The sequence below is a fragment of the Squalius cephalus genome (genome assembly GCF_949319135.1).
Source record: "Squalius cephalus genome assembly, chromosome: 20".
Classification (NCBI taxonomy): Eukaryota; Metazoa; Chordata; class Actinopteri; order Cypriniformes; family Leuciscidae; genus Squalius; species Squalius cephalus.
Window position 1 is genome coordinate 24,921,851 of NC_137141.1, and position 51,770 is coordinate 24,973,620.

At 36.3% G+C, this 51,770-nt stretch overlaps 5 protein-coding genes across 7 annotated transcripts in view; 1 reads left to right on the plus strand and 4 right to left on the minus strand.

Annotated features, from left to right (window-relative positions):
* Positions 1–5,497, minus strand: part of vsx2 (visual system homeobox 2) — a 7,567-nt gene extending 2,070 nt beyond the window's left edge. For both annotated transcript variants that reach the window (XM_079853422.1, XM_079853421.1), the window contains exons 1-4: positions 4,840–5,497; positions 4,264–4,348; positions 3,498–3,621; positions 37–217 (exon numbers count right to left, since the gene is read on the minus strand). In XM_079853422.1, the coding sequence (XP_079709548.1) occupies positions 37–217; positions 3,498–3,621; positions 4,264–4,348; positions 4,840–5,269 (820 nt within the window). In that variant the 5' untranslated portion in view covers positions 5,270–5,497. The remainder of the gene's footprint in view (positions 1–36; positions 218–3,497; positions 3,622–4,263; positions 4,349–4,839) is intronic.
* A 9,170-nt stretch (positions 5,498–14,667) lies between these two features.
* Positions 14,668–29,118, minus strand: lin52 (lin-52 DREAM MuvB core complex component). Its single transcript, XM_079853676.1, has 6 exons — positions 29,026–29,118; positions 28,329–28,403; positions 28,108–28,145; positions 27,958–28,024; positions 27,633–27,716; positions 14,668–15,056 (listed from the first exon to the last, which is right to left on the minus strand). The coding sequence occupies exons 1-6, from the start codon at positions 29,042–29,044 to the stop codon at positions 15,001–15,003; spliced, it is 339 nt and encodes a 112-aa protein (XP_079709802.1). The 5' UTR covers positions 29,045–29,118; the 3' UTR covers positions 14,668–15,000.
* A 403-nt stretch (positions 29,119–29,521) lies between these two features.
* Positions 29,522–39,815, minus strand: pomt2 (protein-O-mannosyltransferase 2). Its single transcript, XM_079852678.1, has 21 exons — positions 39,308–39,815; positions 39,146–39,230; positions 38,940–39,044; positions 37,008–37,116; positions 36,814–36,922; positions 36,566–36,725; positions 35,975–36,081; positions 35,790–35,872; positions 35,591–35,700; positions 34,551–34,617; positions 34,408–34,468; positions 34,254–34,332; positions 33,487–33,638; positions 32,609–32,700; positions 32,429–32,505; positions 32,276–32,347; positions 31,087–31,146; positions 30,896–31,001; positions 30,684–30,824; positions 30,362–30,473; positions 29,522–30,151 (listed from the first exon to the last, which is right to left on the minus strand). The coding sequence occupies exons 1-21, from the start codon at positions 39,568–39,570 to the stop codon at positions 30,046–30,048; spliced, it is 2,256 nt and encodes a 751-aa protein (XP_079708804.1). The 5' UTR covers positions 39,571–39,815; the 3' UTR covers positions 29,522–30,045.
* A 694-nt stretch (positions 39,816–40,509) lies between these two features.
* Positions 40,510–41,408, minus strand: dtd2 (D-aminoacyl-tRNA deacylase 2). Of its 2 annotated transcripts, none has more exons than XM_079852871.1 (3): positions 41,275–41,408; positions 41,116–41,185; positions 40,510–40,992 (listed from the first exon to the last, which is right to left on the minus strand). In XM_079852871.1, the coding sequence occupies exons 1-3, from the start codon at positions 41,386–41,388 to the stop codon at positions 40,670–40,672; spliced, it is 507 nt and encodes a 168-aa protein (XP_079708997.1). In that variant the 5' UTR covers positions 41,389–41,408; the 3' UTR covers positions 40,510–40,669. The 2 variants fall into 2 exon arrangements, with proteins under 2 accessions (XP_079708997.1, XP_079708998.1); XM_079852872.1 differs by having other exon boundaries at positions 40,511–40,992; positions 41,116–41,204; positions 41,275–41,346.
* Positions 41,409–41,515: 107 nt separating this feature from the next.
* On the plus strand, positions 41,516–49,025 carry nubpl (nucleotide binding protein-like). Its single transcript, XM_079852870.1, has 11 exons — positions 41,516–41,879; positions 42,196–42,343; positions 42,457–42,491; positions 42,604–42,694; positions 42,797–42,836; positions 43,688–43,778; positions 44,013–44,106; positions 44,397–44,482; positions 44,628–44,748; positions 44,934–45,016; positions 47,272–49,025. The coding sequence occupies exons 1-11, from the start codon at positions 41,748–41,750 to the stop codon at positions 47,332–47,334; spliced, it is 984 nt and encodes a 327-aa protein (XP_079708996.1). The 5' UTR covers positions 41,516–41,747; the 3' UTR covers positions 47,335–49,025.
* The last annotated feature ends 2,745 nt before the right edge of the window (positions 49,026–51,770 follow it).

The following is a 51,770-nucleotide window of genomic DNA, read 5'->3' on the forward strand; positions in this document are numbered from 1 at the left end:
AATAAGTAAAAAGTCTTAATCTGCTGTGGCATATACCTAGAAGCCAGGGGGCACAGGAGTCCATGATGCCATCTTTAGCAGACTTCAGTATGGACTCAGGCAGCGGGATGGAATGACGCACCATTGCACCGTAGAGCCCGTACTCCGCCATCACACTGCTACGGCCCCAGCACTTCTCCCGCTTTCTCCACTTGGCCCTCCGGTTTTGGAACCACACCTGTTCACAATTAAATGTGATTTGCATAGTTTAATAAGAAAGATGTCCAAACAGTCTAGTCTATAGACTATAGGCGGAATGACAGACATTAATTTGGAAAAGATGAAAAGTAAAAGGTGAGTGAGGATGTCAATGTGTGTTTTTCTGCGTGTTTCAGAGAAGCAAGATAATCATCCAGGTTTGGAACAACATGAAGGTGAGTATAGCTAAATTATGCAATAATTTTCATTTTTGGGTGAAGTAGCCTAGCCTAACCCTTTTAATTAGTCTGGAAAGGATAGGCTATTTAAACAAACAGCATCAACTGAAAATTTTCAACACAGACCTAGAACAACAAATAGCCTATATTTCATTTAAATCTCATCTTTCCAAAGTGTGCCAATGGAAAACATCATTTTTATATTTAACCAAATGGTATGGCTATCTTTATCAACTACAACTGACTATCACCTATCATTTGCTATATTGTAGTCATTATGTCGGCCTGTTAGATGATTGAGCAAACAGTTTAGGCACTTTTGCAGATAGGCTAAACGACACGACGCATAAAGTGCCTGCAGTTCAGTTCTGTCATGACGCGACGCGAACGCATGTTGATCACAGCAGTTAACCAGCAATTGCCCTTCACTAATTCAAGCTACTAGCAGAGCTGACGGAGGGAGGAGGAGGAGGAGGAGGGGCTGTCGGGTCTAGAGAGGCCAGACATTGGATAAGGAATTATCAAAACCATTTTCCAATCTTTTCTGGTAATGCCGATGATGATAGCCCTCATTTCATGCACGGTACTTTTTGAGGAGAAATTGGTTATCGGGCACTCAAAAGAAAGCGGGAGGAGACAGCGATGAGAGACGACCCCAAGGGCACGCACAAGCTGATTGAAAAATAAGTTAATTTCGAGCCCAATCGATGGTGGACAGGCGGGCAAATATCACGGGAAATTAAACGAGCAGGACCCAAGAGAGCAGCGCCATTGACCCGTGCTAATAAATTCAATGTAGTTATTTCATTTGAACTCCCCACATCTCGCCACATCCCTTCCCTTGGAACACGGCGGGCTTTTCTCATTTAACTAATTACACTCGATGAGAAAATTAGATGTTAATTTTACTTTGGATTGAAATAGAATTATTTATTTATTTCCTTATTATTTATTCACTGAGAGGCACTGTAATGAGAAGGAAATTAAAAGGCGTGCCACCAGATGGATGGTTCAGGTCACACAGTAATCTTCCGCCTTGATTGCTTGATTAGGTCGTTAGCGCGCCTCTCTCTCTCTCTCTCTCTCTCTCTCTCTCTCTCTCTCTCTCTCTCTCTCTCTCTCTCTCTCTCTCTCTCTCTCTCTCTCTCTCTCTTACACACACACACACACCCTCCTCTTCGCTCTCTCTATCTCTCTCTGAGAGCAAATTGTTTCACATCCAACTGAGGCTGATGAGATATTATCTGTCCGAGTGGGATGCTGGACTTGATCGATATAGGCCTAGTCAGTGTGCGAATTGTACAATGACTTTCGGAGGTCGATTATTTTAAAGGGATTTCGATGTTTTTTTACAGTATAAAACGTCTTCCAAATTAGTAGGTGGAGAAAAGTGTCCCAAGAATTCACCCTAATTTTCGAGACGCTATTTCAAGGTGCACCTCGCGAGGCGAAAATTGTATATTTCCACTACGTCTGGCTATTTTAAAAGACTGTTATTTGGGATATGTACATTTAAAATAAAGTGAAGGATAGTATTTGCCATTATTTAATTACTTAGCCTACCTCAAACTAATCACAAAGTAAAGCGCAAGCTTTTTTGTTTTGCTATTAGCCTCAGACGAAAATAGCCTCGGCTACTTGCTCTGACAAACTTGTAGATTAAGCCTAATCTAATTTGAATAATTACAGAAACGTTTGAAAACCATTTTGAAACATATGCTTAAGACATAATTTTTTTTTTAAATCCCCAATTAAAAATAAAGGTTCTTTATTTGCATCATTGATTCCACAAATAACCTTCAACATCCATGGAAACCTCATTCCACAAAAGGTTCGTTATAGTCGAAAAAAAAAGTTCTTCCGATTTTCTAAAATGTTCTTTAGCTACACTAAATTTTTTTTTTTTTTTTTTTTACTTTTACTTTTAAGAGTGTATGGGCTAGTGCTGAACCTCCATAATTCGCACTGAGATCACCTTCTTATGTTGCTGACCCCAAGAAAAATGTTTGCCAACTATAACTCTGAGACAAATCATTAGCCGATTAACTACACGCAACAACATCACTGCAAACGGAAAAGATACAGGCACAATTTCCTTAGACCACCACACTGGCAGAACCTTCAAGAGAACCTAAAGGCTAGACGGTCTTTAAAAAGTCAGTCCTCTGAGGAACCAACAAGTTCCTGGACGAACTCAAACACTGCTTAAAAATGGGTCATTCCAGGAAAGGTTTTGAGGCACTTCAAAGTTTCTTGAGTATATCTGAAGCAGCATATCTGAAGCATCTTCAAAAAGGGCATCTCCGAAGACACCTGAGAAACCTTCTAACCTTATTTTTATAGCGTGTAAAAAATATACAGACAATATAGGCTCAGAGACCTAATAGGCCTATTTACTACATCTAGCCCAAGATTAATTTATTTTATTGCATCAGTCCTTTTTTTTTTTTTTTTGTTCTCAGTTTCTTTCTTTTTTTTAAGTGTAAAGTAGTGTTTCATTGGAAATAATTAAAAACAATATGTTGATACCTAATTAGTCATTTTGATGTGAAAATAGGAAATGGATCAAAGCATTTTGCAAAAGAAAGAAAGAAAGAAAGAAAGAAAAAAGCTGGCGTAATTGTGCGGAATTTTGAGGGACAACAAATCTTAATTAAAAAAAAAAATCTTTATTTTGAACAACATACATAACAAATAGCCTATATATAGGTCAAATAGCTTATACACTGTAAAAAGTGAACAGTTGGATCAACTTAAAAAAATTACTTCAATTGGTAACACATAAAGAAATTAAGTTTTCTCAACTTAAATTATCACGTTTTTCATGATAAAATGTGATAATTTAAGTTGAGAAAACTTAATTTCTTTAGGTGTTACCAATTGAAGTAATTTTTTTAAGTTGATCCAACTGTTCACTTTTTACAGTGTATCAGAAAAATTCAATTCAATTCAATTCAATTCAATGCAAAAATGATTAGAAACTGCAGGCTTTTATCTACTAAATAAAAGAGCGTTCCATGATTGTTGTTTCCTTGTATTCTCAATTAATTCAAACGGCGAGTAACAGTGTTCGTTCCTTACCTGTATTCTGTCCTCGGGCAGCTCGGTCTTCATGGCCAGCATTTCTCTGGCGTACACATCCGGATAATGAGCCTCGTTAAAAGCCTTCTCCAGTTCTTCCAGCTGGTAAGATGTAAATATTGTTCTACAAAAGAACAACGTTCACTTGTCATAGAAAATCAATATTAGAAACATCACGCATAAATTGTGCTATTTCAATAGACTCAAATCGAGTGGACCAGTTTTTTTTTTTCTTTTAGGTTTTAAACTAGTTTAAAGAACAAGGAAATTAGCCTATGTGATGTGTATTAATAAATGTATTTTGTTTGAACATTTAAAACAGGCAAGGCTACTGAAAATCATAATTATAGATATGAATGTATTGTTTCTAACTGTAATTGAAGCAGATCTTTCCTATGAAAAGAAGCTAAATGCTTCTTACAAAATTACAATATAAAAATGCATATCACGACAATGTATTATTATTATTATAAAGAAAAATAGATAGGCTATTTTTACTGCCTTTTAAAACCTACGAACCGTTAATTAACTCGTTAGGAAAAACATAATTAGCCTAGCTCCTAAAATAAGGGATAGAAATCTGGACATCATAACCGCATTTCGCCAGAGCCATAATTGCCAAACCATCGAGAGAAACGTTTTACAGAATTTTACACATTCCTGTTTCGGATATTTAATTTCGGAGACGACAGAAATGATGCTTAAGATTACTGTCTAATTAATCAAGAAGATTCATTTACATGCATTTTTTAGCGTTCAAGCCTACCTGTGTCGTCTCTTTTTTCTCTTCTTGCTCTGGCTCAGTGAAGACTTTGATATTTTCCTTTCACTTGAAGAGACATCCTCTGAATCTGTAACATCGGAGGAAATATTAGGCTATTCAAAATGGCTGTGACATTTTCAAAATGTAAAAAATATTTTGTAGCCACTTACTGCCCTTTAATTTTAAAAACCGCTATTTGACATTTTTAACAACGATAATGATAATCACTTGGGATTTGGAGGAAAATACAATGTATTAGCTTATTAAAATAAAACAGTTGACAACAGGCTTTTTATTTAACATTTCTATCTTGAAAAAAAATTGGGTTACACTTTATTTGAAGGTGTCATTGTTACAGGGTTAGTTGCACGTATATGCATAATTCACTGTTATTATATGGTAAGTACATGTAACATAATGTAACAAGGACACTTTAGCCTAAAATAAAGTGTTACCAAAATTTGTAATAGGCCTAATAGCAACAACCAATAATAGTAGCCTATTGATGTTACTACTATTAAGGCCCTTTCCCCTTGACAGGGCACTATACAACAAAAGGTGAATTTCTTAGGCCTATACCTGAGCTGGCAGACTGGTTATTTTCCAGCGGGCCCACTGTCCTGTTGAGCGGCTGTAGATGGACGTTCTGCGCGTCTGACAGCACCTCAAGAAACGCGGGCTGGGTGTAGAACGACGGAATACCTCCATGGCCAATTAAGCCCATCCCGACCCCAACACCAACACCAACCCCAGCTGGACCGAGCATCGACCTGCTGGCTAGAAGGTGCGCCCCGGCAGGGAACGAGTCCAGTGTGCTCCGCGGAGCCGCCGAGGACGGCTCTTTATTTAGTCCCAGGATCTCCTGGATGCCGAAGCCCGTGCATTTGGGTGGATGTGTGATGCTGCTCTTTGACAGATGTGGATTGTTATTTCCCCTGTTCTCAGCGGCACACACTGATTTTGATTTGTTCAAACTTTCCGACAAAACAGCCCCATCCTTTCCTGTCATGGTGCCTCTGAGACTATTCCCTTCTTCACATACGAGTCGGTCCCTTGTGCAAAGGCATCCACGGCGCAATACGCATGATCCCTCTAGAAATTCTCCTTTTATCCAACAGGTCCATCCCAACAAGGGTCAAAACTCAACAGCCAATCAGCGGCGAGTAAGTGATTTAGAATTCCAGAGGATACAGGATGCTGCTCTCCCTGTTTGTCATGCATGATATCATTTCGTTCACATCACATGTTGCTTGCAATTATGTATTAAGCAGACATTTAACCAAAATTTGCAAATAAGATGAGATCACTTCGAAATTATATGTTTACTCGTAATTTAAGTAGGCCTAATAATAATAATAATAATAATAATAATAATAATAATAATAGCCTAATAGGGTAATCTTCGATACTCAAATTTTCTGTTTTCTTCAACATTTTAGACGTGTTATGTCTATTGTGAACGGCTTAAGGAATTTGTTTTAGGTGTATCTAGATGATTAAATAAAGGAAATACAGTAGTCGGAAATAAAAAGGACACCTGGACAACGGAAACGCGCAGCCTATGGCACACATAAGACTAATGTCGTCAGCAATGACGTCGTCAGAAGCATTACAATAATTTTTGTGAGGCAGCATCGCCTGACCAAATCAAATAGCCTAGAATAATTAATGAAATTATGTACTACAAAAACAAGCAAATTTGACAAAGTAGTAATTTTATTGAATACTACATCGTTTAAAACGTTTAATATGATTTAATAGGCTATAAGATCGAATGTGTCCAGTTGAGAAAGATTGATTAGTTTGTTTAAAGAACTCCTGTTGCGTAGGCTATAAGGGTTCAACAAAGATTTCAGGCTATACAGAACGCGCGGGGAATTGTTTATAATTCCTGTAAAGATTCTTTTTTTTTTTTTTTTTTTTTTTTTTTTGCACGAGCTAAAATCTCTTTTAGGTTTAAAATAAAAGGATTCGATCACAAGTTCAAGGATCTAATTAAGTGGAGAAGATAAATGGGTAATGCAAATTAGCAACACATAGGCTATTTGAACACATGAAGTTCTTGGAATATATTCTCATCACATGACAACAAAATGGCTCCCTGCATGTTTGGGATTCACACACAATTTTTTTTTTTTTTAAACATCAGTCGGCTATTTTGAGACGAATTTGCCTTTTTTTTTTTTTTTTTTTTTAAAGAAATACAAAAAAAAAAATTTTTTTTTTTACGGTAGTCTTAACTACTAATTCAGCTTTTTAATGAGGCGTTTTTTATTTGTATTTATTTGAAACCCCACAAAAATGATAGCAAACTGACTTGTATTCAGGGATCGAAAACATTCGGTGCAATTTAGCATTTCGTCATCTTTATCTACCAAAGAGCACCACTTACCAAAATATTTCAAGAGGTCATAATCACATCACTAACTGTAAAATTCTAATAATAAGAAATTCTGAGAAATCAGCTGAAAATAATGTAGGCCTACGGCATGACCTGGCTGAATAGAAATAGATATTTAATTAATCTTGGTCATTTGTAAGCAGAAGGAAGGCAGGAAAGTGGGTGTCCAATGTTATTTCCACAATAATATGGTTATAAAGAAATATGCAAAGAGTTTTCTTTATATGTGTTTAATTTGAAAGGGTATTTAGTGGGGGAAAATCCAGGTAAATTTGGACATCTTCCATTATCCTTCATTATAGCCAACATTTTCAGAGCTGTTGCATATAAAACATTGTTACCCATCTGAACAGACTGCAAAATATAGCTTATTCTAATTACATCCATGTTTCTTTAATACACCGAGGTCTAATCAGCTATTACTAAATTACAGTGGGATTTTGATTCGTTTTGCAGATAATTTGTGGCACAATTTGGACATCTGGACAGATAATTACTTGGAGATAATTTATGGAAATGAGCAGCGAGCCGTTGATGGAGACAGAGATAACACCAATCTTATCAAAGTGCCATGTACTGATGCATAAATAAACGTCATGATTCATACGACACCAGCAGAACGTCAGACGCGTGGCGTCAGACACACACGAGGGAAAGATTCCGAGCGCGCGCTCCCGAGAGACAGCGCCTGATCTGGTGCTTTTCTGGCTAATTAATAGCTACACCGAACACTTGGAGATGTTTTATCATGCCGAAGTGGCCCGTGCAATAACAATGTCCTGAATTTTACTAATAAAGGTGAACTGTAATCCTGTTTATCAGCTTAAAAATACAGAAAAGCCATGCGATTCTGTGGCCTTATGGGACATTATTCAATTACCCATCCATGCTAATTCTTTGTTGGCCTGGCTCCATGGCAATTACATGAGATGATCATCAAAACTGGCAGTCACACAAAAGTAAAGTTTAATCACATATAGCAACACCGCAAACGAGCGATCTGCACATTTGGACACATTGAGAAAACAAACGCGCAAGTGAGTGCAAGAGAATGAAACTTCACGCAAGAGTTTCCGCGTCTCATCAAAGCATTAAACTCCTCGCCGCTGAGCAAAATATTACAGCTGCAATTACATGAGCACCAGTTGAAACTAATTAGAAGCCATTAAGTGGAAATTTCATTAAGGGTAATGAAGAAATCAATGTTATCAAGATATGCTAATGACACATCACCCGCTCTAGATAAACCCATCTATTCACTAGACTCGAGCTCTGTCAAAGCAACCTGTCAATTACAAACTGCTTCCTGCCCTCTCGTAGCCGCCGCTTCTGCTGTAATCTGTGCAGGGCTTTGTTGTTTATTGTGAGCTGAAAAAAAAAAACCCACTCTCCCTCCATGGCTTTTAATAATCCATCTACATATGAAAATGACTGCATCCTGATTTACATGCATAAGAGGACAAACTAATAAGGCTGTAGATTAAGGAAAGATTTAGTTCAGTCATTCGTGTAGATTGGGTGGCCTATCAAAGACTGGAAGATCTGATGGTGGCAGATTAAAAGGCAAACAGCTGTTGCAAAATTTGTCCCCCCCACCCCCACCCCCTCTCTCTGAATATTCAGTCTCTTGTGGGCTCATGCCTATTGCCTACTTATTTTAAGTGAAATCCGTCATCTCCATCACACAAACACAAAGCTAGTGGTTGAGATGCTGAAAAAACGATTGCGCTAGTCAGACAGATGAATGGTAAATTACACCGCTGTCTTGACCTCTGTGCAAAATTGGACACAACCCTTGTGTGCTTTTTCGAAGCATGCTAAAATGAGAGTTTGTCCAAACTTGTAACAATTACAGCATAATCATGTGATGCATATAAATGAAGACCTCTCTTATATTGAAATGCTTGACGGCTATTTGTCTTTACGAAGAACTTGGAATCTGCTGGAAGGTCACCGCAAGGTAATGAGCTTTGGGATGGGGCTGTATTAGGGACATTGTATTGCATTAGTCCGGCCCCTATCACAGATTGCTGGTGCTTGATCTTCCCATGCCAGGCAATCTAAATGAAGAATCACTTCTGCTCTTCTGGTCATAATTCTGTATTTGCAATGTATTGGAAGTGATGAAGTGTTTTTAATGTTGCATTTTGTTTTTGTACACCGAGCACACACAGTCTGCGGCATAGAGGAGTGTCTCTCAACCGCCCCCCCAAAGACCCACTCAAGAACCCCTTCATCCAAATTTTGTACTTGATATTATTCTGCATTAAACTGATTCAAGTGTCCATTATTACAACAGTTCAATCAGCTGAAAACAATCAATACGGTGCCTGAATAGACTTATGTTGCTTCTCCTCCCTTTAATATCTGAGCTTGTTAGTCTTAAGTTTTCATGGGGCAATCATAGTGAAAATATATTAATACAGGCAATACAGTTATAATTTCTGTTTTATACATCGTTCAAAAGTTTGTTTTTTTATAAGAAACTTAATACTTTTATTCAGCAAAGACGCATTAAATTGATCAAAAGTGAAAGTCATTACAAAAGATTTCTATTTCAAACAAATGCTGTGCTTTTGAACTTTCTATTCGCTAAAGAATCCTGGAAAACGTATCACGGTTTACACAAAAATATTAAGCAGGACAACTGTTTTCAACATTGATAATAATAAGAAATTATTCTTGGGCAGGAAATCAGAATATTAGAATGATTTCTAAAGGATCATTTGACAGCTATAACTTATATTTTAAAATAAATCAAAATATACCACAGTTCAGCCATGGTGGTCTTCTTTCAAAAACATAAAAAAAACAATCTTAATTACAAACCCCAAACTTTTGAATATTTGGCTTTAAATACAGCACAACTTTACACTTACAATGGAAATGAATGGGCCCAATCTGTAAACATTAAAATACTCACTCACTTTCAGTGTGTGTGTGTGTGTGTGTGGGTGGGGGGGGGGGGGGGGGGGTCACTTAACTGGGTAAAGTTACACCCAATTTTACAACTTTGTTGCCATAAGACAATGCCATAAACCCTAAAGACAACTTTACAGCTCCTGAAGAATGAATGTAGGTGATTTCATAAATTAATAAGCTTCACATTTCCATTTTTATATCTTCCAAAAATTGGCCTCAATTACTTCCATTGTAAGTGCCTTGCCATAACCTTTATTGGTTATGTTACGCCACAAATGCTGTTGACTGAGTTTACCTGTATTGAACCCAGAATATTCCTTTAACAAAAGCAAAATATAATTTAAAAAAAAAAAAAGAAGAAAAAAGAAGTTGAAAATCCTGTCTTGAATCAAACCGAAATGCCTGTGAGGCGTTTTAAAGTTACTGGCTACTGGGAAACTCCCTTTCCTGAGACTAGGGATTTTCAGAGCGGATACTGAGGACAGCAGTCTGATAATGGTAAACACCTTGTGCTGAGTAGGTGAAAAAAAAATGGAAACTAGAGTTCTTTCCCCTCACGAAACCGCCAATGGTGCGATGACCCCCTGATGCAGAGTGAGTTTGCTAGCTCCAGTTTTCTCATACAGCTCCCACAATAGCGTGTTTGGAAGCTGCCTGCCGGCATTGCTTAATTAGGCGAGGAGTTGATTAATTTGCACTAATTGACAGCTAATTAAAGGCCTGAGGGCACATCGGATTGACGTTTGTTAGGGCAGCAAGGCCCGTCGAGGTCAGGGCAACGGGTTGTTTATGGCTGCTCTGGTGTTTCTCCTTTCTTCCCCCCGTCCTGGAGACAGCCCCTCTGTGGGGAATGACCCTCATCTTAAGGAGGATGTCTGGACAGGACCTATTTGACAGGCAGAGACTACTGGCGGGTGCCATTATGTGAACCGCAGCTTCCGTGATGTCAGTTTACTAACCGGTCTATTCACAACAGTCATTGTACATCACTACTGTCACAATGTATGAGAGCAACAAAGTGTAACGGACGCAATTGTACAGAACCAACGAGTGCAAAGTTCTGTCAAACTTCATAAAGTCTATGACTATATACTTAAAGTCAACATGAAATGAAAATGGACAAGTGTTGTTTTTTTATGAAATATTGCAGCATTTATCATTTTTTATAAATTATTTATTGTGCCCATCATTCTTTAAAAAAAATGTATGTGCTCTCATAATCTTTAATCAAAATAACTTCCCCTCCCCTTGCAATGACATCTCTTATCTTCTATCATGATGCGTTTTTCGGTGTGAAGGTGGGACAACCAATAGCAAACCACAATGATCCAACCAATTTCTTTTGGACAAAATCAAGTCTAGCCCTACTTTTTTTCTTGTTTGAGAAGCAGTTTCTCAATGTTCTCAGTTTCAGGATGCCCATTTTCCAAAAGTTTCTATGATTCTTTAGGGTCTTCATGTAAAGTTTGTAACATACTTTGGTTAAAATTCCTCAATGGTTGTGTAAATCAACACCCTTTTCACCATTTCGGTGCATGTCAAATGGCTGAGGGCGGAAATATGCTAATACGGGACAGTCCGTCAGTGGCCGTGGGCGGAGCATGAGCATCATATTGCTCAGAAAATCAAAATGGCTTGATTATTGAGAGTGTTTAGACTTTTTGAGGATAAAAAAAAAAAAAAAAAAGAAAAAAAAAAAAAAGGAGTGAATGGATTTTTTTCATTGTATGGTGATTGTGTCCATACACTGCAAAGACACATTTATATGCAAACACCATATAAAAGTGAATTTTGCATCTGAGGACCCCTTTTAAGGCCCCGATACAATCATGGCAAAGATAATGGCTTTTTCCTTCTTCACTAAGGGGTAAAAAAAGTTTGAAATACCTGAAAAGCACAATACTGTTAGCCAACATCCCAATGTCACTCGCACTGCTTGGAGTGGCATTTAGATGAACATGTAAATATGTGCAGCACACTTTCCTCTCGATAACAAAATAAAAACAGCAAAAATGACAGCGGTGAGAAAAAAGCAGTTAAGAAAGCATCTGATCATTAGCCTTATCATTATATCCATAGATATAAACAAACTGCTTCGGTGTGTCGCATTGACGTCGTCATCGTCTTGCTGCTCCCTCCCCGTTCTGTGATTGGTTCCCTTTTTAAGGAAAAGAAAAAAAAAAAAAACTGGTCCATGGTGTCCAGGCTGCCTAGATAAAATCGCGCTGCGTGCAAGGCAGCATAGGGAAACCCAGGCTATCTGATCATATGTGGATATGTTTGCATGAGCTTGGGAATTCCGCACTTCAGTTCACGTTTATTTAAAGGAGAACTCCGGTCAATTTTAACATTGAGCTCTTTTTTTTGTACATTTGGAGTGCTGTCAATACAGAGAACAATGACAAAAATCGGTGTTGCCTACACCGTGTTATCCTCTTTTTAATATTTGCACCCTGTTGACTTCAATGGGGCAAGTTTTAAACCTGCTTTTAGCCTCTTAACATCCTTGATGTGTCATTACAAGTGCACAGGTCATGTGAGTGATTCCTTCGGAGTGAACGCGGGTCAATCTGACTGCAGTAGATGTGAAAGATATGAATAAAAATGATGTTAATTCAGCCAGCGCACATACCTGTATTTACATCCTGTTTTCGGTCGAAGTCCATAGTAATCGATTGTCGAGTTCACGCGCATGATCATAGGTACTAAACCAATGCGCGCGAACTCGACAATCGATTACTATGGACTTTGACCGAAAACAGGAAATAAATACAGGTATGAGCGCTGGCTAAATAAATATCATTTTTATTCATATCTTTCACATCTACTGCAGTCAGATTCACCCGTGTTCACTCTGAAGGAATCACTCACATGACCTGTGCACTTGTAATGACACATCAAGGATGTTAAGAGGCTAAAAGCAGGTTTAAAACTTGCCCCATTGAAGTCAACAGGGTGCAAATATTAAAAAGAGGATAACACGGTGTAGGCAACACCGATTTTTGTCATTGTTCTCTGTATTGACAGCACTCCAAATGTACAAAAAAATTAGCTCAATGTTAAAATTGACCGGAGTTCTCCTTTATTTAACACATTATACAATAGATTGCTTTAAAGCAAGTAGCTAAGTTTCCATTCAATTATTTTTATGAGCATTTTGGGATATCGCATAAAAAACCACTGGATGGAAAAGGCAAGATGCGCATAAATTTGAGCTGGATAAATGTTTTATCTGATAAGAAGGCATGTGCACAAACTACGATGGAAACACATACCGGAAAAAAAAACACTTTTGTGGCTTTGCCTCAACAGTGGATGTGATTGGATAACTGGACTAACCAGCGGACCTATTTACAGCATCTCAAGTGTTGGTTTGGTCAGTCAGAAATGCCTGAGCCCAAGTATGTCATCAGAATGATTTGGTTTAATTCTTAATAAACCTTCCAACCCGTTCTCATGGCAATTCGTACGTATTTTATGAGGTGGCTAATTCGTACGAATTCATACGACCTCACTCATACGAATTTGTACGATTTTTGCTAAATCGTATATATTTTACGAGTTGCCCAATTTGTATAAATTCGTACGAATGACCTACCCCTGACCCCGCCCCTAAACCTACCCATCATTGGGGTTTAGACTAAATAAATCGTACAACTTCGTATGAGTGAGGTCATACGAAGATAACATGACAGCGCTGCAACTGAGACGCAAGTCATTTACGATGGAGGAAAAACGACAATTTTGTTCACTTGAACACATGGAATGGAAACGCTGCTTTAATCGCAAATGTTTTGTGCGATTTTCCAATTTTGCTTTCAATTAGAATTACAAATTCAATTTCTACTAAAGCAGCTCTCCAGTGTGTTCAATGTTTTTACATCGACGGACTAAACTGAAGAAATTAACCAGAGAAGATTTCAACGTCAAAGCAGCACAACTACTGTACCAATTACATAATCAGCACAGTAGTTCGAATGATAGCTTGAAGGTGTTTACCAGCCAGAGCGAACTTTTCCGGAAAGTTTGCAAGCAGTTTTGAACTCTCGAAACAAACTTCAAACGAACTTGAGCGGCCTTATTTTGTTTGAAATGACGTCACAGCAGTTTGTTCTTTGGTTTCGCTTGAAGTATATCGGGGCCTTTAATAAAAGATCAACATCAGCACAGAGAAAAATATACATATGTGAGACTATTTGCCAGAGGTTAAGGTTGTTTTCCAGAGACTTTGCAAGCTCACTTCTCTTTAAACTTGTTTATAAGCTTGTTTAGACAGTTAAAAAATGAGGGGCAAATCTGGGGCCTCCAGAGCTGGATCAGACACCAGTAGTTTTGAATGGTTTAAACCAGCAGCTCCCTTGTTCTATGTGAATCAGAAAGACAATTAGGGGCTTATTAGACACTGGGGGAGAGGCGCACCCCAAGAATTGGTGGGAGCAGGAGCGAACACTCGCCAACCGCAGCCTCTACGACATCTCCAGCCGAGAACAGTCCTGGCCACTGTCTCACCTAATTACGCTCGCCAGAGCGTTCTTTGTTTGCCGTTCAGCATGCCTGTCTGATTCCCTTTTCTCCCAGACTGTTCGCGCCAATGTCCCTGGAAGTGTGCTAATTAGAGAAGAAATGGCCCTAGTAATTATGTCAACTCTTGTTAACAGGGATGACAATGAGCAATATTATTTTTACGCAATGTTTTGTACTGGGGGCCTTCAAAACTTCCAATTCCCATTAAATAGAAAAAATGGCCTTGCACTGGTGTGGAAGCACACTCACGTCAAAGCCTTTTACATGTCCGGAGCAAAAGAGGGACGTTAATGGAGCAGTCGCTGGAGTGGCACAGGCATGAAGTTATTGCCCTAATTAAAAGTTTGAACACTACTTCATGAACTCCCTCATTGTTTCATGGAAGCTACTTTCAGGAAACTTCATTGGCTGGCCAATGGGAAGAAAAACCTCACTAGCAGACGCAAAAAGCAAAAGTGTTTAAAATGTACAAAAAAACCCCCAAAAACAATAAAATAAAATACTAAGATCAGCATTTTTCCCGACAGGGCATGTAGGCGAACACAACCAACTGTACTTCCTTTAAACAAAAGTGAATTTTTAATAAAACAATTGAAGTTGTTTTACACTGTATTAAACACAGCAGAGTGAAAAATAAATACATTTATGAACATTTACTGAATAGCACACCACTATCCTAGCCTTTCTACTCAGCACCTGTCATTTAAAGAACGTTTTGAGAACATATATACAAAATATACTGATGCATTGCTGTTGTGATGTTTTGACCCCAAATCAGTCAAATCTTATTGAAAGCATTTAAAAGCTAATGTATCATGCTACTGTTTTCTGCCTCACAAGATCACAATCAGGTGGTAGCTGTCCCGACAGGTCAGCGGTCGCCATCTGGGTCTTCACTTTTTGGGTCTCTCCAAGATGTTCAGGAATTTCCCTCTTGTCATTTCTCGGGCTGGAAAAGGGCAATAAAGTCAACAGGTTATTGCACTGTAATAAGACAAAGTCTCCAAATCTTACCAGATGCACATTAAGTAAGTTTACATGGAATATTTTTGAAGTAAATATATTCTAATGGACCCATTATTTCATTTTCATTCTCCAAGCTCCATCAACATAATCTACAGCACACTCTCCTTATCTTTTAGAAATGGAGGTGTAACAGCCATGACCCCTCCTGTGGTCAGGCTGACACAGGTACTGATGAGCTGTTGGGTGTGCTTTTCAGGCAGGAAAATGATTGGAGTGAAGGACAGGGTAAGCGACGGTGTTGGGCGGCAGCTAATGAAATAATGTGGTGGAATTGTAATTTAGATGAGCGGCCCTGTGTGGCGTGTTAATGACAGGAGCAAGTATCAGTGGATTCACCTTTAGCTTTCCATCTTGGATTTAGATTTAGAACTTCATACCATCTCTTCAAACACACACATATATATATATATATATATATATATATATATATATATATATATATATATATATATATATATATATATATATATATATAAAACATGGAGATGAAATAAGGTGATAAAACCTAACAATCGTTTTACACAAAACAAGTTTGGGCTCAGTAAGATTTGTTAATGTTTTTGAAAGAAGTCTCTTATGCTCACCAAAGCTGCATTTATTTGACCAAAGTTTTTTTCTTCTTTCATTTTCTTAATACATTTCAGAAATCATTCTAAAATGCTGATTTGGCGCTCAAGAAACATTTCTTATTATTATCAATGTTGAAAATATTTGTGCTGGTAAACATTTTTGTGGAAACCGTGACACATTTTGTTTTCAGGATTCTTTGATGAATTAAGTTCAAAGGACAGCATTGCATTATTTCATTAATTTAAAACAGAAATCTTTTGTGACACCATAAATGTATTTACTGTCACTTTTGATTCTTGATTCTTGCTGAATAAAAGTATTAATTTCTTCAAAAGAAAAGAAAAACTTACTGGCCCTAAAATTTACTTACATATACTAATGTACTTAAAGGTAACATTACAAAATTTATTTTAATATTCTTTTTCATTTACTTTATATTCATCTCACACACACACACACTGAATGTAACATGGTGTGTGTCATAACCAGTTTACAAGAGTTGAATGAAGCTTAACTAACTAGACAAACAGAACAAGCACACTACAATAAAACATCTCACATTAAAAGTACATTGTACATCAAAAGGTAAAATTCACAGGAATAAAGAGCAGTTTGATTATTTCTATTTTCCTTGGCATAGGTTCAAACAATAGAGATTTGACTCCCATTAGATTCCTGAGAAAGCTATGAGTAAAGCCTTTAAGTCATCTTAATCTTCAGAATATTAACACAACAGATATCAACATTATAAGTGAAAAACGTAATGATGAGCATTATAAGATCTTAGTCATTAACCACCCAAATGCAGTGTCAATGTGACAGATTAGTGCCTCAAGTACTTTCCATAAGTATATGTGTGTCTTAATCCCAGGTTTAATGTCAATGATAGGGCAACGTTTTGTTAAATGGGCCACTGGTTTCTGAAGGGGTCCACAAACAGGGGGAAAGAGCTTCGTCATAGCTGAACTAACAACCCTACTCTAACTCTTACTACCCCTCTCCCAATCTCCCTCACATGTTCTGTCCAAAACAATACAGGAGTCTGTCTGGCCAAGCATTCTCCCATGAGACCCCTTCACCAGAGTGCACCCCTCTGATCCACTCATTAATTAGATTTCCATTTATCCTCAATTCCCGTCAGAGCAGAAGAGAAATGATTTGCATTGAGTGAGTTAGATTAAAAAGGGGAGTGTAGAGGGTTCTGCCAGCAAGCCTTGCTCAAGCACACACACAGAGACAAGTATGTGCATTTACACACACACACACAGACAAAGCTGGTGCTGTCACTGGACGGGGCAGATCAATACTGATTAGCAGGAGTTAGAGATTTGTTTAGTTGATTAGAAAGGTCAATTACTAATTCTGTACTTAGTTAATCAGCAGCTTGTTGCCGGTGACATCCATACTAAATGGCATATTATGGATTCCAGAGGCCATATTATCTTCTTGATGGTATATGTACACTTTGAATGAAGCAAATATGCTTCATGATGAGTTAATAGACAAAATAATGGTAACACAAATAAGCCGATATATGAGCAAAATCAAAGTGATACAAACGGTTATGTAATGTTTGGTTATTTTAAAATAATGTTTTGTTTGTATATAATAAAAATATATTATGATAAATATATACACATCTGCAAATATTAAATTATACATTTTAATATTATATTAAAACTATTTATATATATATATATATATATATATATATATACACACACCTGTAATTTATTCATCATGATATTATGCTAATATCATATTCCTATTATAATACATACATGTACGCACGCACAAACACACACACACATGTTATATATTTACAATAGATTATTGCATTTATATATATATATATATATATATATATATATATAAAATATATGCATTGGTCTGTATACGACACATTAAATGAAATATGATCAACTGTATGTTACCATTAAACTTTTCTTTCAAATTTCTTTCAAAATTAATACAGTTTAACAGTCATGGATGCTCTTTCATGTTGGGAATCTTTTAGAGGCCAATAAAGCACATCTGGAGACAAGACGGCTTGTTTTTAACCCCGAGGAGAAAATGAATTCCTGGACCTTAAACTGAATTTTCTCCAAAACCTGACTGCTCCAATTCACTTTCATTAGAAGTCAAACACACTAATCGTGCCCCTGTTGCGCATCTGAAACTGCCACTTGGCTATTACGGGGAGTAATCTTTATTTAATAGATTTAACATCCATTCTCGCTGCCTAAGCCTCATGGGACGGGGGAGGACAGACACACGCTCGCACACAGACCCACCCTCTCGTCCCGCGTTGGAACACATACACCTGATGCTCATGTTTGTGTTCAAAATTCAATTACCTACTTATTGATACTTCACAGAGATATTTAAGATGCAGACATGGTGAGTGATTTCCCAAGGGAGCCACTGCTTCCTCTTAATGTCCCAGCCGAGAGCTCTCCTCTTCTCACCCCTCCCTCCAGCCGCTTGACACCACGAATCATTACACACACACACACACGCACTCACGCACACTGCCAGCCCTGCCACAGCCTATCCCTGTTCAAGAGGTGTCCTTATTAATAGGCAATCAGTCAAAATTCATTCATTAAAAACCCTAAAAGGTTTCACACAGGCGCTATGATTAGCTGGGAAAGAAAATCCAATGAATTCCTAATGTATTTATGGAAATAAGGTGTCATTTCCGATCTGTTGACAGAGGTGGTGGCTAGGACAGAGAAGGGAGAGCGATTTAGATGAATTCCCTCCACTTTCCCTCTTTACTGGTCTAAATTCTAAGCCGCGTTCGGGTGTATCTGTGCAGTCGAAGAGTCTGAATGATGTCATAGCATGTCAGGGTCAAAGTGAATTAATTAATGCACTGCAAAAAATGATTTTCTTACTCTTACTCTTACTTGTATTGCAGTGCGCGAATATTTAAACGTTCTTAAATTCAGAGAAATTTACTTGAGAAGCAAAATTACTTAAAGCATTAGTTCACCCAAAAAATTTAAATGGTCATTTACTCACCCTCATTTTGTTTTAAATCCCTAAGACTGTCGTTCATGTTCTAAACACAAATGAAGATATTTTTAAGGAAATCTGAGAGATTTCTATCCCTCCATTGACAGTCCATGCAACTATTACTTTGTCGTTAAAAAAATGTCAGAGAGATCGTAAAACTAATCCATATGAATTAAATGGTTTAGTCCAAATTTTTGTAGAGACTTGGTTGCTTTATATGATGAACAGATTAAATTTAGGTTATTCACATATAAAAATTGATCAGAGAACATAAACAGAAGCTCAACCGAACCTGCTTGACGCGCAAGAAAAAAAACTTCTACCTTACAGAAACTCAAACGTGCTTTGTAACACGATGAACCTCATTGGTTCTTGCACGTCAAGCGAACATGCTTGAGCTTCCGTTTAATATAACTGGTGTGTGAGTTGATGAATGTTTATATGTGAATAAACGGCAAAATTCAATCTGTTCTTCATATGTCAAAAAATCTGCTCAATTCAAATGGATTAGTTTTACAATCTCGTCATGAACTTTTTAACGCATCAAAGTAGTAGTTGCGTGAACTGTCAATGGAGGGACAGGAATCTCTCAGGCTTTATTGAAATATCTTAATTTGTGTTTCCAAGATGAACGAAAGTCTTATGGGTTTGGAACGACATGAGAGTAAATGGTAACAGAATTTTCAATTTTGGGTGAACTTACCCTTTACTTAAGGTATTAAGTGTTTTCTGAAATAAATTATCGAAATTAAGTGAGTTTATACCAAAAACAAGAAAAAAAATCTGCCAATGGGGTAAGAAAAATAAACGTAATTCAAAGTGAAAAGTTATTTTTCTTACCCCATATGTTCTTGTTTTAAGCATAGTCACTTTTTTTCTTTTTTTTTTTTTTTTTTAGAAAACAAGACTATATCTTTTCACTTTGCTTCTCAAGCAAATGTATCTTGATTTAAGAATGTATAGGTATTTTTCAGAAAACAAAAACACTTTTACTTGTCAAGCTAAGGATTATATTTTGAATGATACCGCAAACATGCATGTTTCATTCTGCAACTATATCAGCCATAAAGATGCAGGAAGCGAGCAGGACTGTGTGAGGGGAGGGGAAGATGAGAGGACAGGAAGACAGAGGAGAGTAAAGTCGAGGAGAGCTTTCCCCCAGCTCAGCTTGTCATCTAGCAGCACTTCATAACTGCTTGCCCCTGCGGTCGGGTGTCTCTGATGGATTGATGGAAGCACATTACTAGGGTAGGGTAGCATCACTGCAATCATATTCAGCGACACACTCCGCTTAATAGAGAAGAGATTGATCTAGGGGAGGAGGCAGTGAACATTGGGGCCATTAGCGCTGGACGGGTCTGACCTTCATACTGGGTGCAAGAACAGATTGAACAGCAGGAGGTTCTTGAATGTTGCAAGCCAGAGGTTTGCTCCTTCCTGAATCTTTAATATTTATCATATGCATCTGGAGCAATATGGAGCACCACATATAGGTCAACAACTGTACATGACAACCAGTTTTTGAGCGAGGATCTATTCATTTGTTCAAAAATACATAAAAAATGCAATTCATGCACACAATTCACTTGAATAAACCTCATCTGAGCATATTTTTAATTTCTGTATTAAAATGAAACATTTTTGGAGGTAAGGAGGTAAAAAATGTCAAACTGTCTTGATATTAATTAAGGAAAAAGCCTCATTTAAAAAAAAATGTTTCCAACAAAAAAACAGGAAATATCATAGAGAGGACACCTGTAGACATAGAGTGGAGTGCATGTCGAGTGTAGAGTGCATGTCAAGGTCAATAAGTCTCTAAAATATCAGATAATTTGACCTGTTTATTACAAGGCAGGTTGTGAAATGGCATGTGGTGCAACTCCTCAAAAACATATTAATAATTAATTAATATTTCATGATATTTGTTTATAAAAAGATATAACCAGCCTACAGGAAAATTGACATCTCTACCATTTATTAAAATATCATTAAATTAAGCAATTGTTTAATTTGAGAACGCAATGAAACATGCCAAATTGTACATAATTTTTGGAAAGACTGTCATACAAATTTTATGAAAACAAAAAATTGAGGACCATCAAAATATGTTATAAAAAGAACTTATGTTTTAATCAATGTATGCTTTTTCCTGTGAGCTTTCCTGTGTAAACGTAGTTTGCTTTTTATTGCTAAAAAATTGTCAGATAATATCTTAACCAAGATTAGTGTTTTGTTCTTCCCTCATATTTAAAATATTAAAAAAATAAAATAAAAATATATTATTTTTTTAATCAAATTTGTAGGGTCATTAAAAACAAATATCCCCTCTGGGCATCACATTTTACCACTACTGTATGTGTGTAATGGATGGATGGATATTTAAAACACTGTTTAAACACACTAACATGTATTCAAGGTGGTAATATATATATTAAAAAAATAGCTTTTTACTTGATTGTTACACCACATGAAATTTCTAGTCATTTTGAGAAATTTCTTGGTACACAAAATAAATCCTATGAAACCAACACGAATACAAACAGTAAAAATGTTTTAAACTTGATTTTTGAAAAAGAATGTTCTTTTTCTTTATTGTAGACACTCTTCTTTGTCACTGAGCCATTATGCTCCTACCGTAGCATCTGTAATAAATCAGGATATGTGTCTGGGGAAACATTAGACTAACTAATTACAAAATTTTCTGAAGAAAATGTGAGTGCCACTTGACTGTACAAAACATGCCGCCATGATACTAGAATGGTTGCCAGAGTTTTTAAAAGGTTTTTAGAAGTCCTAAATTGGATCACTTATAAAGGTAATAGCCCACCTCTCCTCAACAAGCTGCACAATCTGAGGTATTATTCATGTTTAATCCTCAGGGTTAGGAAGTTTTGAAAACCCCTTAGTGGGCATTATTAATGCATTTTATGCATTCCTACATTCCTGCTGCTTATTTTGGTTCAAAACACACAAAAACGCAGTTGTAATCTTGTTATACCAACAAAATATTTCCAAATCATTTACCACCCCATTTAAAAAACACAAAAAAAACACAATTACTCAAGTAAACAAGTGTGTTACATCATCTGTGCAAGCCGCCGCAGTGGAATCAGAGATATCATCAGCATCGCCTGAGGCCTGGCTGTCCCAGAGGAGCACTCTCCATTCAATTACCTTCAATAACAGCACTTATCAGTGTAGTGACTGGTCCTGTGGGAGCGGATGGGCCTGATGACCATGCTCAGCAGCCCCCCGACAGCAGCATTCATCACGGCCTGGAGCAGATGGGTACTGGTGGGGGGCTGGAGGGGTAGGCACGCGTCAGGCCCTCCCACAATGACCCTGATCGGCGTCACTCAGCTAGGAGAGGGGGGGTAAACGTCCCCAAGGAGACTGGTGTGGCACATGTCACGCTCACACACACAAATAAATACACATGCATATGATATCCTTATCAGCCTATGGTCGCACCCCCATAAGGTTTACGCACGCCCTTTATGTAGCAGTTACAGATGAGAAAATGTGCTGATCCACTCAACACCAAGCTATTCAAATACTTAGTATACACTTATTTATACATTTTAAGCTTAACATAAGTCCATGATTAATCAAAGCTTAATATATGCTGCCGTTATTCATATTTTTCCACCCCAAACATATATGGCCGGCTAATGCATCTAAAGGCTCAGCATCTGCATGTGCCTGAGCTGAAAAATAAATAAATATATAAAACAAATGTGTGGCTGATAACCTTGCCTTTGGGGTGAGTTTTCACTGCCTGATTGCATTATCCCCATTAACTAGATCACAACTTTAATGGCCGTCAAGCCAAAGGTGCAGTAAATCTTCCTCCTCCTCCACACCCTCCCGTCTCCTAACACTACCTCTCGTCAGCTCGTTTAAAGGCGCTGAAGAGAGAAAGAAACATGATGAAAAAGTAGCTCAGATTTACAAGGCTTCCCCTGACAGCTAGGAGAAGGAAGAAAATTAAACCACACCGCATTAAAGGGCGCTGCGTTAAATGCTGCTCTGAGCCGAATGATAATCATAATTTCATATCTGTCTGCTCAGAGTAGGAGGCATTACATACGAGTACGCTTATTTACAATATCTTTATGGTTTTGAAATATAGGATATTGAAATGATGCAGAACAATATAATGAATTGATATAAGCACAGAGTGGATTACAGCTTAGTTCCCTTACATTCATGTTATTACACATATGTGTACAGAAGGGTCCAAATGCCTATATTGTGAATCAGATTTTTTTTTTTTCATCTAAACTGAAGATTTTGAAAATTGTAATACAAGGAAACATTATAATGTACACTACTGTTCAAACGCTTGGGGTTGATACAATTTTTGTTTTTGAAAGAAGGCTCTTATGATCACTAAAGCTGTATTTGTTTGATGATAAATACAGTAAAAACAGTAATATTGTGAGATTATTTTCAACAGTCATTTCTCCAGTCTTTAATATCACATGATCCTTCAGAAATCATTCTAATATGTTGATTTGCAGCTCAAGAAACATTTCAGCAATGTTGAAAACAGTTGTGCTGCTTAATATTTTTGTGGAAACTGTAATAAATTTCAGGATTCTTTGATGAATAGAAAGTTCTATTTGAAACGGAAATCTTTTGTAAAAAGGTAAATGTCTTTAATGTCACTGTAGATGAATGCAATGCATCCTTGCTGACTGAAAGTATTCATTTCTTAAACTTCTTCAACTTTTGAATGGGTAAAATGAATATGAAATATTTCAGATTGAATGCCTTTGTACCGACAGTCAGATTTTCATTCTTCCACTGAATAACAAGACGCCCTTTGAAACATGATAATTTAATGTTCCAAAAACTTGTGGAGTTCATGCAGCTGAGTATTTTCTAACTATTATTTCGCTCAATAGCATAGACCTGTGACAAATTATGTTTGGCATAATCTTGGTTGAACGAGCCTACTTTAATCATGCGTCTTGATGGAGATTTTAAAAATCAACAGTGAACTCACAAGGAGACCTCTCATCACTTCACCAGTATATTTTCCACATTACAGCACCAAGTTTGACCAGAGACTTAAGCAACCAGTGTGGGTATAGCCAAAGATATATAAGAAACAAATGTGTAAACAAACTCACACTAAATCACAGTTTTGTCATGCACAGGTTATATATTAGATGGAGAGGACCCCTGCTTCCAACATTGGAAATTAATTTTCTTACTCCTGTTAAAAAGAATAAATGTCTTGAAGTGTGTTGCATTCCTACAGAAGTTACCATGAAAAAATCAGAGAACAAAATGACTGGAGGGTGGAGACATCTATGACTTATTACACTGCTAGGAAGCCTACTGAGTGCAAAGTCAAACATATTAAATGGAGGCAGAAAAGACTCCGGTTATGCCTTTCTACTTGCCATCGTTACATTGCAAAGGTGGCATGGAAGCTAAATCCAAAAGTGGGATATTACCCCCAGAAATCTGCATTTAGACAGCATTAATGCTCTTTCACAGAAATAAAAAAACAATGCTATGGGATATTCTAAATATTAAATGATAAAACATAAAATGATGCATTAAAAATATCCACAAGATAATATAACTTATGCTTGGTCTAATAAATATTCAGTGAAAAAAACAAAAACAAAAAAACAGAGGAAAGTATTAACATATAACATTATGTTATTATTTTATGCACAATTTACAACCAAAGACATTATAAGATAAGTAATAGGGAGATCCCCTTCACTCAAATGTAATAGAATAATTAATAAATGAGTAAGTTTCTTAAATTGAATTTATGTAGATTCAGATTAAATAAATTTGTTCAGAATGGACCCTTTTCATGTTTCTGGGGCTCTCAGAAGCGGAAGTTGTCATGGTTAAGTTAGAGATTGATTACAGCAGTTAGAAGAGAGAAAGATGTCAAATTTGCCATCTCTCCCTCAGCTGTTGTATTAGAAACACCCTCGCAGCAGCGATAATTTGTTTTTTTGTCATTTACTGACAAGGTAATATAACACAATGTATAGCGTTATAAAAATGTGCAAATGAAAATATGAAAAACTTTACTAGATATGTGAAAAAGATTCATCATAGTCTGTGAAAAGGGTCCATAAAAGGGTTAAGTTTAAACTTTTGACTTTGAGATTTTACCTGAATTCACCCTACGTTTCTCATTGAAAGGAAATCTTGTTGAACATGCCGCACAAAAGGTCACAATTGTCAGATGGAATGTAATATATTTGAAACAAGTGTTTACAAATGGTTTGCAGTAGTCACTTTCAAATTGTGCAAGATCTGGTACATCTGATGCCCATTTTCATTTGGTAAATCATGAAAACACTTATCTTTCCTGTAATCCTGCCACTATGGATTAAGACTACATCTAGCAATTCTGTGATATAACATTTCAGAGCCACTGGGCAACAAGCCAGTTCTGTTTAAATATAGAGGGGATTCATTTGAGACTTATCAAATAAAATAAACAAATCATTTTTTTATTTTTTTTTGAGTAATGATGGAAGTCATTTTTCAGGTAGGTTTCAAATAGATTTACATTCTAGATTATTTATAATAGTTTATGTGTTTTAAAGAACCTGTATCATAAATCTAACAGCAGGGGGAAACTGTTTTTCGATTGACTACACTCCTGGGCAAAAGAAAAATGGGCCAAGCCAAAAATGGCAAATTATTTAATGGTCTTAACCATTTTAATCACAAATCAGTGGTCAGGAAATAAGTATTACACAAATACTGTAGATAACGTAGCTTAGCACAGAATAGCTTTCCCTTTATTTTCTTTAAAAGTTTAAAGGGGTCCTTGATTTGTGATTTCACTTTTCTAACTTTAGTTAGTGTGTAATGTTGCTGTTTGAGCATAAACAGCATCTGCAAAGTTACGACGCTCAAAGTCCAATGCAAAGGGAGATATTTTATTTCACAGAAATCGTTTTTTAAGGACTACAACAAACGGCTGGTAGGGACTACAACGAGCTTCTTCCCGGGTTGGTGACATCATGAACCCTAAAATGTACATAAACCCTGCCCCCGGGAACAAGCAACAAAGCGTGTGAGGCCGTGTTGGGCTGCTTTAGAGAAGAGGAAGAGTTGTTGTTGCTGTTTTTTACACCCCGGAAAAAGTTTGTCCTAAGGCTGATGAACTTAGAGAGTTTAACTGATGTAGCCATTCCCATTTTGTCAGGACAAGCTGTTATTTATGGATCACAACTTGTAAGTGTGTCTTATTATTTGTAGTTGTGTTTTCTATTAACAGTTAAAATGATAAGTTTTATGTAGTTGCTTTGATAGCAATTATGTAAAGCTTTGCCTCCAGTAGCCTGTTAACTAACATTACAGTATTGATCTAGTGTTTACTTTAGCTTTTGTAAGCTCTTGCTTTTGTTAAATCGCCCCTTAGGAAAATTATAAATGATTTTGTGATTGATTACTGTTTGTTTTAGCATAGTTTTCCGATAAATATGATTAAATGGTGGATAACATTGTCTCTATAAGAAAATTACAAAAAACAACATTCCACTCTGAAACGCCCTGTGAAATCCATGCTTGCAAAGTCCATGCTTGAAATCCGTTCAGCACAATCCTCTTGTTTGTTAACATTGTCAGGCTCTGAATCTAGAGCTTGCGGTTATGAAGGGGCATGACATTTCCCGAACACGCGCTAGGCGCTGCCAATCACAACACACTGGGACAGCTAACCAATCACAGCACATTTCATATTACAGAAGGAGGGGCTTCATCGAAAAAACGCGTTCTAGACTGGAGAGACAGGAGCAGTAATAATGTAAAATATGTGAAAAATATGTGTTTTGAACAATCAAGCATGAAAACATATTCTAGTACACCCCAAAAACAAAATCAAGACTTTGTTAAAAGGGCATAACCCCTTTAAGCCGTGTGGGTAAAATTGCAAGACAGCTTTTTGCAGGAAAAAGAGTCTGTGTTGTTCCACTCAATGTTGATGGCTTCAAACAGAAAAATGTCTCCCAGTTAGTTTGAGTTTAATATGAGACCAAATATTCACTTTAGGGTTCAAATCTGGAATCTGGCCAGGCTAAAACATGAGCCTGATGGACTTGTTCTCAAGCCACTTCTTGGTTGTCTTTGCAATTTGGGCAGGAGCATTGTCTTGTTGAAAAATAACATCTGATCATTCCTCTTTAGATAACAACTTTTCAATTGTGGGAAGAAAGGCATTTTGCAACATTTTTCAGTGAAGTAGCTCAATACCAGCAGCTAAAACGTCTCCCCACATAATGACAGTTCTTCCTCCATGCTCTACTGTGGTCGAGATGCATTTATATTTCTTACCAGATTTTCAAAGACACCGCTCTGGAGCATCACCACACACAACTCATGTTTCATTGTGACTAATCACTCCACACAACTCTGCTGAACCACTCGGAATCAAACTTCCCATACTCTGCCAAAAACTTCATTCTGTCTTTAATGTTTTTCTGAGGCAGCAATGGATTAAAGTAGAGAATTTGATTACATTTTGATAATTTCCTGACCAATAAGTTGTGTTTAAAGTGTAGATGTGTAAAATGTCTTAATATGTGACACATGATTTTTGCATTTGTGAATGATTTTTCCTCTTTGGTAATAACGCCATCTAGTGGAGGCTTTACAAAGTCACATAAACAGTGCACTGAGTGTTTGAAACTAAGGTCAGTTAGACTTTAGTTCAACAAGGGCATTTAAGTAGCTTTTATAAACGTGCCTTAGAAAAAAACTTTACTGGTGCTTGAGACAAAACAATGGCAGTGAAATATTTAAGATATAAGATATATTAGTGCAAGTTGCTTTCCGTTAAACCAGCTCAAACATACATTTCTGTCTGGAACTAGGCTTAAGCCTTGCCTGTGAAACCAGAGGTAAGATTACTTACACTCCTCCAAGCCCAACTGATAAGCCAGATTCTGCAGTCCCTTCACCTTCTCCATCAGATTTGCTGTGGTCAAACTTCCTAATTCTAAAATAAAACAAGAAGACCAATCACATCTAGTCTGTTTTGACCTATGCCAATGCCAGAACAAATAAGTTAATAAAAATGAACAAAGTTTTTTAAATTCACATTGCTATTTATATAACTATTATTAAGCTCTTTAACTGAAGCAAGCATCGGTCACATGGGACCATAACAATAAAATGCTAACTGAAGCATCAAGAGGCTCAATGTTCATTTGTTTTAATTAACGGAAAAGGCAGCAGACCTTTCAACATTTCAATATCTTCTGACTCCAGTTCAGCCATCCATTTGGGCGGAGAATTTGTGATAGGCTGGAATAACAAACAAAAGTCTTTCATGCACCAAATCTCTCATGTTTGAAAATAATTTATTATAATTAGATTTTTTTACTCACATTTTTGAAGGATGCAGCAAATTCTGAGACACCCGGTACTGTTAAAATATCAAAGGAGTACATGGGACTTTCAAACAACATTCAGATACATAAAAAGAGCTACTGTAATAATCTAATGCACTTAGTGTATTTCAACCAATGTAACTTTGGCTCATATGTGAAAACATCTGTGAATGTGGCATATAAAGTACTATTCAATAACATTAGACAATCAAACTTACACTGCTCTGGCCACAGGTCAGGTGAAGCCCGGTCAAGTTTTTCAAAACTCAGCAGAGAGGACTCAAAGTCCTCACCTATAAAAACAATCATACTCTTTATTACAACACTGGTTCAGAAAAAAAAATAAAATAAATTAAATAAATAAGCAGATAGATAGAACAGAATCAATAATAGAACAGATATTATTAAATTAATAATACAGGTGAGTTTAAATGCTGCAACTTTAGGAACAGAAATCTTCACGTGTTATTCAGGATATAATATTTAGTGTACAAGAAATGTTATGACTGGTCACATTGGAGGGGGAGTTTAAGTTATGATTACTCAGCAGTGCATTATTATGATCAAGCTGAACTAGCTGCATTGAATAGCAATGCTTGACAAAAATATACAAAAACACATATTTAAAAAATAGATGCAAAATACAGAAAAAAATGTTCTTCGCGTAACCGCTGCACCATTATATTCGTAATTATTTAATACAGTAACTGATGTCGATTACACGTAGCTTGCTAATGACTGACTCTAAACAATTTTATCACGCTATTCCGAGGTAAAAGCTTATCTTGAAACTAAATTTGTTTATTCTTTAAGAGGATATGCTGAAAAACATAACGGTTTATAAGGTTTAACTGGTCCGTTGCATCGCTACATTAACAACTAATGCTACCAGGGAAAAGAAGAATTAAAATTTACCTCCATTCGGAGACGCCATCTTGACAACAACACACGTGATTTGAAGCAACCAATGACTGAAGGGAATGGATATCTGTAGCCCCGCCCTCTCGTGTTGTGCTCTGTCGCAACCATTGACAGAGAAATATGAATCATTGGTAAACATCAGTTTCAGCTTACCTGAGAAGCAACAGTAGTTTTTAATAAAATTTAGTTTAAGATTCAATCTGTGTTAAACAGGTCAGATTTTTTTTTTTTTTTTTAATACAACTTTTGAGATGTTAAACTTACCTAATATACAGCCCCAAAACACATACCATTCTTCCTCTAAGCATTGTGGTTCATGAAATATATGTAATATTTTCAGTAAAAGAACCTAGACACGTTTTTGCTATCAAATGCAACACAAATAAAACCCTAATACACGGACATTTTTTAAATGTATTCATTTCGGTCAGTCATTGATGTGCATTTAAGGCAACAATTCAAGACAATTACGAAAGCAAACACCAAAAAATCTTGAAAACAACATTATTATTATTTCAGAACCACATAGCCAGGCTCCCAACATGTATCCAATTGAAATTTTGTAGTAAGGCTCATTTAATTGAACAAAAACACAACTTGGGCCGCTTAGAAATATAATATTGAGATACATTTGAGGTTGTCTGTTTTTGAATACACTAATTCATAATTTTCTTCTTAAATAGTGAAAAACACATTATGTAACAAATGAAATGTAAAAACACAATCAAGAGGGTGAATACATTATACAGTCTATAAATGTGAAAACTGAAAGGCACTTTATTACTTCTATCAGTTTATTTCAGATCAGCAACAGTAGGTAAACACTATCAAAATATTATGGCCGTAAAATACCGTAACTTTAAAATACTATATTAAAAAGTTTCATCACAGCATAACAACAGAGTAAAAGCTGTCCTTCAACAATGAAATGATCCAGTCAACATGTAACAACTAAAACGTTTAAAACATTTTAAGGCCAGGGATAAATGGTCTAAAATTTAATAGAAATGTTATCTAAAATTCCCAGGATTCCATCCACCTAAGGCCGGCCATGGAGGAGGCAGGGTCATGTGCCAGCGGCCCCCTCATGCCATAGGAGAGAGGGTGAAAGAGGTAAAAGCTGAAAGGAGATGGACAGAAGAAATTTCAGAGTGAGATCAATATTACATAGAATATTCGTAAAATGCAAAAAAATTTCATTAAATAAACAAATATAGCCCACTTTATTCATTTCTAACGAGAAATTTTGTAAAGAGTTTTAAAAAAATAAAGCAAGCATAAAGGGGTTATGAGCCCAAAACAACTAAAGTTAAACATTGTGGAGCCTTACCTATAGATGAACCCTAACAAGAGTATAGATTGACCTCCCCTCAGAAGATAATGGGATACGGATGAACTAAAGAGAAGTTGAAAATTCTGAAGGAAGATGTCCAGAGTAATACCTTGAATAAAGAAGGTCATTAAATATGTTAACTGTAATAATGTTGTGCCAACAAATATGCTAATTAATGATGACCAAAACATTTTAAAGTCCAAAGTAGGTTTTACACAATTTACATAAGGCTAATTATTAACCTTTAGTCCATATGAAAACATTTTGATAAGCATATCAGCCGATTTCTGCCCTATGGCTATCTGGTTTGCCTTTGTACCTGTGAGCATACTGCTGAACAGCATGGCAGGAAAATAATGGTGGTAGTAGAGTATGCGACCCATGATGTAGAACGGGAGGTAGTGTAACAGCCAGCCCAAAAGCAGCATCCCACCACCCTCCATGAGAGCATGACAGTGCACTGAAAGAAAATATCATCTGTTTTAGACTTCAGATTGGCTCTTGTACTGCACAATCTGCAGAGATGCTTACCTTTCCTCATTCCCTCCATCTTCACTCCTCTCTGTACGGCTAAAGAAGCCACGGTCAGCATGACAACAAATAGAGCCAGGCTCAATAGATTCAGCCACCAGATGACCTGAGGATGAAATATGATGTTTTGGCAATGACAGGACAAGAGATCTTAGCAAATAGAGGGCATAAAAAAGGACAGAGACACTTACAGGGTTCCCGAGTAGATAAACACGGTACTCCGTCTCATTTACTCCAGAAAACCTCAAACCCTATTATGAATAATAAATAATGAATAATGATGAGATAGTACACAGATGTGGATTTTCAAAACAGTTCTGTTATTGTAACTAAAACGAAAACTATTAAAAATCATTTTTGTTCATAGAAATAAAGCTGAAAAAAACTTTTTTGTGCTGGTAACTAACTAAAATAAAATAAGTTGAAGTACTAAAATTAATAAAACTAAAACTTTAAGTGCCCCTATCAAAGGCTCCTAATTTTGTTTTGGGTGTCTCCTTTACATGCATCCAATGTAAAAAAACAAAAACAAAAATTCTCAAAATATACATTGCACATTAGACATCACCACATTTCTCAAAGAGTCTGAACATGGTTTGCTTGAAGATTCAGTCTCTCTTATCCCATCCTTCCCATCCTTTTCAGTCTGTTGTAATTGGTCTACCGCTTATGGATCATGTCGGAAATGAAACTTCCATTTGAATTCCAGCTCCAGAAGCTTCCCCAGCACATGTATACACAGTGATTATGAACAGTAATGATGCTGTCAGTTTTACCAAAACAATTTGAGTCCTCATCCTTTGAAAGTGCATGCAAAGTTGCTTTGGCAGCACAGAAAACAGTATATTCTCAATGTCAACACCACGCACGAACCAACCTCTTCCAGGCTTCAGCTACAACTACAGTGTTTGAGGGAGGGTCAAAGTAGATGTTTGTGGGCAGACCAATGAAAACTATAGGCTGGCATTATGCAAATTTGTTACAAACCTACATAGGTTCATGCAGGAAGTAAGACTGGAATTACTGATGACTCGTTTCGGCAGTTCAGAATCAGTTCTTTCTTTTGGGAGACATTAACTTGCCAGACATTAATTTGCAGACCTTAAACAGCTATATAACACACTACATGAAAGGTAATATCCGAAAAAGCACAATTGGGGGCACTTAAAAAAAAAAAAAAATTAAAGCTAAATAGAAATAACAAATTAAAATGTATTAAAACAAACTAAAATTAGAATAAAAACTGAAAATATAAAAAATAAAAGCTAATTAAAAATATTAATAAATACTATAATAGTATATAAATAACACTAAAATAACAGTGCTATTAAAAAACACTACTTATTCTTTAATCTGTCTATCAGATTTTACACAACTTACCTGATAGTTGATGGGCCAGTGCCAGGGCTTAGAGTTCACCTCATTGTCTTTGGCTTTCAAACCACTGTTTCCCTAAACAAAAAACAAAACAAGTTTTCTTAAACTTAAACCATATAAATTAATTCATAAATTATTCCTAAGTGAAAATCTTACCCTGATCATCACAATATGAGACTCCCAGAGGATCTCCAAGAAAGAGGGTTTGAGCACTAAAAGACTGATGTTGGGCACTGCAGATACACAAAGATGTTGCACAAACAGCTGAGAAAAACCCATCCAGTGGCACATTTCTACCTATTATCATATTTTTAAAATGTAGCTATATGTACATACATTTAGGGTTGATGTGATCTTCAATGTTCCACTGCGAGTTGGGGGTCTCTTTGACATATGGGCTACATGTGACCTCCACTTGCTCCCATCCCCTGTTGAAAAGTAAAATGCAGTTTAAAAAATGTCTTTCTGTGATAAGTTATGCGCAACTGACCAGAAGTGTGTTTACTATACAATGATGTAACTCATGGATTAACTACCATAGTATGATGCATCATTGGAAAAACTAATCAACTAGTCATGACTGTTTCCCTAAACCATAGTAACATGGTCACACCTCATTGGTTAGTAGTAACATTGGTTCAACAATATAGGACCGTCTTTAAGACGTGGAGGAGCAATTAATTCTGCTAATTAATCTAATCTAATGCTAATTAATCTATTCGAGATCTCAGAGATGCAGCTATAACGAACAAGGCACCTAATGTTTTTGTTCCATGTCCATGTTTGATTCATCGAGGGTTCCCTCTACATCATACTCTGGAGTTCCCTTGCGCATTTTACACACTCTTCAAAAACTCTTAAAATGCTGATTGTTAACACGCTAAAATATATAGATTAAAATTGATAAATATTTCAATAGAATGAAAGATATAGAATGTACTGAATTTTAGCTTGTTTATTGCACACAAGAGCGTGACAAGTCCACATGTCATTTAACAAGAAACTATGCTTCTTCTAACTACCGCTCAAGAGCTGTAGTTCCAACCACACAAGTTTGCAATGATTTTTGTGAATGTTTGTTGGAACTATAGTTTGGGAAAATTCCAAATTGCTGAACTATGTTGGTAACAACGGAAATTGCAACCATAGTTGGCTAATAATGCTTTATGGAAACGCACCCCTGATCTGAGTTTTCTCTGAACAAATGCTCTCACCACTTGGGTAGGGTCTTTCCAGAGGAGCAAAGCACGCAACCCGTGGAGCGATGGAGAAAGCGCACTTTACTACGCAGCACCTTCACCGGATCTCCCTTCCTCCCTCCACACACCTCCACCTGCCACAAGTCATTCATGTCTCCGCTTCCATTCTGAAACAAAAAGCGATTCCGTTTGATCAATGTTGATGTTCATAAGAGGTTCAAAGTTGCACTGAAGTTCACTGTTATCTAGTAGTATGAGATCATCATTTTGCTGGCATTCAGATGACTGCACATGATAAATAAAAATATTTAAATCTACAACTTTAACTAAAACAAACTGAATCTATTAGACTGATAAAACAAAAAACCACCAGATCAACTGACAGGTTTCAACTGAAGGTTTAGTTTCTATACGGTGCTCCAGGGATGACTTATTTTTGTCGTCCAAAACCTGTAAACGAGTTAGCCTTTTTTCACTTTTCATTCACTTTTCATTGTCCTGAAGTAAATAGAGTGTTGTAGGTATGACGTAAATTTGTAGGCCAAAACACGGAAGCGAGTTTGCATTTTAGCACTTCCGGTTTTGGGTTTTATTAATTGGTTTTTGGTTAAATGCCTGAAATAAGGTCTGTGGTTAAGACCAGCTCAAGATATTTTCACGTTTTATTTTACGTACTTAAAGTACATCAGTAATACCCCTTTTTGATTTTTTTACAATAGCAATGCCAAAACCTGTAGTACATGAACTGTAACTTCTACTGAAAAAAGTATAGTACTACTCACAATGCCGTATCCTGTGACCTGCAGGTGTTTTTTGGTCAGTGGAGCTTCATGGAAATGACTGTGAAGATTCCTTGTAGTTCTGAGGAGAATCAGGTGTGCACTGTTACTATTATTATCACTTTTACTTTGGAAAAAAAAAAAACTTGATGCTTACTCTTTGTGTTCCAGTCTAATGATGTCACCATTTCGGACCAGCTCTGATGACCCTGTGAGATCTTAGCAGAGAACAGGAGTTATTGACTCTTGTCAGTGTCGATATAGGATAGTAAAGTAGTGCAAACATGTAAAAGAACTCACCGTCAGAGTTGTCAGGTCTCTTGACCAACCACAGGTTGTTATAATCTTTGTGCAAATAGGCTGTAACCTACATGGGTGAAGATGAAAAATTATTTATTGTTAACACCACATACATTTCTAAATACAAGCCAGATACTGTACCAAAAATATACATTTAGATACTGTACACACTACTGTTAAAAATGTTTTTAAAGAAGTCTTTTATGCTCACAAAGGCTGCATTAAAAACAGTAATATTGTGAATATAATACAATTATTTTAATATAATAAATGTTTCTCTTATAATCTATTTCAAAATGTAATTTTTTCTTGTGATGGCAAAGCTTAATTTTCAGCATCATTACTCCAGTCTTCAGTGTCACATGATCCTTCAGAAATCAGAATAATATAATAATTTGGTGCTCAAGAAACATTTCTTATAATTATCTTCACAGATGAAAACAGTTGTGCTGCTTAATATATTTGTGAAAACCATGATACAATTTTCAGGATTATTTAATAGAAAGCTCGGTAACACTTTATTTTAGGGTCCAATTCGCACTAGTATAAACTACTTGCTTATTAGCATGCTTATTAGTATGCTACTGGCTGTTTATTATTGCTTATAAATCACATATTAAGGCCTTATTTTGCATGACCATATTCTACATCCCTTAATCCTACCCTATACCTGAACTTAACAACTACCTTTGTAACTATTAATAAGCAGTAATTAGGAGTTTATTGAGGCAAAAGTCAATAAACAGTTTATAGTAAGTAAATAGTGAGAATTAGACCCTAATCTAAAGTGTGACCAAAAGCATTTATTTCAAATAGAAATCTTGTTACATAATAAATGTCTATGCCACTTTTGATCACCACTAATGTTGCATACAATATTAATTTCTTTTTTTTCTTCTTTTCTTTTTTTTTCAATCTGACTGATCTGTAATTAGAAATTATAAACCAAAATAAGAAACAGGTCAGATGTTCATCTTGAAATCTTCCAGATAATGTTGTTACTGTTGTCTTCCTGTTTGGGTTTGGTAAGAGAAGCTGACCTGCTGTTGATGAGCTCCAACCCCCTCTGGGTAAAGGTGCCAGTGAGAGTGCAGATATCCTCCCGCAATTCGCAAATTTTTCACTGTTATGACAGAGCCATATGCCAGATCTGTGCGGAGGGAGGAGTAAAAGCCCAAGTAATATAAGAGAAACGCAAGCAGTAAAAATGTCAACTATTGAGTATTAAGTTGTGCTTACACTCCGGCATGGAGGCGTTGTGTAGATTGTTTCCAATCAAGCGAGACTGGAAAGCAGAGCTGAAGAAACCGTCCCCAGGACCACTGTGTATGAAAAAGAAGGCTGTTAAAATGATATTTTATTCATGTATTAATTAGCAACTGCTTTTAGAATAGAACAGAATATCAATATTGGCTCAAACATACCTTCTGTTTAAGACAATGAAGTGGACGGCAAATATTGTAGTGTACAGGAACAACGGGAGCATTATCAACCCGAAAACTCGAGCAAGTAAATGCTTCCCAAAATCCACCTTGAGAAAAACAAGAAACTATTTTCAGCATACACTACCATAAAAAAAATAATACTTTTATAAAACGCATTACATTGAAAGTGATAGTAAAGACTAAATAAAAGCTTTTCTTTTGAACTTTCCATCCTGGAAATGTATCACGGTTTACAAGGATATATTAAGCAGCACAACTGTTTTCAACATTGATAATAATAATAAATGATTCTGGAGCAGAAAATCAGCATATTAGAATGATTTCTGAAGGGTCATGTGACAATGAAGACTGGAGTAACGATGCTGCAAATACAGCTTTGCCATCACAGGAATAAATTACATTTTAAAATGCATTAAAATAGAAAATTTCAAATTGCGATAATATTTCACAATATTACAATCATTTTGATTAAATAAATGGAGACTTCTTTCAAAATCATTCAAAAAAATCTTTCCGACCCCAAACTTTTCAACAGTGGTGAATATCTTTGAAACAGGTTCTCATTTATACCAGAGACAAGCTGAGGTCCCCAAGTAGCCTCCACAGATCAAATGCTGTGTTGATTCCCACCAAGAGGATGACAAATAGCCCCACAAACTTCACTCCCAGAGAACCAGAGAGGCAGACCCCTGTCAGAAGCAGCCAGAGCCACCAGGAGAAGCTGAAAGACCTGAAGACAAAAAAGACCATTTGCATTCCTGATACATTAGGTATACAAACTCAAACACTAAAGCTACATAGAGAGATTCCTCCTCTACCTGAGTCTCTGTGTGTTGAATCTGACCATGCACAGAACAGAGCCCATGATGAAAAACATTAGAATGGGATCCAGGAGAATGTACTGAGACAGGGTGATGCAGCCAGTGTCTGTTGTAAAATAGACCAGTTGATTTAGATTCTGATTATCGTCGTTGAATACAGCAAATGTGTTGATGATCACTACCACACTCACCAAAAATAAGAAGAGAGGCTGCGATTAGCGCTGCTGGTGGAGAATGCGACAGCTCCAGGACAATAAGAAAGGCAAAAGGAGGAAGACAGGAACCAAGAGCTGCACAGAACTACACACAAAGGAATTGAAAAAAAGGATTAGAGCTTATACTCAAAGAATGATTGGATTTTGCATGGTTAAATTAAAAAGATAAATTAGATCTGGATTTAGTGATAGTCTGCGAAATTGTTAAACATTGTTTAAATTAATACATTTAAATAGGCTATACTGACAATATTTTTTACTTTCTTATATAAATAATTAACTTAAATTCTCTCTCTCTGTATACATACACAAAAATGTAGCTGAAAGATATATATACACTACCGTTCAAAAGTTTGGGGTCAGTAAGATTTGTAATGTTTTTAAAAGAAGTATCTTCTGCTCACCAAGGCTGCATTTATTTGATTAAAAATACAAACAAAAACAGTAATATTGTGAAATATTATTCCAATTTAAAACAGCTGTTTTCTATGTGAATATACAGTGAAGTGTAATTTATTCCTGTGATCAAAGCTGAATTTTCAGCATCATTACTCCAGTCTTCAGTGTCACATGATCCTTCAGAAATCATTCCAATATGATGATTTGATGCTCAAGAAACATTTATGATTATCATCAATGTTGAAAACAGTTATTTACATTTTTATTTCATGATGCTATGATGAATAGAAAGTTCAAAAGAACAGCATTTATCTGAAATCTAAAGCTTTTGTAACATTAAACACTACCGTTCAAAAGTTTGGGGTCAGTAAGAATTTTCATTTTATTTTTGGGGGAAAGAAATAAAATAAATAAATCAATACTTTTATTCATCAAGGATGAGTTAAACTGATCAAAAGTTACAGTAAAGACATTTATAATGTTAGAAAATATTCTATTTTAAATAAAAGCTGTTCTTTTGAACTTTCTATTCATCAAAGAATTTTGAAAAAAAAATTGAACACAACTGTTTTCAACATTGATAATAATAATGATTGTTTCTTGAGCATCAAATCAGCATATTAGAATTTCTGAAGGATCATGTGACACTGAAGACTGGAGTAATAATGCTGAAAATTCAGCTTTGATCACAGGAATAAATGACAGTTTAAAATATATTAAAATAGAAAACAGTCATTTTAAATTGACATAATATTTCACAATATTACTGATTTTTTTTTATTTTATTGATTTTATCAAATAAATGCAGCCTTGGTGAGCAGAAGATACTTCTTTTAAAAACATTAAAAAATCTTACTGACCCCAAACTTTTGAACGGTAGTGTATATATATATATATATCTTTCAAGCACTACTTTTTTGGTTTTCAAGGACTACAATCAGAGATCGCACTTATCAAACAAAATCTTTAGGATTTTTTAAAACTCAAATTACAGATATAAGGTATCAAAAATACAACTTACAACGCATTTAATAATATATATTAAATACAAAGTTTATGATGGCTATTATTGTTCAATAAATAATATTTAATATTATAATGTTGGCGTACTTCGTATCGGGAAAAAGTCTGATGGGGGTTTATCAGACAGGCTGCAGTGTTAATTTTGCGTGAAAAGATTGTATTTGTGTTTTTTTAGAAAAAAATAGATTTCATATAATGTATTTAAATCAGTCAAGCACTTTTTAAGTACCTCTTTATATGGCTGTTTTCAATGGTTTTCCAGGACTTAAAATATATATATGTGGGTTTGTACAAGGTACTTGGAGTACTTGAATTATTTATATAGCAATACTAAGATACTAACTATATATATGTATATATATATATATATATATATATATATATATAGCCTACATTACTAACTATGTTTTCTTATATAAATAACTTAAGTTTACCTCTGTCCTAGAAATCTGCATGAAACTAATTGGGAGACAATTAAAGGTTTACCGCTCTCATCCCCCAGTAGTTGTGGTGCTCATATTTGTCCCCTGGTTTTATGAAGGGAAAGGTGCCATCATAGCCTGTCAGGTATCCAGCAAGGCCAATCAGCATCTGAGTCAGGAGTGTAGATTAATTCACAAACTACACAAAAACTGACTATAAAAACTGATTATAGTGGAGAAACAGGGGTCTAGATGGAATGAAATATATACCTTTCCAAGGGGTGGATGGACATCAAAGAAGAAGGTGCGATTAATGTAATAACTTCCCATTTTCCCGAAATGAGTCTCATCCCAACTGCAATAATGGATCATATTTATTGATCGTGTATTGATATAAGGTTATTATCACAATTCTACAGATCTAATGCTTACCATACATGTGGAGGCTCAGTGATCTTGTAAAAGCGTGTACATACAGAGAGCACAAGCACCAAGACCAAAGTATAAAGTGGAACATGATCATCATCTCTGCAGGGAGAACTGAAGTGTCCTCTTCGCTTGGGGATCCTTTTATTTGTCCCGTTTGAAGGTTGGGAAAGGCATTCAGCAGCCTCGTTTACCCTACATGTTTGTCGATGTCTTACAGCTGATATGTCTCGTCTTTGTGAGTAAAGCTCCTTCGGTCTGCCGTCCATTAGCAGGTTTTTTGATGAAGACAATGAGTCATTATTAGAGTGGCAAAAACAGTGCCTTCGGGCGCAGAGTTTATGAACATTGAATCCTAACAGGGTTTAAGATCTTGCAGGCTGGTCGTGTTGACATGTTGCTGAATGAGACATTCTTTTGCTCATTATTGCAACGGACCTATTGCCTTCCAGCTCATGTTTCGTGGGCTGTTCCAGATGGGGTGGTGAAGTATCGGGAATGTCTGCACTTCACTGTCACCTGCTGGACAGGAGAGGCACATGCGGCCAGTGTAAATCTAAAATGTGGTGGAAAATGACACGTTGAGAAAAAATTGTTAGGGTCTAATATAAAAACCGGCGTTTTCTGCAGTCTAAGAAAATGATTCAATTTAAACATAATTGTTGTTCCTTTATTGTACATAATAGGAATTATAATGACTTTTCCCATGCAGATAGACGGCGGCCTATTACTCAGAATATTCCAATAGCAGGAAAATAAACAAATGTCAAGGTTGATTTATTTTAGTCTGATTTTTTAGTGTATGAGCACAAGTAAAGATTGAGAGGGTCTAAAAAATATATATTTAAAAAAACGGTGTCTATTTTAAATTTAATATGGAATTTAATAAACAATGCTATGGAATAATTAGCAGGTTTTAAATCAGTCTTCTGAGGATTATATGTTATTAATTTATGTGTATATATGAGTAAAATTAGGGTGTTATCCTCTGCAAACAGATTAATTTAAATATTTTAAATAAATTATTTTAAACTATAATTTGATGTATACTACTACTATTTTAAAGATAATAATAACTGGCACAGACAAGATAGGATACTATAGTTACAATTTTTTAGTAGTTATAGCCCAGAATTATAGGCATAGGTGATTAACATACTCACAAAATCACAGCACTAATTAAGAAAACATAAACGCAGACACATACACCATGCTTATGCTTTGCACTTTAATCAGGAATGGAAATATAAATGTGCATTAACATCTTTTGTACTTCTGAAGTCCATATAGGACCATGTCCTTCAACCACCCATATACTTCCGACCACTGCTGTGAAGAAGATTCTACAAACAAGAGAAAAAGTCATTCTTAAAACTCCATTAGATGAGTGTATGGTCCGTTTGTATCCAGCTTCAGTACTTGTCGGTTTCCATACGTTCCATGTTTGACCTCTGTAACAGTGTCACTGCTCTTGCAGGCTGAGAGTTCACTTTGACAGTGAGACACAAAGCTGTCGTAGAGCCTCAAGCCTTCATCTTTCCCAATGTTGCCATGGTACTGCATCCCTTTTCCCTTTGGTTTTCCTCCAAGTGTGGCTTGTGGTACTATGAGAACACTGCCAGGTAGTGCAAGAACTGAGGTATACTTTCCAGATTCGGTCTCACAAAGCTTCATGTTCAGCAGAGTGTTCACTAAAAGGGAAAAACAGCTATAAATTAAGCTCTTATTGAATTGCCTAGCCTATATATTGTATTATATTTCAGAATGCATGCATACAGTATGTTTTATTGCAAATATGAAGAGCAATTGCATACCCATTTTGGGGATTATATCTTCAGTTGCACCTTTGAAAAAGCAGATGTAGATAACCATTCCCCTGTTAATCTGAATAATCAGAAATACACTAGACGGGTCATCATTTGGACAAAAACTAGAATTAATTAAGTTTCATTAACTAATTATTTTTCTGCTACCTCAGCCCATTCAGCTTCACTCTCAGCATCTGGAGGTTTGACCTGCAGTCGTGCATGCAGACACTGCTGGAGAATCACTCGCGCTTTCATGTCGTTATCTGTTCTCTCGGACATTGCTACGAAATCTTCGATTGCGATGAATGCGACTTCCGAGATAATATAAATAATATATGTTTTGTTGCGTGAACTTCACAGTTTCATTTGTAATGGGAATGAACTCTGGAACTTCACTGGGTTCCGTTTCCGCGTGTGAATCCAAACATTATACGTCATCAACAGGAGACAGTGCGGCGCTACTTCACGACAGCTCATGCCATATATTTAGAAAAACTGCACTGTATTTGCAATCTTTAATGTTTTTAAATAAAGAAATTGGTGCTCCAGCGCAACCGAGTGCTTTAAACTGACACCACAGCGGTGGTAGTCTTTGTTTTGCTCGTGACAGAGTCTGTGATCTTTATAAACCTGATAAGATGGTTAAATTACACGACAGCTACAAAAAGCTATTGCAAATATATAAATTTTCCTCAAATATTATAGGCACACCGCTATTGCCTAGCAGATTTGTTCCATCACATCAAAATAGACATGAAATTCGTTTCAAGGTAAGAAAATGTCTGAAATAGATAGTGATTACATTGCCATTAGTATAATGCCATGATTATTATGCTTGCTTTAGTTTTGTCTCGTATGTTATATGATCAGTGTCTGTCTGTCTGACTGTTCGTGTTGTTGTATCTAGATTGTGTATTTGTATCTGTCAACATTATGTAAAGTGTCCTTGGGTTCTTGAAAGGGCGATATGTAAATAAAATGTATTAATGTTGTATAGCATGTATTTTTCATAAAGATGCATAGAGCCAACTACATTAAATTATAGACTGTAATAGTGGTGCATATGCTCAAACTTTATTGTGTTAGACTTCAGGTCCTGGTGAACGAACTCTACAGGAGAGACAGAGGCAGCACATGGCACGAGGTTTGCCAAAACAGAAGCCCATAGCTGGAGTGAAGGAGGTCATTGTTGTTGCATCAGGGAAAGGAGGGGTGGGAAAGTCCACAACAGCAGGTCTTTTGTCTTTTGCATTCATTGACCTTTGTTTGTGTCATTCCACAAAAATATGCCTTTGGTCAACGGCCAATATTTCTCTGAAACACTAATTTAGTTGAATGTCTTCACAGTGAATCTTGCTCTTGGACTTATGGCTAATGATCAGGTAACATACAGAATCCAGAGAAACCAATCTTAGCCACTGTGTTAAATCGACACAATTATTGCAGCTGATTTGCCTTCAGTAAAATCTTCTTTTATACCGCTTTTGCATGTAGAGTAAATCGGTGGGTCTTCTAGATGCTGATGTCTATGGCCCTTCAGTTCCCAAGTTAATGAACCTAAAAGGAAATCCTGAATTAACAGATAGTGAGTGTTGTGGCCACATTTGCTTTGTAAACAAAAATAATTAAAATAATACAAATGAAAATGGTCAGTCATGTCTGATCCATTTTTCCTCTTTATTTTCAGATAACTTGATGAGACCACTTGTAAATTTTGGAATTTCTTGGTAAGTACATTTCTGAATAATAGCTGTAGTGCAACAATATTATTTTATATAGACAACCATTTAAATCTTCTGGGGTCGGTATGATTTAAAAAAATATATATGCTCCTTAGCATGGCTGCATTTATTTGATCAAAATACAGTAGAACTGTAATATTGTGAATTATTAATATTATAATCACAAATTTGAAGTAATTGTTTTTTTAATTTTTATTTTAATATATTTTAAATACAATTATTATTCCTGTAATTGCAAGGCTGAATTTTCAGCATCATTACTCCAGTTTTTAGTGTCACATGATCCTTCAGAAATAATGCTAATTATGCTGATTTATGTTCAAGAAACATTTATTATTATCATCACCGTTGGAAACAGCTTAAAATTTCTGTGGAAACCGTGATACTTTTTTCAGGATTCTTTGATGAATAGAAAGTTCAAAAGATCAGCATTTATTTGAAATAGAAATCTATTGTGACATTATAATCTCTTTCTAACAATATATCTTTACTGTCACTTTTGATCAATTTAATGCGTCTTTGCTGAATAAAAGTCACTTACTGAATAACTGTCACTTTTGGCTTCGTTTACACTGCCAGTGAAATGTGACCCAATTCCAATTTTTTTGCTCACATGTGACACAGATCGACAGTGTAAACAGGAAAAAAACGCATGCATTCAGATATTTCCGGATTGGTTTGATAACCCGTGCTGAATAAAATGATAAAATTATTTTGAAAACAAACAAACAAAAAATCTTATTGACCCCAAACTTTGCAAAGTTATTGTTTTTGTTTTTGTTTCTCCAATTTTATTTTCATTTTCTTTTAAGTCTTAAAGTTTGCTTCCCCTACAGCATGTCAATGGGTTTTCTGGTTGAAGAGGTTGCACCTATTGTGTGGAGGGGTCTGATGGTGATGTCAGCTATTGAGAAACTCATTAGACAGGTGTGTAATTTAGATTTAGAAATTGCTGTTGATAATGGGATTTATCAAATATATAATTTTTCTCTATGGTCCTCGTCCAGCACAAATAGATGCGATTTCTTCAAGTGATTTCAATTTCCATTCATTAGCATATCTTAAATTAATGTGCATGAATTGTTGTTTCCATGCAAAATTGTGTCCAATTTACTCAAAATTGCTGTTTCTTTCACTACTATAATGACTTTTCCCTTGCAGGTAGACTGGGGGAATCTGGATTACCTTGTGATTGATATGCCACCTGGAACCGGAGACGTCCAACTCTCTATTACTCAGAACATTCCTATAGCAGGTAAATAAACAAATGTAATGGCTGATTTATACTCTGAAAGAAGATTTGTACCTAATGTCAGTCACAACAAAGCACCATGGATTTTCAGATTCAGATTCTCATTGAAGGTTTGATTGTCATTTCTTCTATCAGGTGGGAGACAATTGGATGCATTAACATTCTCTAGTATTCAGAGCATTCATTATAAAATCGGTTTTTACCACCCTATATCACAATCTAAGTCAGGTTTATTCATTAAATGACAATTCTTTCTGTATACTTTGTGGACTTTTGTCGGTTTTACCTCTTAGGCGCTGTGATAGTGTCCACTCCTCAAGACATTGCCTTGCTAGATGCACGAAGAGGTGCTGAGATGTTCCGAAAGGTTAACGTACCGGTAAAGCATTTTCTGTTGTATTTGAAGGTTCTACCTTGTCATTTAATTACATTGAAGCAATGTGATAGTCACATTTAATTTATTGGTATCAATATTTATTTATTGCTTTATAAATATAATTCAAGTATGTGAATTGTTTTTTCAGGTACTGGGTTTGGTTCAAAACATGAGTGTTTTTCAGTGTCCCAAATGCAATCATCAAACACACATTTTCGGCTCAGATGGGGCTAAAGAGCTGGCTCATACCCTCGGTGTTGAGATGCTTGGTAAGATCATTCATCAAAATGTATTACTTTATGATTGATTGTTTAGCATTTAAGCACATTTATCAAAACTGTGACATTTACGAAATATAATACAAAATATGAAGTAAAATTGTTTGTAACTAGATTTGATTCAAGTGGATTATCCACTCTCTTGAGGACACACGGTTTCTCTGTTCTCACTGCAGGAGACATTCCTCTTCATCTTAACATTAGAGAGACATCAGACAAAGGACAGCCTGTGGTTGTGTCGTCCCCAAATAGCCCAGAAGTAAGTGGATCATAATGGACTCCTGTCTTGCTTTTCATTGTTTTACTTTTCTATTATGGTAGTTACTGTAAGCCTTTCAGGATCTTTGGGTGGCAAAATTTGCTACAACACCACTTTGGTAGCATATATTGATAAATTACAAATTTTTTAATTTTCAATTATAATCTTTAAACCATTTCAGTAGCATGTGTTTATTATAAAAACTACAATTTACCACAAATTTGTACAATTCAGAAACCCTTGTTGTTAGCGACACCGGTGGCCGTTAAGTGAACTGCAGCCAGCAACTAATTGTTTGTGCTCTCACTAGTGCACTGTACAAGAAACTTAAAGGGATAGTTCAGGATTTTAGACATGAATCTCTATAGCTTCCCCATAAGCAGTGTGGTGCATTGACCATGACTTACCCCCGACAGCGTCCTGTGAGCCGAGCTCCGGTCCAGTTTTGGTCAAGATGAAATTAGTCCGGCAAGATTGCTGGGGTCACGGCAATAAAGCTTTTTTCTTCTCAAATCAATATGTGTTCAAAAGAGTGATATATTTGCGTCACTAAAACGTTGTCTATGGAGAGGTCAGACCTCGTAATGGCTTGGCACTATTTTCTCCCCTGTCATATCACTGCGCGCTGCCGCTACCTACAGCCAGCTGCGAGCTGCGCAGGCGCACACCACTTTTTCAGTTGTTTGGCAGTGTTTACAGCAGTGTTTACGTGCTCAGAACAGCTACACGAACGAGCTAACATAGCTACTGCAGCAGCTGTGGCTCCAGCTTCAACTTGTTCAACTTCTCTGTCCATCCTCTCTCTTTCTGTCCTTTCTAACTCCATCTGGCGTAACTCGTCATCTGTGTATTCAGGTTCGTAAAGATATCCTTTTGGCTGTGTGTCGAAGTCAATGTTGTCATCGTCGCTGCTGTAGTCAGACATGTTATCGTTCTCTTTACGAGCTGTAAACAAAGTGACACGTGCGCGGCTCCCAGCTGGCTGTAGGTAGCGGCAGCGCGCAGTGATATGACGGGGAAGAAAATAGTGCCAAGCCATTACGAGGTCTGACCTCTCCATAGACAGCGGTTTTGTGCTGCAAATATATCACTCTTTTGAACACATATTGATTTGAGAAGAAAAAAGCTTTATTGCCGTGACCCCAGCAAACTTGCTGGACTAATTTCATCTTGACCAAAACTGGACCGGAGCTCGGCTCACAGGACGCTGTCGGGGGTAAGTCATGGTCAATGCACCACACTGCTTATGGGGAAGCTATAGAGATTCATGTCTAAAATCCTGAACTATCCCTTTAACGTTACATGATTCAATGCCCTGATATATGTAAATATATATATGTAAATACGTGCTGTGCCCTTTCCTCTCAATAAAAAAATAAACACAACAAAAATGACAGCAGTGAAAAAACAGCAACTTCTGATCATAGTGATATGGAGATGCTTGCACAAGCTCTGCAATTCACTGCATTATGTCGAAAGACAACATATGAGGTAAATTTACACAATTATAATGATAGTTTAGTATATTTGAGACTATAGACTATATAGATCTGGCTATGTTAGACTAAAAGTTAAAAAAAAAATCTCCTTTTTTTTTGCACATCACATTGACATTACAGTACAAAATGGCTCTTTCGGTATTATCTAGAACATTGTATAAGCATTCATTTCATGTGACATAGAGGGGAAGAGAGGCTCTCGGGAATCACATCCTTTTGATTTTCCCGGCAAAAACGTCCCCAGTCCTTCACATAAAAAGCAGTCTACAGGCTTTCAAGCTGTTTACACATTGGCAATAAAAAAAGTAATTTATACATGAAAATTCTTACATATAGCCCAATTAAATATAGGTACATAATGTATAATATAATATTATACTTGAATACTAAATTCTATTTCTCAAACCACTTGTGTTGAGATAAATGGCAATATAAATATTGTATATTTATACATAATAAATTATGTACTTAAATTTAAATGCTCTTTGAAACTTTCTAGTTTGTGCAAAAATTTGGTTATTCCTTAACAGTCAAGCAAAAAAATTAATCACTGAACTACTATAATATGCCTTTAAGTACTTTGGTTGTAAAATGTTAAACTAACTAAACCAATTGGCAGATTTCTATCAGAGTTTCAGATTATTACAAGTAACAAATGCTTGTAGAACTAATTTGAAAAAAACATTTATAAACAAATTTTATAATTTTATAACTAATTCTTATATAGTTACTTATGCATATTTATCTGTTTTGCAGGCCGAAGCTTACAGAAGAGTTGCTGCAGCAGTAGTACGGCAACTGGCGAAGCATCCAAGTTAAATGGCTTCCAGATTTAATCTAGTCTTGGTGACCTGAGGAAAATGTCAGTATTGTATCATTGCCTCCCAATCAACTTATTTACCCATTTAAGTTGATATTACATGCCTATTAGAATGTTATAATTTATACACAGACATACTGTTAATGTTATTTACAGGCATTAAAATAACTCATATTAATAACATAATTTTGAGTTTGAAAAGTTTTGGAAATCACAGATTTTAAGTTACTTTAAATTCGCTGATATAGTGTTCATTTTAGTGTGCAAATCTAAGATGTTTATATTTTAGTATAATTTAATTTAGTGCTGCTTCGGTCAGTGTCAATGATGTGTCTTTCCAGACTCAACATAAAGATGGTCATTACAGGTCTTAGCCACTTGATGGCACTGCAAATGTATTCATACATCTCATTGTGCTTTGTGTTTGATTTATTGCGAAACATTAGGTATTTCGGTTTAACTATGACTTTTCCTATTATGATAGTTAACATGATTGGACTTAACTCCATTTAATAAAGAAAAATGGTTCCAGTCCAGTAGGAAAGTGGGATGAAGTTTTCACGGGATGAGAAAAACAGGGTCACTTCCTGAATATTTTCGGAGCTCCCTTGACTCAGCTGAAACAGCCGTATTCAGTCCACCCCTGTGTAACAGGCCAGACAGACCAGTCTGTGATTCATCATCGCATTGAAGCTATTCTGCTTTCTTTTAGTCTCAATTGCTTAACTGTTCCCAGAAGACCGACCCCGGGATTTCAGCTGTACAATGACCTCAGCTGAATTTGGACAGTTACACATTTGGTGTTATTTATTTCCTCTTTGTTTTCATGATAAATAAAGCGTTATCCCGATAACGTGCTTTGTCTGATGTCACTGAGTGCAGTGGTGTGACTCACACTGCCATGAGTGTGTCATTGAGGTGTGTAAAAGGGCAAATAAACATCCATTCATTTAGAGATGTGGAATTCACCAGAATTATGTTTGGGATTATTGTCCCGGAAAGGGAATTTGACAATGAATTGGAGAAAACTGAAAGGAAGTTCAGACAACTTCCACTATCTGTTTGTCAGAGACTCGATGGCATATTCAGATTACTTAACAAGCAACATGATTGAGCATGTTTCAGGTAATTCCCAGTTATGATGGAAATGGATTTCTAAAACATGTCCCGGTGTCCTTGTGGTGTTATCAGTGACATTATAAAAAGCAGACTTTGCCCCATGTGGTAAATACGGCTTATAGCTCCCAAGGCTATGGGAAAAAAAATCAATAATTAAATGGGGTAGCTGTGCAGCCCAAGTGGACAGTCTTATTTCTGTGTCATCTTTGATTCATGAGCAGATACTGTTAATAAGATAAGCTGAGGTGCAAACAAGAGATTTAAGGAGAAATCATTTCTTTTTTTTAATGAATTTTGCTCAAGAAAGATCACATGGAATGCATATTGTTTGTCCTGTGGCTGTAAAATTTTTCATTATTTAGAGTAAAACTGAACACATTTTTCAGTCAGATCCACGATCAAATGACCATCAACTATCACTGCAACTGACACAATAATTTAACTATAGTAAGCTTTCTCTGCATCCTCATGTACATGAAGTCTTCATGGCTAAAGTATTGGCTTCATGCCTGTATATTGGCTGAAATTGAGATCTGCACATGTATAATAAAAGACATATGTATAATTGATTAAAATTATGTAAGGTACATGCCTTTTGGGGCCAAGGTTTTCAAGTGGTGCTCACTGCAGCTCCCCCTCTCTGGATGTCATGGGTTGAGCTTGACCTAGTCCAGCTCCACCTCTGTGGATCTAATGGGTGGAGGGACAGAGTTATGGGTAGGGTTAGGGTGTGGTTGGACCTTCTAGCTCCACCCATTACACCTACATTACATTCAGAGAGGGGGAGCTGGACTTCATGCTCCACCCATGGCTATGCAATGAGCAGCCTCAAGGTTTTTCAAAGCACATAAAACTGAAAAAAATGAACAAACCAGCTGATCCTAGTTCAGACAACTTCCACTATCCGATTTTGGAGACTCTATGGCATATTCAGATTACTTAAAGGAGAACTCCGGTCAATTTTAACATTGAGCTCATTTTTTTGTAAATTTGGAGTGCTGTCAGTACAGAGAACAACGACAAAAATCGGTGTTGCCTACACCGTGTTATCCTCTTTTTAAAATTTGCACCCTGTTGACTTCAATGGGGCAAGTTTTAAACCTGCTTTTAGCCTCTTAACATCCTTGATGTGTCATTACAAGTGCACAGGTCATGTGAGTGATTCCTTCAGAGTGAACACGGGTGAATCTGACTGCAGTAGATGTGAAAGATATGAATAAAAATTATAATAATTCAGCCAGCGCTCATACCTGTATTTATTTCCTGTTTTCGGTCGAAGTCCACAGTAGTCGATTGTCGAGTTTGCGCAGTTAGTTAGTTACCTATGATCATGCGCGTGAACTCGACAATCGACTACTGTGGACTTCGACCGAAAACAGGAAATAAATACAGGTATGTGCGCTGGCTGATTTAACTTCATTTTTATTCATATCTTTCACATCTACTGCAGTCAGATTCACCATGTTCACTCAGAAGGAATCACTCACATTGGCTGTGCACTTGTAATGACACATCAAGGATGTTAAGAGGCTAAAAGCAGGTTTAAAACTTGCCCCATTGAAGTCAACAGGGTGCAAATTTTAAAAAGAGGATAACACGGTGTAGGCAACACCGATTTTTGTCATTGTTCTCTGTACTGACAGCACTCCAAATTTACAAAAAAATGAGCTCAATGTTAAAATTGACTGGAGTTCTCCTTTAACAAGCAACATGATTGAGCATGTTTCAGGTAATTCCCAGTTTTGCTGGAAATGGATTTCTAAAACATGTCCTGTAAAACATATATAATGTTGCCATGTATAATATATCTTCTTTAATGCTATATCTTGGGACCTGATTCTAAAACATCAGAACACTTTCAGAAAAAAAAAATGTGCAAAAATTGTAAGGATATAACTGCGTAACTGGGGCAGCATCTTACTGGGACAACGTTGCATCTTATTTACCTCTAAAAGGGCCAAGTATACGGGTATATATATATATATACACACACACACACACACACACACACACACACGTTACATGTATTTATTATAGTAATAACAAACACGTATCCTACCCTAACCCTATAGTAAGTACATGTTAATTACTATTACTCAGGGACACATTAAAATAAAATGTAGCCCAACCTTGATTTGTTATAATTTTTTTAGTTTTTGAAAGTTTTTGAAGTGTACCCCATAAAGATAATTCAATATTTTGTAAATTCACCATGTTGAGCTTTCCTATTTTATTTATTCTGTAAAGTGGGATCATCTTTTCTCCACCTGTCAGCTTAACTAAAATATCAAAATATCCCATTGAAGTTCTTCCTATTGAAAATACTCATAGGAAGCGTGCGCTTGAATTCTTCAGAACTTATTTAATTTTTCATCCTAGCTAAAAACAGCATTCTTAAGCTTTAGATTTTAAGATCAGAGAGACATTTTGACAATATTCCACATGTGGCTGGGCTTATTTGCATGATATCTCTTCTCCTCAGTGACCCGGAAACCCAGCCCTTCCCACAATCCTAAGCGTGGATCCATAACCATGGCAATGTAGCTGTGCTGCTGCTCAGGCTAAATAGCAGCAGCAGCTGGTTCCAATTGCACTGCAGCACAAGGGAACAGGAGGGGAGGGGGGGCAATGTATGCTTAAAGAAGCGCCTATGAGTTGCTTTTAGCTCTCTAGCATCATGGTCTTCTTAACAATAAACTTTGGAGGCATCTCTATAAGCAATATCAGCCGTATAAAACTATATTATAAGAAGTAGTTTGTGTAGTTGATCAGGTATATATATATATATATATATTTATATATATATAAAACTTTGGGGGATACCCTTCCTGAACATTTACCTAAGTGTCTGGCTATTTTAGATTGTACTAAATCCACACAGCGATGACTAGCCCAATCTTGCACAATCAGGCTTCACACAAAGGGTGTGGACACCAGAGCTTCTCAGCAAGACTGCAGGCACAGCTGACGGTGAATCTGCAGATCTGAGGGGTGTTGGAAGGAGATTTGGGTTGGGGGGAGAAGGTAAATAATTCATGATGTAAAAAAAAATAGAGGGAAGGAGATTTAAAGGAAGGCACTGCCAGACATATTAGTGAGGTTTGATGCTGAGCGTTTGATGTCCACATGTTTGTGTTTAGTGAGCAGTAGTTGCCAATGGACATTAATTACTGCTGCTCTGCATACAGCCTGTGTTAGGGAAGTTCAATCATTACTGAATTCTGTTATAGCATGACAACTTAAAAAATATATAACAATAATAAAAACATCTCAAATAGTACTTTAGAATCATTGCTGTTATTGTTGACTAAAACAT

Coding starts and splice junctions, on each gene's coding strand:
- lin52 (XM_079853676.1), bottom strand. Junction 28,146..28,328: donor TGACCTGTGGCCAGAGCAGT/GTAAGTTTGATT, acceptor ATATTTTAACAG/TACCGGGTGTCTCAGAATTT. Junction 27,717..27,957: donor AGATATTGAAATGTTGAAAG/GTCTGCTGCCTT, acceptor GTTTTATTTTAG/AATTAGGAAGTTTGACCACA.
- pomt2 (XM_079852678.1), bottom strand. CDS start 39,570: ATGGACGGCAGACCGAAGGAGCTTTACTCACAAAGACGAGACATATCA. Junction 35,701..35,789: donor CAACGCCTCCATGCCGGAGT/GTAAGCACAACT, acceptor CCCTCCGCACAG/ATCTGGCATATGGCTCTGTC. Junction 30,825..30,895: donor GATGGAGGGAATGAGGAAAG/GTAAGCATCTCT, acceptor ATTTTCTTTCAG/TGCACTGTCATGCTCTCATG.
- dtd2 (XM_079852871.1), bottom strand. CDS start 41,388: ATGTCCGAGAGAACAGATAACGACATGAAAGCGCGAGTGATTCTCCAG. Junction 41,186..41,274: donor GTGAAGCTGAATGGGCTGAG/GTAGCAGAAAAA, acceptor CTGATTATTCAG/ATTAACAGGGGAATGGTTAT. Junction 40,993..41,115: donor AGATATAATCCCCAAAATGG/GTATGCAATTGC, acceptor TTTCCCTTTTAG/TGAACACTCTGCTGAACATG.
- nubpl (XM_079852870.1), top strand. CDS start 41,748: ATGGTTAAATTACACGACAGCTACAAAAAGCTATTGCAAATATATAAA. Junction 41,880..42,195: donor GACATGAAATTCGTTTCAAG/GTAAGAAAATGT, acceptor TTATTGTGTTAG/ACTTCAGGTCCTGGTGAACG. Junction 43,779..44,012: donor TTGAGAAACTCATTAGACAG/GTGTGTAATTTA, acceptor TTTCCCTTGCAG/GTAGACTGGGGGAATCTGGA.